Source organism: Mustela putorius, unplaced genomic scaffold, assembly GCF_011764305.1.
Source record: "Mustela putorius furo isolate JIRA1106 unplaced genomic scaffold, ASM1176430v1.1 tig00537335_pilon_pilon_pilon, whole genome shotgun sequence".
Lineage (NCBI taxonomy): Eukaryota > Metazoa > Chordata > Mammalia > Carnivora > Mustelidae > Mustela > Mustela putorius.
The window spans coordinates 2,969,628-3,032,791 of NW_025422457.1; the positions used below are offsets into that span (position 1 = coordinate 2,969,628).

Here is a 63,164-nt window from a genome sequence, read left to right on the forward strand (position 1 = left end):
TTTTGGGAGTTTTGACCAGCATAGCTTTGAGATTATGAAACTAAACAGTGTGATTTATGTAGTTTTCTTACCTTAAGAACAAACACTTACAATGCAAACAGTGGCATGTTTGGGAGCTGGCTGCCTCTAGCTAGCTAGAACTGATTTTGCACAAGTCCTCCCAACCCCATGTTTTGTGACATCACATTGGTAGCTTGAAATTAGCTATGGTGGGAGTATTTCACCCTGGCAACTGACAAATGCTATAAATTAGAGGGGTTTTTTTCCTCTCCAAAAGCTGGCTGGCCAGCACACCACTCACTGAGCCCAAAAGGCCTGAAGAGTCCCCCAGCCATCACTTTCCGTGCCAAAGGCCACAAAAAGATGACTGCCACTACACACACAAATACTGGATGGGAAACATTACAGAGATACAGCACTATGCAGATAGAAACACAAGGTGAAAAACCTTGGCAAATTGTACATTCCTACCACACAAGGTTCGGACAATGAGCTGTCAAGTTGGTTTTTTTTTAAACCAACAGTAACTGTTACATGCCAGGGAATTTTGAATCAGCCTTCTCTGGAGCCACAGATGAATATATTCAAAAAGACATATTACAGCTGGAATTCAAACATCTCGATGGCACACTAATATAATGATGGAATAACCCACTTGTCAAAATAGGTGATCTGTCATTTGTCCCAGCTGAACAAATGTAGTGTTGCATTTATAATCCCGTAGTGGTCAATGAATAATAATGGCCAAGTGAATGAACAGTCTTTGTTTCCTCCTACATGTTTTACGTATTCTCTTAACATTTAAATGGATTGCTCCTTCTCTTCTGGAACTTTAAACATTATGCTATGTTCCTAAGGCTGGCAGTTGTGATAAGTGAAGCACAGATTAGGTGCTTGGTGGCTCTCAGAGGCCTTTTTCAGAGCACATCCTGATGAATGCTTACACACACCCTCTAAAGTAAGGCACACTCATTTTCAGAGAAGGAAAAAGAAGTTCATCGTGCGGTGGAGAACTGTGATAAGAGTTGTGGACTTAGCACCCTATTGTCATCATTGCTACTGAATATTGGAAGCAGAACATCATAGCCATCAACTCCACCGCCACTAGAATGATGACCAAACTGCCCCTGCTTCTTCCTGTCACTCTTACTGTTGGACATCTCAGGACAAGAGCTTGTCTCCTATCCATATACTAAGTCTCATGTCAAGATTTCAAGTGAAACAGCATCTGGTCTTCTTTTGGCTTTTGCTATAGGATTAAGATCCACCACCTAGCAAGACCTTCAAAGTGGTGGTTCCCCAAACAGAATAGAGTTGATTCTGGACAGCAGATATTATTATTACTATTACTATTACTATTACTATTACTATTACTGTTATGGGCATCTATCCTATTCATGGCAGCGTATTATCTTTTTTGAGTCTCCTTCCTGTATTTGGGGGAAAAGTCAAATCATGAGTCATTACCACTGCAACATACAAGTCAGAATGCAATCTACAATCTTAGGATTCAGGCACACGGATTAGTTCCTGCCCTTCAGGGACACCACCATAAGCTACTGATTCAGAAGTAAGCAACAAACGGAAAGAGGCTCTACATGGACCTTCCATCGTTGTGCCTTTGCTGGTGAGGGCGAGGCAGAGGTGTCCAGTTTTTTTGTGGTGACTGTTCCAGAGGGATTGCGATAATATCTTTCTGACATAGAAGCAGCAGCCATGGAGCAGCAGGAGTTTCCTATCAGATCTGTGGCTTGGTTTGGGGTCTTGTATCCCAAGAGTTGCCCCCAAACTCAGTTTTCCAGTGTATTCAACATTTATTTTGAAATAAAATGCTTTTCCATTTATTCAGCAAGAGTCAGCCTCTGTTGCTTCGAGAACTCTAACACAGGAACTCTAATACGATTATTTTTGCTATTTCTCAGGTATGGAAACCGAGCTTCAGGAGGTTTAACTGCCGACAATCACAAAGTTAGTCAATGAGAGAGCAAGGCTCTGAACCAGGACAATCCCACCTCTAAATCGGAAGATTTAAATCCCAAAGCCGGGGCACCTGGGTGGCTCAGTAGGTTAAAGCCTCTGCTTTCAGCTCGGGTTGTGATCCCAGGGTCCTGGGATCAAGCCCCACATCGGGCTCTCCGCTCAGCGGGGAGCCTGCTTCTTCCTCTCTCTCTGCCTACTTGTGATCTCTCTCTGTCAAAAAAAAAAGGGGGGGGGGAGCCTGGTTGGCTCAGTGGGTTAATCCGCTGCCTTCGGCTCAGGTCATGATCTCAGGGTCCTGGGATCAAGTCCCGCATCGGGCTCTCTGCTCGGCAGGGAGCCTGCTTCCCTCTCTCTCTCTCTCTCTGCCTGCCTCTCCATCTACTTGTGATTTCTCTCTGTCAAATAAATAAATAAAATCTTTAAAAAAAAAAATTAAATCCCAAAGCCCGCCTCTAAATCAGAAAGATTATACCACAAGACCATAAAACTAGTGAATCAGAGTTGAGTTGTTGCTGGGGTTTTTTTGAGGTTAAAATGATAGAAATATATAGTCTTACCTGAAGTTCTGAAAAATAAAGTGTTATAGCAGAGGCCACAACCCCAATCTTCTGACCTGATGTGCTTTCCTCTCATCTTCATAACCCTCCCATATTTTTGCTTTCTATATTTTGAGATGAGTTTTTAAGCGTCATTGAGTTTAAGAATATTATACAGGGAGGAGGTCACCAATTGTTTCCTGCATCCCACAATTTCCTTGTGTAGTAAACGTCCATCTTACAAAAATATATTCTTTTGTAGCTCTTTCAGCAAGTGTCTATTTATAAATTATTTATCAGAAAACGCCTTTATTTTTTCCTCATTCTTGAATGACAGTTCAGTTGGATACAGATTCCTACGCTGAACATTGTTTTTCATTAACACTTTGAAGATACTATTTCATTGTTTTCTAGTGTCTGTTGAGGCTGATAAAAAGTTTACTGTCAATCTACTTGGCCTTCGTTTGTGATTAATCTATTTTTTCCTAGTGGTTAATCTATTTATTTTTCTTTAATAGTCAGCAATAGCGGTCCATGGTGAGATTTGTTCTTAGTTACCTTGCTTGGGATATAGTTTTCACTCTTAGGACCCTTATCTTTCATCAATTCTGGAAAACTCCACCTCATGACTTCTAGCATTGCCTTACCTCTGCTGGGTGAACTGCTAGCTATCCACTAATATCCACTCTTCCCGATTTCCTTTGGGAGAAGAACTACCACTTTTTTTTCTTTTTTCTGGGAACATAGAACCTCTCCCTGCCTCCCTAATGGGTCTGTATTCGGAAAAGTGTTATGTGCATCTTCTTGATAGTCCTTTTAAAAGACACAGGCAAGACATGACTCTTTTCCCTTCCCTGCAGTACCCCCCACCCCACCGCCTCCACCCCTGTTTAGGATGCAGACCCAAGGACCAGAGCTAAAGAAACCATGTGGGATCCTGAAATAGAAGCCACAGATTAAAATAACGGAGCTGCTCACCAGCATCTAGACTGTTATATGAGAAATAAATCTCTACCTTCTTTAGGCCTCTATATTTTAGGGTCCTTTTTTTTAAAGCAATTTCTATTATATCTTAGCAATTGTACGTCTGTTCTCTCTACTCCCTTTCCTTATGCGTCCCTCCGTGTGTGCGTGTGTATGTAGGTGGGCGTGTGCACACGCACATATGCACACGTGACCTCAGTTGAACCTCCATTTCTCTTATTCATATTCCTATTTTTCTCCCTCATTATTTCTACATACTGCATTCTAGATGAATGTCTTAGTTCTTTTTTATAGTTCACTCGTTCACTTCAGAAGTCTAATGTGGCATTGAATGGGTCCCTTGGAATTTCTAATGTCAGCAAACATTTTTAATTCTATACTTCTGATTTGGTTCTTTTTCAAATAAACCTGCTCTTTTTTCATAATAAGCTGTTCTTTCAGTCCATTCCTTCATGTCTTTGACATTCAAAAGACACCTATATCATAACCTCTTTCAGATTTTTTAGGTTAGCTCAGTTTTGGGGTAACGAACTTTTCCTGCTTATCTCCAGGTTCCCCATCAGGATGATTCATTTCTTCATTTGGTTTGTAATTTTTTACTATCACTTCATCTTCACCAGGACTAGTTATCCCAATGAATACCTGTGCGGTAAGGGTAGAAATACCCCGAACACAGCAGTTTGTTTGTGTCTGGTGAAATTCTAAGGTTTCAAAGGTCCTAGACCAGGTTTTTTGTTTTTTTTTTTTAAGATTTTATTTATTTATTTGACAGGAGAGATCACAAGTAGGCAGAGAGGCAGGCAGAGAGAGAGAGAGGGAAGCAGGCTCCCTGCTGAGCAGAGAGCCCGATGCGGGACTTGATCCCAGGACCCTGAGATCATGACCTGAGCCGAAGGCAGCGGCTTAACCCACAGAGCCACCCAGGCGCCCCTAGACCAGTTTTTTATGATAATTTCTCAGGCTGAGATTTCTATATCCCATAGCTTATATAAATTTGAGTCCTATAACAACTCATGGTAAGGCCTGGGGGATACTTCATTTTCCCACCAACAGCCCCAGATCAATGAAAGCTTCCTTTCTGCTTCCCTACAACAGTTGTGAATGTTTCCAGAAGGTATTTATAGTCAGGTAGTTACCCAATCCCTTCATGGATGAGGCACACCCCCACCCCCACCCCAGCCCTCCAGGTTTATGGACAGAACTCTGCCAGGGAGTTGTCAGATAAAATGCAGAACACCTGGTTACATATGAATGTTAGACAAACATATTTTTAGTACACGTATGTCCCATTCAACTTTTGGAACATACATTTCTTAAAAGTGTTCATTGATTATCTGTACTTTTCTTTCTTTATTTTATTTTTTTAAAGAGAGTGTGCCTATGGGGGTGGGATGGGGACAGCAAGCAGGGCTTGATCTCAAAACCCTGAGATCACGACCTGAGTCAAAGTCAAAAGTCTGACACTTAACCAACTAAGCCATTCAGGCACCCTTGCATCCTGTACTTTTAAATGCTAAATCTGACAATCCTAGTCACAGTGCCCTGCCTAAACTTGGCCTTGGGGCCACATCTCCTGTCCCTACATGGCCTCCATATCTGAGCCTGCAGATTCTAGGACTTACCTGTAGCTCCAGCCACACTAGCTACAGTTATCACACTGGCTGAGTTCCTTTTTCCTGCTAAGAATGAAACTATTACCCTTACTTTTTTCAAGAGTGGCTGTATATAAATATTTGACATTTCTGCCACATTTTATCTAGGCTTTCTATGTGGCAGTAGAGGGAGGGAAGTCTTGTCCATGTCACCTCAGGCTGCTGCTAGTTGTCACAGATATTTCAGAAGAGCACTGTACTATGCCATCCAACGGAAAGCCTGGAGCACGGAGGTTAATTCATCCAAATTAACTCAAAGACAAGGGAATGTGCAGGAACTTGAGTTCTGGGGATACAGTCCATTTTGGCAAAAGGAAATTTTCCTACAGCATGGATTCTCCAAGAGAAGCAAACATGTCCCATTTTTAGTTAAGGTTTGGCTTCCCAAGAACCTGAGTATCCAAGGATTTCCCTTCTATTTGGGGGGCATAGGAAAGGTGGTGAAATTCTGACTTTACTGCCCTTTATTTTCACTGGGCCAACTACAAGATGAAAAGCTAGATGGGAAGGTAAAAATAGAAAATTATTAACTAAAAGGGGTTGAAACATGTATATTTTAAGACCTTAAATTAGTCAAAATCTAGAAAATGGAAGACACCAAGTCATCGGATGAGGAAATACAGCGCTTTGTACTGAAATCTTTCAGAGAAAGGCCCCTTTCACCACAGTTCTAAATAAAATTCTCAGAATAGAAAGAGAAGATTTTGTCTTCACTTTAGACACGGAAAATCCCCTGGACCAAAAATTCCAAAATCCTTCCCAGATAGTTTCCGATGTTTTTCAACAATTCCACCTCCCCCACATGGTTTCCAGGCAGGGCCTAATTTAGCCTGGACCCAAATATTCAAATCTGGGCTTTTAACATAATCTCAAATGAAATTTAACTTCCTGTTTTTGTATTCTCTGGGTTAAAGGTACTGATTTGCTCAAGATAAGCATTTTTAGAACACCACAATTTTTGAAACTCTGCTTTGGCACATCTAAACTTTTTTTTTTTTTAGTATTCTGATCCATGCCCTGAGCTTTCCGTCCCCTGACAGGCTCTGCTGCTAAAAATTCATGTTGTATAAGCCTTAAAGAGTATGCATACCTCTCATTATCGCCTAGTTTGATGTGAGTTCATGCAAATAAGGTATACAAGGAATTATTTATTATTTGTAGAAAAATGAAATAATGCTTCTGAAGCTGGTCTCTTGGCCCAGAAATTCTTTGCTGCGTGGGATCTGCGGCCCTAACCTATCTCCACCTCCATCTCTACCTCTGCCTCTACCTCCTAGGTCTGTAGGAACCCTCCCAGGACAGGTCTACCCCACCGTAAGGAAACTCAATGGTTGATGACAATCCAAATTATGACCCTCCAAACCTCCAAAACAAATCAGAGAACCACAGGATCTTAATACATGTTTTATTTCAGAGTAAACCATGTAGCTTGGAAAACATTTGGAAATTTCACAAAAGCATAAAGAAGAGGAAGTGATATATATCTTCACCACTGAGATATGTTTCTCTGCATAAAACATATGTTTCACCAAAATGGAATCATACTCTAGGAGTTGTGGAATTTTCTTTTTTCACTTATCTACATATTGTGAACATTTCCTACCACATTCAATGGTTTTGCATGGTAACACTGTAGTGACTATACATTCCATTTTTATAAATATGTTCATTTATGTCTTAGTCCTCTTTTCGGGGGGGGGGGCATTTAGATTCTCCCCAGTTTCTCTCAACTCTATGATAACAATCCTTGTAGCAGAGTTACTGCAGTCAGCCATGATTACTTCGTCAGGGTAAATTCCCACAGTAAAACTGGTCGACTGAAGAATGGGCAGATCTTCAAGGTCTGAGGTACCCGGTGCCGAGTTACCTTCAAATGGTTTATCAGTCCGCCACTAGTCTACCAGAGTATCTATCTACCTCCTTTAAGGAGTCTTGCATAAACTAGTGAGTGATTATGTGTCAGGCAGAAGTCCTCTTCATGAACAAAAAGGATTTACAACATGATTTCTGTAAACACAGAACTCTCCTTGTCCAATGTAGAACATCATTCAATTTAAAATATGATTTTAAGTTTCTGTGGAAATTTTCTGTGACACAATTAATAGAGAAAATAAGATATTTCTCTATTTCATTTTTGTTTCAAATGGTGAATGCCACCTCTCAAAGGATTCTCTCCCTTTCTGCCCTCATCCAGACTGAGAAGAGATACCACAGTACAGCACAGTTATGCTGCTGTTCATCCATCCTCTATTTCATATTCAGCTTCCCGTCATGCACCAGATAAACACGGCAGCCCTGACATGATGAGAAGCCTTCCCTGAAGACTACAGCCCACACGCATCCATCCCTTCACTGAACTCCTATTATACTTATTGTCTGTACCACACAATTAGCACTTTATTATATACTGTCTTGTTCCCTAATTGTCTGTACCACACAATTTAGCACTTTATTACATTCTGTCAGATTCTGTAATTGTGTCACGTATTTTTGCCTTGTCTCTCCGCCTAGATTACAAGCACCAGGGTGGCAAGGGGCCCTGTCTGGTGCTGCTCTAGCATTCCAAACACTGCCCTAGGAACAACAAAGTGAACTTTTGACAAATGCTACGTGCTTCTCTGGTAGGTGGGTGGGCTGGGAGAGGGGTAGATTGACTTTGTGGTGGGCTCTAAGTAGGCGGAGCTACAGAGAACTCAGGAGAAGGAAGGCCCTGAGGGGCAGGAGGCCCCGTGCTCTGGTCATTCCCGCCACTCCCCTTCAGTACCACCGGCTTTGTCACCTAGCCAGTCATTTAGTTTCCAAGGTTTTCCATGTACATAGAACAAGGAAAACCAAACCATGTGACCAGACAATACTGTTTTTCAAATCATATGAGAATCACATGTTTTTCATCTGAAGATTTTACACTGTCACATTCTCCAAGGAGGGAGGTGCTGCTGTGCAGAGAAAGAGGTCATGCTTTAGAACAAGAGACTTCTTACCACCTGTGTGACCTTCCACACATTGTTTAATCCCTCTCCCTACAATTAAAACCTTGTTCGTCATCTCCAAAATGATTCCAATGACTGATTATTTGGGATACTGCCACCGAGTATCCATAAGCCTGTTGGAATATTATTTTTTTTCTAATTTCAACATATGCCCCACCTTGAGGTAAGTGTTAAATATCATTATTATTACAATAAATGTAATTAGTGCCTCTATTAGTCTCACACGCTAGTTGAAGAGTGTCTGCTTCAGCTGTGATTCATGGGTTTGCTTCCCAGAGACTAAAGTCAGGTAGTTACACAATTTATTTTTCTTGTGTCAAAGGGTCGATTACACTTAGTAGTCTTTCACATGACATCAGACTTGCTTCTAGTAAATAATAAGAGAGGAAACACCCGATATCCAGCATTAGCAGATTCATGCCTCAGTCTGTCACTTTTACCTCTGCTGAGAACATTCAGGTGACTGGATCCCTGAGTTAACCACGTTTCTCTGAATTTGGGATGATACAAATAAAACGTTCTGTCCCTGTATGTCATCTGCCTTTTCCCTTTCCGATCAATATGTTTTGCCATACTGTACCCTCTCGTGTTTTTGTCCTTGTTTTTTCAATTGGCAGGTGCACCATACGATGTAACCAGTCAAGCAGTTGTTCAACATGCTATTCTCTCCAAACAAGACCAACGCAAGCCTCTCCCAGAAGTGCCGCCTTCCCCCGAGGACCCAAGGAGCCCAGAGAGCCTTAAAAGCCTATTTTGTAGGGTAGGGGATGTCCCTTTTAAGAATAGCTCCCCTGTGTGTGTTGCCTGGTTGTCCCTCTGGTAAAGAGAAGAGGTTTTCTTTTGCATATCTTTGCAAAATGACTGTGTTTGATTATTCTTCAAAAAGTATTGATCAAGGTCTGCCACATGACAGGCAGGAACTGGGTGCTGGCCATACAGATGAATCCCACACAGTCAGGAGCTCATACCGGAGGAGCCAGCAGTCAAAGGGGGAAGCAGACATGCCAGTGGGTAATTACCACACAGTGAGGTAAGTGTGAAGAGAACATGTGTGACCAGGCTGCCAGCCTGAGTGAGCCCAGCCGTTCCCACCCCAAGGGGTCAACTTTGTTTTATAAATCTAAGGGAACAGTTAACCTGGCTAGGAGTTGATTAGACTGAAGGAAGCCACTGTTTAAACACAGTTTTGTGGCAGCCTTGGGTGAAAGAAAGGAGGGCAGGAAGGGTAGCTTTGGGATGGAAAGGAAGAAATGCCTTGTCTCTGTCTTTGGTTCCCTGCCTTGGCTCCATTGACTCATACCTGAGCCCTTTGGAGGCAGATCCTCCAGATGAAGAGGGAGGGGGCTCAGTGAGACACTGAACATAGGTCATGCTGCTTTGGCAAGCCGAAGAGAAAAGGCTCCTCTCCACACGTTAGGCACCAGGAGAGAGCAACCTAGGCTTAGAGTGGCTGTGGCTGTGGCTGAGACCAGACACTGCCCCCCAGTGGCTTCACGGCAGAGGACACCAGCAAGGAGCTCAAAAGCAGAATAGGAGAGGATGGAAGGGGGCCCAGGGCAAGAAGCACCCTACCTCCCAGACAAAGCCCCAGGGAAGACTTGCAGGCAGGGCTGGTTCTGCACATGGCAGGTGGAGGCACAAACCAATGCAATGGGAGTTACTACCATGGTTACAATGACCATTACCATGCGGGCTGATACTGAGATAAAACGTAGGCAAGTCCAGGTTCTCCAGACACAAGAATTGTGTGGACACAAAAAAACCACTTACTTTCTGGTCTCGAGAAAAAGCGGGGCAATGTCTGTGCTAGTTAGTAATGGAACTGAGGTCTGGTGAGGTAGACAGACAAAGGCGCAGGGTAAGTAACAAAACGAGATTCAGACAGCAAAGCTGAGGACCTGCGGTGGGGACTGAGTGCTGGTGTAAGGGGGTCTGCCAGGGGAGCCCAGGGGTGTAGGCAGAGCTCCGGGTCAGGGAGCTTCCTGCAAGAAGGCATTAGAGAGAGCAGCCCTGAGTCTGTAGGCAGACTGGAGTCGGATGACTAGACAGAAATGTCCAGATCCACATTCTAAAAATAAGACTTATCCCCTGAGCCAAACAAAATTAAATTCGATCTCCAAGTCCATGATTGAATAGAATCCAAACAACAACAACAATAACCAAACATTCCAAACCGTACTAAAGGGCACACTGAGACAGAAGACCCTCCCACCCTTGATCCTCCCCCCAACTCCCAGGAGAACAGGCTGAGAGCTGCCATCATCCACTAGCATAAGTGCACTTTGTTAACTGCTTAAAGATGATCTAGATGGGCAAACGGTTGCTGCTGGAAGCCCCTTGAGCGCTGCCCCCCCCCCAAGAATTTCAATCAGCCATTAAAGAGTTAAAGCTAAGATACATGAGAATCTGCAGCATGCTTCCAGACCTAAAGCCAGCAGCCATCCCTTTCCGCAGCACTGACCCCCGCTGTTAAATATTTGAATATCACTGTTACCCTTCCAGATAACAGACCTACAGGTACAGGTACGCCTGGACACACACCTTTTTTTTCCCCTTTAATACAAATGGAAGAATTGAATAAATACTGTTCTGTACTTTGCTTTTCTTTCTTCCTTTTTTTTTTTTAAACCTAGTTGGCCCACCTTTAAATGTATGGTCAAATATAGATGGTAGGCATTTCTTTTGGAGTTGACAGAATTTAGCTGTAACAAAGATACCTAACCTGAGAAACAGAGCACAGAACAGCAAACTTTAGAATAACTAATGGGAAGTTTCAGGGAGTCCCAGAAGAACCCGGTCGATGGGGACAGTAGAAATATCTTGGGAAGCGGAGTCTGCCAGTCCAAGATAGCAGCGCCCGGATGCCTCAGCAGAGGGAATGTGGAGGGGCAGGACCAACAGAATTTCCCCCAAGCCCCTGCAGAAGCCATCTGAGCTCCCGCCCCCTGCTACCAGCTGGCAGGAGGGGCCCAAACTTCCCTGAGCCCAGACTGTTAGTGCTTAAGCTCAGCTGTTCCTGAGAACTGAAGCCTTGGGTGGGAGCAGAGGAAATTGCAAGTTGCGCTTACCTCCCCTCCCTGAATGTGCTCCAGGAGTCTTCCCTTTACTCAAAAAGGACATAAAATGAAAGTTCTTCCTAAATGAGATAAAATATATTTCTCCTAAGAGCTCCATCTTCACTTCGAATGCTGAAAGGAAGCAGAGTTATATTCATGAAGGAAAAAATACTTATAAACTAAACTGGAACCAGATTTAAGCATCCTCTACTTATCAAAAACCCAAGACCACTGAGTGTGCTATTTTCGTTGCCATATTTATCTCCAAAACCCAAAGAACTGGTTTATGGGGGACTGAATTTTCTTTGTCTGATTTCTTTGTGATTTTCCTTTCATCATTTTTTTGGGGGGGGTGCAAAATGGTGGTTTATTAAAGCACAGGGACAGGACCTGTGGGCAGGAAGAGCTGCTGCTCGGGGCTGTGAGGGATGGCAGGTTATGTACCCTGTGGTTCCATTCACCATTTTTTCATTATTTTAATACTGAGGCAGAGATTTACGGAAGGATGTTTAAAAGATGTCAGCTCCATAGGTTTTTTTGGAAAAGGAGGATAGGGATCAGAAAAGATTACCTAATATTTTTATTTTTACGGATATTCCCAGAAACTTCCAGCTGGGAAAAAGTCATTAAATGAGAAAGCAATTTCTGCTGACAGACTGTCACCTAGTGGTGAGTTTTCACCTAATTCATAACATGAGCAGCTCCTGAACTTTGGAAGTTCATGTTTTGGAAGACGTGTTTAGTTCTCTGAGATCCCTGCGGAACCTTCCAGAGTGCTGTTGCAAGTAGAACAGACTCACTTGTGTGACTGCCAACAGCCTAACATGCCTCTAGGCAATACCTAATACAGGCTGAACATCCTTCAAAAGGAAGTTTTGCCTCTGTAATTATTTTAATATTTTCAAAGAAGCCCTGCCAAGCAAAATTAATATTATTAACTTCCTTTCCTGTTTTTTTTTTCAAAGATTTTATTTATTTATAAATAAATAAAGCAGAGAGCCTGATGTGGAGCTTGATCCCAGGACCCTGAGATCATGACCTGAGCTGAAGGTAGATGCTTAGCTTACTGAGGCAGAGGCTTAACCCACTGAGCCACCCAGGCGCCCCTCCTTTTCTGTTTTCAAACTATGGTACCCTTATAATTCCTCCTTGCCTCCTTGCCTTGGCAAGGCCTATCAAACTAGGCAAACTAGGCCCAAATTTTCAAAGGTTTTCCAATTATTAGGGGACGATAAATCAATGACATTGGCATGTCAGTCCATAGATACAATTCAGAAAGAGGGTCTCAACATCAGCAACAAGGCAACGTCCCCTAGATTTAATCCACGTCAGCAATCTTTCTTGCTCTCAGAGAGGATTGCAGTCCTCTTCATCTGGCTCCTGTGTCCCTGATGCTCCCTAGTTCTCGTTCTCTGTGTTGACACCATCCCTCTTGGCCACAGGGGTCCTGACTCTTGTATTAACACCAGTCAACACCCGTCAATAAGGAGGTACCCTCCTCCCATCAGTTCAAAAGTCTATGTTCAGGCAACAGAGCAAGGATACTGCTCTTATCAGGATTCATTCTGCACTGGGTACTACTTCTACGACTCACTGAGTGCCCACCATGTAGCAGGCACTCTGTGTGTCCCAAGGAAGAGAACAGATCACAGTCCTCATGAAACTTAACCAACTAACGGAGAGCACTGAACACATTAAAGAATCTTGATAGCAAGGGAAAGCACTGGGTACTGTGAGGAGGACCTGCACCAGTTAACTTCTCAGGAAGGTTACATTTGGGCCAAGATCCAAAGATTGAGTAGCAATCAGCCTGCAGAAGAGCAGCCTGGGCACAGGTAAGAACCCTGGTCTTGATAAGGACTTGGGGCTTTGGAAAAACTAAACAGAGGCCAAAATGCTATCAACTAACTCCACTGGAAAAAATATACCACAATATTCCAGGAGGTCTAAAATCCATCATGACAATAGTAGCATTACCATAATAGTCATAAAACAGAAAGAACTTAAATGTTCAAAGAACTCAATGAATAAAAGTGGAATACCCATACAATGGAATATTATTTGGCTATAAATGAAGAAGTACTGAAGTACTGCAATATGGATGAATCCTGAAAACTTGAAGCCAGACAAAAAGACTATACAATGTATGATGTACAATGTATACAATGTATACAAAAAGACTATACAATATACTATACATATGTATATGTATATACATATACATGTATATGAAATGTCCAGAATAGGCAAATCTATAAAAACAAAAAGATTAATGGTTGCTTAGAGCCAGGGGTCAGAAGGAGGAAGGGAAGGGAGGATTGACTATTAACTATTAACTGTATGGATTGTTGGGGGGATCATGAAATTGCTCTGAAACTGATTACAGCAATGGTTGAGCAATTCTGTAACATTACAGTAGAGAATATTGAAATATGCTAAAAATAGGTGAATTGTACAGTATCGAATAGTATCTCAATTAAAAAATTAGTATTATTAAAAGATTAAGATTATTGCTATTAAAAATAAAAATCTGGAGTCACAGATCCCAGGTTAAGAATCCCAAATGTGGAATTGCCTGTTCTGTCCACTTTTTCCTTTGTGCTGGAACCACGTATGAGTTCACCAAAGGGTGGGGCCAGGAGACAGTTGAGCAGACTGTTTTCAGAACTATCTTTTCCCCAAAGGGTTCTCTGAAGCCCAGTTTCTGCACAGGACTTTTCTCTCCCTTAAGAGATGTCCCTCTACTAATTGGCATTCAGACTCAGAAAGAAAACTCTGAAAGGGTCTTTGTCCTGCGGACCAGCAATCTGTCCCACTTCTAGTCATGGCCTGTTCCCTGCTCTGAAGATCTCTGGACTTTGATGCAGAAAATAAACTTTGGGTTTTCCATCAACCACACCAACACACACACACACAATCATAATATTTCCAGAAGCAATTCTCATACCTGTGACTTGGTTATGTCTTTACAAGAAATGCAAAGGACTCTTCTAGCTCACCCGTGGACACAACCCTTTCCAGCCCACAATAGATAGCAACACTTCCAAGATCTAAATTACATTCTCCTTCCTTCATGAAAGTTCCCTTATGTAGCAGTATTCTGGCTGTCTATGCTCCATTTCCTCTCTTCTAGTAAGGACAACTGTGATATTATGATTCATAATAAAAAATGTATATTTGGTCTTCCATTTCCAGCACAGAGCTCCTAAAACTCTTGGCATTTTCTAAAAGATGACGGCAATTAAAGTCTTTTGTTATGTTAACAAGATGACTTTGGGAAAGTGCCTTAGGGTGGGGGCTGGTTGCCAGGAGAACCACCACGTGATTAAAAGGTTGAAACTTTCAGTTCCACTCGCAACCTTCTCCAAAGTTGAATTAATCACCAATGGCCAGTAATTTAATCAATCATGCCTATGTGATGAGCCCCCATAAAAATCCAAAAAGAAGGGCTTTCGGAGGGTTTCCAGTTGATGAACATGGAGATTTTAGGAGAGTGGTGCCCTTCTACTCAGAGAAAACATGGAAACTATGAGCCCTTTCCCCATCCCTTGCCATAGGCATCTCTTTCACCTGACTATTTCCAAGTTATATCCTTTTATTAATGGTGATCTGTAAGTAAAATGTTTCCTTGAGTTCTGTGAGCTGCTGTAGCAAATTAATCAAAGAAGGGGTCAGGTTTATAGCCAGTGGATCAGAAGCATAGGTAAGAGCCTGGGTCTGATGTGGTGTCTGAAGGGGGGGTTGGAGTGGGGAAGGCAGACTTGTAGTACTGAACCCTTAATCTGTGGAATCCGATGCTATCTGAGTAGATAGTATCAGAATTGAGTTAAATTGTAGGACACCCAGCTGGTGTCAGAGAACTTTTCTTTCTTAATGTGGGGAATACCCCACACACACCGGAATTGGTACTAGAGCCTTTCAGTATCATTACAACATGATGAGGGGAACCCTTCTGGGAAACCACTCTTTCCCCACATCAGTTCAAGAGGCTGTGATAGGGCTCCTGTGTCCTCTCCAAGGATGGAACATGCGGCCAGTCTGATCAATTACAATGCACCGCATCCCGCGCCCCCCAAGCTCTTTCCTTCACGTCACTGAGTTTCAAACTTGAATTGTAGTGAACACAAAATGATGTGGAACCCCAATATATATTTTTTAAAAACAAAGGAGAGTTGAAGGGAGTAAATGTCTCCAAATCCCTCCCTCTTGGCCTGCAGGTGGACAAGCACTGCACTTTGCACTATGGGAAAAAAACAAAGAAATAGGACACGGTACCTGGCTTGAGCACCTCACAGTGGAGTTGGGGGACAAGAAATAAAAGCATGAAATGTAATGATGATTAAATAAGACTGTATAATGGGGCACCTGGGTGGCTCAGTGGGTTAAGCCTCTGCCTTAGGCTAGGGCCCCATATCCGGCTCTCTGCTCAGTGGGGAGCCTGCTTCCCCTTCTCTCTCTGCCTGCCTCTGCCTACTTGTAATCTGTCAAATAAATAAATAAAATCTTTAAAAATAATAATAATACCGTATAACAACAGAAGAAAGGTCACAGAGTTCATGCCACTTATCAGTTAAGTGTTAGAGGACTCCCAGCCAGTAGTGAGCCGTTTGCTGCCTCTTCCTTCTCCAAAGACCTAATCCTTTTCTAAGACAGCTCAGGTCTTCCCCTGAAAACTTTTCAGAAACACCGTCCTGCTTCATCATACACACACATATATACATACTCATACCCTCAACCCTCTGCCCAGATTCCCCTCCCTCAGTGTTTTGTATCTTTGCACAGGCATACATATTTTTAAAGATAAATGTCTTCCCCACAATTCACTGGAGAAACTGTGAGTTTCTTAAGGGCACAGAGTGGAAGCTCTTATGTGCTCCCTCCTTCATTCCCCTGGGACTCTTCCCTTCCTCACCCTCTTCTTTCCACAGCTTCTTCCACAGATGTCAGCCCTGAATGATCATCAAGACTCTCCCTGCCTTCTCTGGGTCCCTCCCCCAATATATTTCCTACACATCAAATCCCATTTTAGCATGTGTTTCTTAGCAAATCCTAACACATTACTAGAAGGCATTGCTTTGTACTGCCATATTTATTTAAACAGTAATTTATTCATTTAGCATATTAGTTTATTGGTTGACAGTATTAAACCTAATGTTCTATACATTTTGGGTACTGAAATATTTAATTTTGCCTACATTAAAGTGTGACTTCGGAAAAAAAAATTACTAACATTGTCCCAATAGGATAATATACCCTTGTCAACATCACCAGACAAACGTAGGATTTTCCCTTTTTTTTTTTTGCAGGATAACATAGAGTAATGATTAAAAATATCACCTTCCAGACTACTTGAATCGAAATCATCTCTCAACTACTCATGGGCCAATGGCCTTTGGCAAATCACTTAAACTCTTTACATCTCTGAATGGGATGATGCTTTTCTCAACTGTAAAATATGAACTTAAAAAACAGTACCCACCACAAAGGATTGTTCTATGAATTGATTAATAAATTAATTTCTAGAGTTGTGCGATGAAAGAACCTCTAGAATGGATTTAAAAGCATGGTGCAAACTAGAAAGCCCTTTGGGAAATTTATTTTCTCTAAATGAAATAAGCATCGTCCACTGCCTTTTAAGGAAAACTGAGGTTAATTCACCTCTGCAAGAGGGAGCTGAGGACTCGTTTATGGCTGTGTGATTGATTAGCACGGTACGTATTAAAAAATGAACTCTCGATATCCCTGCAAGTAGAGATATTTTGTTTAAAATTATTTCTCCCTTTCAAAACTCAACTGTTCTCCAGAATATAAAGAAAATATGCCACTTGAGTAACTAATCCGCTTTTACTATCCGTCACCTCCTTTGAACAGGAGAGCAGGTGGGGTTGGGGGCAGCAGCACCAGCCTGAACTGCACAAAATCCCCGACGGGCAGGCAGTGTCCTCAGCAAGGTTCCGAAACCGCAGGAATTTCAAAGCCCACAACCGCGAATACCTGTTGCCGCAGGCCCTGCACAGAAGTTCGGGCGAAAGAGAGCCCAGGAGGCGTCGGCAAGCGGAAGGACCGGCTGAGCAGAAGAGGAAGAGACTTGCCCCGCTGAATCTAGGAGCGCGGCAGCACGCGCCACGGGTCCGCAGCTGCCAGCTCAGGGGCGGGCCGTCCCCTCGCCGCCTCGCCCACACCCACCAGGTAACGCCGACGGGGCGGGGCGGGGGGTCTGCACGCGTGCGCAGCGTCTCGGGGGCGCGCCTCCTCGCGCGCCGCGGGTACGGGGGCCGGCGCTGCGGCCCCGGGCCCCGGGCGTGGGGGCACGTGATGCGGCCGCCGAGGCGACAGAGGCCGCGGCGGGGGCCCGGAGTGGCAGCGGCGGCGGCGGGGCGGGGAGCCACGGCGGGGGCTGCCACGGCGAGCGAGGTGGACCCGGGCGCGTGCGGTGAGCGCGGCTCTCGCGGGGTGTTGGGACGGACGCAGACCACCAGCCCCCCGCGGCGTGGGAGCTGAGGGACGCGGGGACGGGACTCGGGGCTGGGAGGGGGACGGGGACGGCCCGGAGGAGAGGGGAGGGCAGAAGAGCTGGGACCGCGGAGCTAGAGGAAGTGTGAACGCGACCCCCTTCCGCCCGGAGCGCGCGTCCGCACCGCCGCGGGCCGAGGGACCGCTCCCCTGGATGCTTTCAGGACCGCGTAGCTTTCCCTAAGGCTCCGTGCCTCAAAGTGACCCCAGGCGGAGGTGGAGCAAACAGACTTTAGCGAGGGCTTTTGATCCAGTCATTTGTATTTGTGAGAACTTGGTTATATTTTTGCATTTTTATTTTTCTGTTGCTTTATTTCTCCACTTTTTCTCTCTTTTCTACGTATTTCTCGAGTCATTCACCACACCCAGATCTGCATCCTTCTTCTCCCCCAGAGGTTGTTTTTCTTGTTGTTGTTTAACTTTGTCCTTTTAAGAGAATGGACTTAGGCAACTTGAATTCTTTGTACTAAGTGCTGTCTGTCTTCGTGCAAGGTTTCAAGAGTAATGTCCCCTCCCCAGCGTTTCATTGTTAACATTCAATGTTCACACTAAGCCTTAGTTAGGCTGGAGAACATTCTGACCATTTGCTTGTGATGCAGGCTGTAAGGAATACCAAAGCTGGATATTACCAAATTTATTTAAAAATTCAATTGTATGAAATAGCAACCATTATCTGTTAGTGTTCTGATCCTTTTGCCTCATCTCTTCCTGGAGTTTCAGTGTTCACAAAGTCAGCAAATTTTGCTCACTTAGTATATTGCTCTCCGCAGATAGTTTTTTTGTTTTTTTGTTTTTTTTTTTAAGCCTTTCCTGCCCCCTGGTGGCTTGCGCTGTAGAGGAGAGCCAAAAACTACCCTAATAACTGATAAAATTTTGAAGGAAAAACAAGTGTTTGAGGGAATTTTGAGGAGTAAGAAATTATCTTCCTCTTGGGGAGTCAGGGGACGTCCTCCAGCTTTTCAGTGAGTTTTAAAAGTTGGCTGAAGTGGGAGATAATGTCATTTCAGATGGGAGAGCCTCGGGAGGAAGAAAGCAGGCCAGGCATGGAAACGAGCAACAGGGAGGGATCAGCGGAGCTAGTGCACTTCAGGCATGAAGAGATCCGTGCAGAGACATACACCAGGGAGTTTGGTATTTCTCCTACGGAAGCCAGGGAGGCGTTAGTGGCATTTTCTGAGCCTGGCAAAGGCAGGACCAGAAATGTCTGTGCCTCCAGATTAACCCGACAGCCTACGTGGGTTGGAGGAGAAGAGTGGGGATTAGCACAGTTCCCAACTCAGACCCCACACCCCTACGGCCTCTATGTTTTTGAAAATTTTTAACCAAATTGCATCTACATGCACTTATTTTTATTTCTTTCAATCAAAAGCATATATAAAACTACCCATCCGAGCTTCTGACAGTCCTAAGAATATCAGTGTGGTTGCCCTAAGTATGACATAAATACAGCTAAAAGCTCAGAATACAGAAGTCTGATGGAACAGCCTGGTAGGGTTTGAATTAGGAGATTTTAGAGTTGAACTTAGCTCATGAGAGTCTTATCATTTGCTCCTTCTTGAGCCCCTTTGGGCCCCTTGGACCTGAGGTTGTGCCCTTCGGTCTAGATAAGAGGTAACAAAGGGTAAGTTCTGAGAGGGGCAGTGGGTTGGGGGAGAGGGAGGATTGCAGGGAAGGAAGCTAAGAGCATTGAAACGACTTAGTCCCGGAATGGACCAGAGTAGTGAGAGTCAGAGAGGCAATAGCAGTAAAGCTGAGATGACAGGAAAGAGGGTGCTGGTAAACATAGGAATACTTGCTCATGTCCTATAGCCAACTGAGAAGACTTCCTGGTTGTACTTACTATGTGTATAGCACTCTTGTTAATCATTCCATGAAAATTCATTCATTTTACTCTCAACAACCTCTGAAATATGACTACTATTATTTACGGGGGTGAAAACTGCCTCGCAGAGGTGAGTAACAGTTCCAGGGTCGCCCCACTGATAAGCGCTGGAGCCAGGATGTCTGACTTCAGAGCTAGTGCTCCAACCCCTCCGCTCTAGGAACAAAGGAAGAAATCTTGGGGGACAAGTTGGCAGGTGTCTTGAGTTCAGACACTTGCAGGAGTGCCTGGTGAAGATATGCAGCAGGCATAGTGTCCGTCTCAGGTAATGCACAGACCTTCCTCCGGGATACACAGGTCCTGTGTCATGGCCTTGTGTTTTCCCAAAGGACCTCATTTATCTCTCAAAACCTCCTACAGGATTTTAGTCTCATCTTCAAACTAGGAAAAGTCAGAGAAATCCTGGAATCCCGTATATCAGGTTTTTTATATTCCCCTTTATTGCCCTTCAGTGCAGAGCAAAACTACTTGAAGGATTTGGGCTTAATTTCAGGAGCAAGTTTTGCTAGGGACACATACCTGTTTGTAAGGGAAAGTATCACATTGGCTTTCTACAAAAGCAGTGAATTCCGCCGTAGTGTGCCCGTCCATGTCATTGTCCTTGTTTTGTCCTGTTTCTGGCTTCAAGGGCTTACCAGAGCCAGAACTCTTGGGAGATACAGAAAAAGGAGAAGAGGGACGCCTGGGTGGCTCAGTTGGTTGGACGACTGCCTTCGGCTCAGGTCATGATCCCGGAGTCCCGGGATCGAGTCCTGCATAGGGCGCCCAGCTCCACGGGGAGTCCGCTTCTCTCTCTGATCTTCTCCTCGCTCATGTTCTCTCTCACTGTCTCTCTCTCAAATAAATAAAATCTTTAAAAAAAAAAAAGAAAGAAAGAAAAAGGAGAAGATATAGTATATGTGTATATGTATTCTCTAAGTTTATACTCCCATTTAGGGAGTCGAAGTGAACAGTTATAAAGAGCAAACAAAATGAGATCATTTGTAATTATCACATTACGTGAGTAAAATTTAAGCATAGTGGGCATTGGGTTTTTAAATATGCCAGTGACCTCAGGACTGTAACATACCCCATATTCTCTGTTACCCATAAACATCACTGGTGCTTGCTCTAAGCTGGCTCTAAGCCAGCCATCTTTTGTCCAGTTGTCACCAAAAACACTCTGATTATACTTCATTTTCTTCTGCAGTTGTTAGACTCTGCATTCGTGGCTTTGAATTTTTTATGTCTTACAGCTCAAAAAATGGTAAGTAAGACTTCTGTGATTAGTAAGTGGCAAAGCTGAGAGCTGAACCAGAAGTCGGCCTGTGGAATCCAGGCTATTGACTAGGATACTCTGTTGCCTCTCATTGCCTGTTTTCCACAACTTCTAGACTTTTTTCCACTGGCATGATATGTGTACCCTCTGTCAAATGGCGAGGGATCCTTTTGGCCCAGATGAGTGGGGTCAGGTTGAGTCTCTGAGCAGTGATCTCCCTGTCTGTGCAAGCCATCACCCAGCTACAAGCTGGAAACATCACTAAGTTACCCACATATTCATCATTTTTTAATTGAACAGTGTCCAGCAGGTAACTCAGTGCAGGAAAAGCAAAGGCAAGTGAAATGTATTCCCTGTCCTTGGGAGCTTGCTGTAGTCGGGGAGAGGTGAATAGCCAATGATGATAGAGTTTACATGGTTTACTAGACGTAGGAAAAAAAGCGCAAAACTGGTCAAAATTAGAATATGAAAGGATAGTTAGGTAAAATCTGAAGATAGTCACGCTGAAGCCTTACAACTCCTAAGTGTTGGTTTTAGGTGAGATTGTTGCTTAAAAGAATGAAGATATGGAAAAAGGAAGGGATGTCCCTTTTGTCCTGACCAAATTACAAGTTAAGTAATAGTAATTTTTTATATACTTGACTTCCTGAGTTATATTCATGTTCTTTCTTGGGTTTGCTGTTGTTTACCCATGCTCTTTGAGCTTTCAGACTGCCTGATTTAGCTGTATAGATAATGTGGGAAGCCTTCTCTTAGTGCTTTCCCAGATACGGCTCCCTTCTTGTCTCCCCACCTTCTCCTGTCTGAAAAAACAGTTTCCTCTGCAGAATTAAGCTTTACATTACATTCTTTTCGATTGCTCTCTGTGTTTGTGTACTTGTAAGCATTTTTCACAGTTCAAACTGGGAATGGACTTTGCCTGGGAGTTTTATCATTAATGGACATTCCCTGAAGAAGGAGAAGACTTACACTGTATGTTTTGCAGACTTTTTTCAGCAGCTCAATGGCCTTCCCAAAGAAGAAGCTTCAAGGTCTCGTTGCTGCAACCATCACGCCAATGACTGAGCATGGGTAACTATCATTTGGGCCCTAAGGGGAATCTGTTCTCCATCAAAATGGACAGAAGTTCTCTATAATCACAGTCACTTAGATTCTGCACCTGTACTCTTGCCAATGGCCGCTTCTGTCAGTCATCCCTCCCCCGTACTGTCTCTGATCCCAAGTCAGAGAAGAGTCTCTGTATCACAAAGTGCAGAAAGAATGTAAGATACGGCATCTTGCCTTTCTCCCAGTATCTATAGTGCCACGAAATAAATTCTCCTTGGATTTCATCGGAGGTCTGGCTTTCCCAAATGAGGCCAATGGAATTGCATGAGGAAAATCTCATTTTAGCAGGATTTGCTCCCAAGCCCTGGCCTGGCCCCTCTAGATCCTGTCCCTAGAGAGCTGCATGATTCCATCTCAGCCAATTCATAGATGTGAAGAAAATGTCCTCGCCTGAAGAAAGAGGGGAAGTTAGCTGCAAGGTGGTCCCCATAGTATGTTTACAGTCTCATTTCAACATGGGTTAAACCCTGGGGGCCTGTGGGAGTGGGAGGTAACAACAGATGATTGCTGAGAACTCATTCCCCAGACAAGTGCCCTCACTCCTGGGGGAATGTTAGGGCAGGCCCTTTGCTCCTGCTGTCTGCTAACGGTCACCTGCCACAGGCGTAGAACCGCTTTCTGGACATTGCCGTGGACGAAGAGGGGATTTATGCACCTGGATCTAAATGCTTTTGACCCATTAGAGAGGTCAATCTACCAAAACAGAATTCTGGTTTCTTTAAGCTTCTCCTTTCTTTCTTTCTCTATAAAATACAATAATTAACCTGTGTGTTGGAGTTCTGGGTGTTAACGTGAGATAATCCATGGATAATAATGGTGCTCAGCACAGGGTCAGGAGGCCCTTAGGTCAGTATGTTTATATGAACCAGACAGGGATGCAAGGGAGCTGCGGCATTTAAGAGATCTTTCAGAAAGGCTTTTATTTTTTTGGTCTTCTGTTGCTGAATTTATAAACCTTAATCCTACCCCTTTAAAAATAAGTGAAATTTCTTTTTTTTTTTTTAAGATTTTATTTATACATTTGAGAGAGAGAGAGCCAGAGAGCGCACAGGCAGGAGGAGAAGCAGAAACAGGCCCCCCACTGAGCTGGGAGCCGGACATGGGGCTCCATCCCAGGACCTAGAGATCATGACCTGAGCTGAAGGCAGACGTGAAACGTCCGAGCCACCCAGGCACTCCAATAAGTGACATTTCTTATGACATAGTATTCTCATTCAAAGTTGGCCGTATCACAGTTTACTCTTAGATCACTGGAGTTCAAGACCTCCAGTTTCTAAGTTTCATGAAAAATCCCATCTAGATCTGCATCAAATTCTTGCTGAGATGGCATTTAGATTACTCAGTGATTCATAGCAATTTTTTTCCTGTTGCTTCTCCATTTCCATAAGTCCAGGGAAAGACTGAAGTCAGCTCTTTTTCGATGTTTTCGCTGCTTGTCGGCCAATAAAACGGATCTTGTGATTGCATGAGCAGGCAGGATTCACTTCCTGTTACTGAGAAGGATCCTGTTTACAAGCTGACTACAACTACATCTGGTTGATGCTGCTTTAACCTTTTTTTTTTATTATTTTATTTATTTATTTGACAGAGAGAAATCACAAGTAGATGGAGAGGCAGGCAGAGAGAGAGAGAGGAGGAAGCATGCTCCCTGCTGAGCAGAGAGCCCGATGCGGGACTCGATCCCAGGACTCTGAGATCATGACCCGAGCCGAAGGCAGCGGCCTAACCCACTGAGCCACCCAGGCGCCCTGCTTTAACCTTTTTAATCAGAGCCTGCAGCCTAGAAGAGACTCCCTGAACAGGCTCGATTGTTCATTTGGGATTCACTGAGAGTTTTGGTGTGTTCTTCCTCCCTATTCTGCTGTTTTCAGGAACATCAGGTCCCATGTATGGAGATAAATGACTCTGTTTTCTGGGTCCTTCTCTGGTCCGCAATACCTCTGGCCCTTTTCCTCCATTTCTGTTTCTTCTTTTTTTCATCAATCTTTTCTCTTCTAGGATTTTCTAGGACCTTCACTTTCCTGATGTGTGCAGTCAAAATAAGAATGCATTTTTTTTGCAAGGACCTTCAAATTAAATTGAAATGTATATCACTACAGAGCACATAGCAGGCATGTAAGCTATATTAGCTCCCCTTTCTCCCACCACCTGCCCCATTCAGACATTACTGTGGGTACAAAGCAAGATTGGATCTGAGAACAGCAGGATCTGAGAACAGGTGGGCATTTGCCTACTTGCCCATAGGGGAGTGCGAACTTATGACATGTTTCCAGGAGACAGAAAGAAGGGTCACATGGAATCGAATAACTGGAAATTCTGCCTCGTGACCTGCCAGTCATGGGGGCTTTCCTAACCTGGTTCGTAAAGTAAGCCATAGTCTCCGTGAATGAGAATGGCTGAACAAGAACTATTCCCCCTGCATCCCTCCCTTTTTTTTTTTTATAATTCTAAGAAATACCCGGATGCAATTCTGAATGTAAGCTGATGTTCTGAAGTGGGGAAGTTGTCAGGAAGAACATGGTTAAATGGATTTTAGTTAGAGTATCTGGGTTCTTGACCCCTAGCTTGACCACCAATTAGCTGTCTGACCTTGGGGAGGTCTTGTCACCTGCTAAATGTTCTCTTTCATATTCTGGAAAGAGTTCAGCTGTATCATCTCCAGGTCCCATTTGAATTCAAAGAGTGCAGCTCTCCGCTGTTACGTCATGAGGGATATTGTAGTGATCCCCAGGAAGATACACAAAGTGTCTTTGGCCCTAGTCCAACCTGCACACTGCAGTCCAGTGAGCATCCTCATAAATCTAATTGTGTCACTTCCCTCTTTAAGACTCTCTGCTGACCCCCTTGTGTTGAAGCCTTACTACCTCTGTCATGTGGTCCTTGGACTGTGCTCTGTTTCGCATAGGAACCTGCTGGAAAGGCAGAATCTCAGGTCCTCCTACATACCACTAAATCAGAACCTGCATTTTACCTGTCCCTGGATGATTCTTTAGCACATTAAAGTCTGAGGAAAGGATCTGAAGGTAAAGGCCAGATACCGGGATTACCTCTCCTGCTACATTTCTGTTGCCCCCAGACATGTCATGTATTTTCTTCCCTCCATGCCTTTACACGTTCTATTTCCTCTGCCTTTGTCTACCGCTCTGCGCTCCTCTCTCGAATCCACGTGAACACTTCTGCTCAACCATCAAAACCATCCTCTGCTGCTTCTTCCCTATTTCCTATAAAGAATTTCAGAGTCCTTCCCCCTGTGATCCCACAGCAGCCTGTGCACACCTTTTCACATTACATCAGAATTATTTGTTAATGAAAATTACTATAATAACTGTTTGTTACATTCCTGTCCCTCCCAGTAGGCTCTGAGCTGCTTGACCTTATTTCACAGATATTTACTCAGCATCAGGCAATACACAAGGACTGAGCCGGTTTCTTATTTATCCTTGGGTCTTCATCATCTAGCACAGTGAATGCTAAATTTTGTTATTTCATAAGGAAAAGAAGCTAACACTGATTGGCTAAACACTACGTGTCAGTCGTGCTGGCATTTTAACATACATATTCCAGTTCAATCTTTGTAATAACTCTGAAAGAGAACTGCCACCTCTGTTTCCACAGTTGATGAGACAAGACCCTAAACATTAACACAGTGCACCCAGCCATGGAGCCAGAGAGAAACGTCTTTCTCTATCCATCTCAACTCTTCTCTTTCTGCCCTAGAGTAGAAGATACTTGCTTTCCTTAGTTGTTTCAAGAAGTAACTTCTTCCCTTGGCCAAGTGCAATCATTAAAACAGAAAGTCCATTTCATGGGCACCTGTGTGGCTCAGTCAGTTAAGTGTCTGCCTTCAACTTGGTCATGATCCCGGGGTCCTGGATTGAGTCCCACATCAGGCTCCTTGCTCAGAGGGGAGCCTGCTGCATCCTTTGCTGGGACTCTGTCTCTTTGACTTTCTCGCTTTTTCTGACAAATAAAATCTTTTTTTTTTTAGAAAAAAAAGAGAAGAAAGTCCATTTCATATTGGCCAAAATGTCAAAAAAAAAAAAAAATGTTTTCTCCCTCAGATGCCTTTGGCTTCACCATGAAAATCCTCACAACACGCTGTAGTAAAAACAGGCTGGTTACCCCTGTCAGAAGGGGCCTGGACCGCCGGAGTTGGAGTTGTGTATTGTCTTTTGAACTGTGTCGGGAGACTGTATGACCCAGATTCCCAGAACAGAATGTTTTCTGGCAAGGCAGGGAAGTTACGGTCCCTGAATACTTCTCTGACGAAGGAGTTTTAAAGTAGCCAAGTAGTTATTTGGCCAAAAGCACAAATAACTTCCATCTGATTTTGAATGGTGAGAGTTACATGTAAAAGGCAAAAAGAAAAAAAGGAACATCAAATTTTCTGACATGTGTCCCAATTATAACAAGACCTCCCTGGTGATTCTGTATTCTCAAATAAAGTGAAAGTCTTTCACTTTGTGTCATACACTAGGAGAGGAAATGAACAGCAATCGAGATTTTTCTCTGAAAAGCCACTTCACAAAAATTCTGTTACTCTTCTGTCCTAAGAAAAGAGATACAGCCTACATGCTGTTTCAGACTTTATCCACTCAGGGCCTCAATTTGTTGCAAAAATAATTAGATAAACATTCTCTCCTCTTACATGGTTTGGAAGTAAACTGAAGTCCAAAGGTAGAGGATTGGCTAAATTCTTTTCATTCATGCAGTGAAATGCCGTGTAGCCAGTATAGGAACAGAATGTTTGAAGATGTGGGAGAATACTCAATATGGCATGCTAAGTGAAAAAATAATTACAATATTTGTACAATATGGGCATATTCATTTAAGAAAATCCTGCATTGTGTTTATGAATAGAAAATATCAAACTAATAAGAGTGATCATCTCCAAGGAGATAATGAGTGGGTTTTTCCTGTCCTTTTTTATTGTGTGTACTTCTCAAAAATAAATGACAAAGCTTCTATAGCATGAAAAATTAAGAGAAAATCATGGACCTAAGGCAAAGAATCTGAACCTATGGGAGTTGAAATTAAGATACTAAATTGGAATTAAGTAGGGGAGTGACTTCAGCAAGCAATGTATTTGGTTCAGAGTCATTCAGCCCTGAAGAGGCTAATACTGAGATGTGTTCTTGGGGCTCACAAAGGAAGAGACAGGCCATGGAAAGCGAGTCCTGCCTTTGGAAGAGAACTGGCTTGTGCCATCTCTCACTTTCACGAGCAATGAGCCCCAGACCGCCATCCAGTGAGGAGGAAATAATCCAATCTTACAGCTCCCACTATCTCTAGTGACTTCCAGATAGCTGCTACAGGGGCTGCCCACCCACCACAGAGAGGCAGATTACAGTGGGAAAACAAGGAAGGGAACAAGGTCCCCAGAGAGAATTATCCTGCTCCTACCTTGGCCCTGCTGTTGGGGTACCTTTGTGACAGCTAGGATAACAGCTCTGGGTGATTTCCCTGTGCTCACTTGTGACTGTAGCCACTGAGCAACAGTGCCAAGGACTGCAAACTTGCCCCTCTAGTCAGGCAGAGACCTGAAATCCCTGAGGTGGTCTGGGGGCTTCTGAGCCTCCAAAGGGGGCAGCCATGGCTCTTCGCCCACCATTTGGTGCTCTACAGAAATACAGGCCTGGTCTTACCAGATCTGGCTTTTCAGTTTTTGTTTGTTTGTTTGTTTTTAAACCAGAAAACAAATGTTTAATAGCATTGGGAAAGTCAAAACACATTTAGGAGCCATCTCTTTTCAACCTTTTTCTCTCTCTAAGAGGACTTGGTAGTTCCAAAAAACCATCTGTCCAAGGACATTTTGGTGTGACTCTGCCACTGCCCAGAAATTCTACTGTTAGTGTCACTCTTGTAGGCTAGGGACATTTTGTAAGAAGCAACAAACTGCTTTCTTTAAGGGATAGATAATGTATCACCCGTTAGCACCCCTAACCTGAGGGAAATTGTAGCCGTCATCCAACAAAGCCTAAAGGAGTAGGGGGTGAGTGTAAATAGAAGTCACTTCACTGAAGCCACAGAGAGAAGTGTGGAGTTCACTGAGGAAGGAGAAGGAACCGTGGATTTCACATGCAGGCCTACATCTGCCTAAGGGTGCAGCCAACTCTGTGGAAAGAGAAGGGTGCCAGAACAGGCAGGGCCAGATAGACAGCAACTCAAGAACGTCAGGGGGAAGGAAGTGTGCAGAATTTCATCCTGTTTATTCCATAACCACCTCCTCCTCGAAATCTCCTCTTCCAGGGCGCCTGGGTGGCTCAATGGGTTAAAGCCTCTGCCTTCGGCTCAGGTCATGGTCCCAGGGTCCTGGGATCGAGCCCCACATCGGGCTCTCTGCTCTGCGGGGCGTCTGCTTCCCCTCTCTGCCTGTGTCTCTGCCTACTTGTGATCTCTCTGTCTGTCAAATAAATAAATAAAATCTTAAAAAAAAAGAAAAAGAAATCTTCTCTCCCAGCCTCCCTAACTGGAAAGATTAGACCCTCTTCTGACTCTTCTGAATCCCTATATACTTTCTAACTCAGTCATAGCCCTCAACATACATTCCTTAATATTCTAGTTACTCTAGTCCGTAATATTCCTTAATATTCTAGCCATCTCCTTTCCTCAGTTAGTAATGGAGTTTATGTGGATCCTGCAGGTGTGGAGATCAGCCGCTTTGAAGGCAGAGATCATGGGTGTTTCATCCTCCTTGAGCTTCTGCACTATGCAGGTGCAGAGAAGGGGAGTCAGGTGTAAAAGGCGCCGTGCCTGCCTTTAGGAAGTCCTTGCTCTAGCCTGGAGGGTGGCATAAACAATTTACAAAATGATCCTCGTGGTAATAGAGATGTGAACTTTGATGAGGGAATGAGGTGTATTTGAAGTATTGCCGGGTTTCATCATGAGAAGCAGTAACAGTCCTAATGGCCAGGTGTTTCATTGGAGCCAGGTAGAATGCGGAGCCCGCATAGTAGACTGGCCGCTAGAGGCCGACTTGGTGGTGTAGGCCCCTACTGAGCTTAGTGTCCACACTGGGGATATATACCTACATCCCCCAACAGAAACAGTTTCTCTCCTTAAGTATTTCTGAAAATAGAAACAAGCTCTCTAGATTCCCTTACCAAACGATGAAGCATTAGATTAAACCAAAAGAACACACATCAGACAGAGTACAGTACCTACCAGCCCTGGACCATTCAGACCTCTTCAGGCTCCTCCTCTGTGAAAAAGCCAGGCCCACTCCAGATGATCTTGAATACGGGGCTGGGATGGAATTGGGGAGGTGCCAGGACTTCAGTGAAAGTGCTTGGGAGCCATTGCATTGGAATCTGTGATTCCAGCATAAGCTGTGGCCACTAGGTGTATTTCCTGTTTCCAGTCTGTGATTGGAAAGTGTGATTAGGAGCTGTTTCCTTGTTGCTTGCTTTGGTAGGGGGACATCGCAAGTCAAAATCGGGGTTTATAGCCTGCAAACAAAGCTGTTGCTGATTGTTCCTGCAACTCAGAGCTTATGGCAAGCGGTGAAGCTTGGAACCAGGAGCAGGTTCCAAATGGTCAGGACTGTCCAAGGTGTGGACGTTTCAAGTTGAGCAGGTCAAGCTAACCTAAAGGAAGGTGTTGACATAGATTGTCTAGGCAGATAACGTGCCTTTCCTCCCTTTAGGTAAGAACAACCTAAGTTTGTTCCTGTTGTGCCTTCAGGGAGCCTCTCTGCTCAGCAAGACTGAGAGGCCAGGGTTTGGCATTTGAGCAAGTGGGCAGGGAGGGCAGTGCTACAGTACCTCGAGCCATCATGGAGGGAGTGTGCTCCCCTTGGGGGCCTTACAGTGCCCCAAGCGCACTCTTCCCAAGTGGCTGGATCAGATGTCATTGGCATGTTGTGGACAGTGATCACCTGTGCATTCTTTGCTTTTATCCCTTCTGTTCCTGTTACCTTTGACAAATACCTTTTGATGTCTTTGTTTTCTGTATGCATCCAATTTTTTTGTTTTGGTTTGGTTTGTTAAGGAATACAGAAAGTAAAAGGATGTTAATAAGTTTGAAATTAAACAAGGATTCTCGGGGCCCCCATTGACAAAAATGTAAATGGAGCCTACTAGCACTTTTTGTCCTTGGCAATATAACCATGGCTTTGGTGACCTATGACACCCGGTAGAGCCATAGCCACAGTTTTCCTTTGGATTTTCACTCTCCACCCCGTCGTTCTCCCCTGCATTTTGGTTAAGAACAGGTCACTTTATATGATGTGTGTATGTCAATTTCTAGATTTTAAAAATCAATTTGATTTTAAGGAAAAGAACCCTTATTGCCTTAAGCATCAGATCCTTACAAGGTCTTTGCCCTTCAAACCGCTGAGTATACGCAGATCACAGGAGGATCTTGTTACAATGCAGATTTTGACTGAGTAGGACTGTGTGGAGCCTGGGACTTTGACCTTCTTGCAGACGCCCCAGATCCCTAGGCGGCTCTTCCACAGACTGTGCTTTGAGAGGCGGTGAGAGCAAAGTTCCTCTCCAGTGTAATCCTCATTGATTAAAACTGGCAAATACCAGGGGACGCCTGGGTGGCTCAGTTGGTTAAGCAGCTGCCTTCGGCTCAGGTCATGATCCCAGCATCCTGGGATCGAGTCCCACATCAGGCTCCTTGCTCCGCAGGGAGCCTGCTTCTCCCTCTGACTCTGCCTGCCACTCTGCCTGTGCTCGCTCTTGCTCTCTCTCTCTCTCTCTCTCTGACAAATAAATAAATAAAATCTTTAAAAAAAAAAAACTGGCAAATACCACTGAAGCTTTCATTTGCTGTCACAAACATTAAGTGCAAAAATTCTTAAATTATCAAGATCGGACTTTCCTATCTTGTAAGCCTAAAAAATGTTTGCTTTTCACCAAGTGGAAAATATTAAATTCTCATTTAACCATGGCCCCAATCATCCTTCTTCCCCAAAAGGGCACAAGATTATTAAATAATTAATTTTTAAATGTTACTCGTGGGGATGTTTAAATTTACAGGGGGTAAAGCCTTTGTGATAAAATAATGTTGTTGCTTATGTCAGTGAGGCATCTAAGGATAAGTAGAGAAATCACCAGGCTCAAAACAACAAGGAACAATCCAGGCATTATTTAGAGCAAGTTAAGTATTTTACATATTGGCTAAGCAGACTTTTTTTTTCATTCACCTTAGTTAATATATAGTGTATTATCAGTTTTAGGGGTAGAGTTGAGTGATTGATCAGTCGCGTTTGACACTCAGCGCTCTTTACATCAAGTGCCCTCCTCAGCGCCCATCACCGGGCTACCCCATCCACCCACCGCCTTCCCTCTAGCAACCCTCAGTTTGTTCCCTATGGTTTGCCTCCCTCTCTGTTTTAGTCTTATTTTTCTTTCCCTTCCCCTATGTTCATCTGTTTTCTTTCTTAAATTCTGCATACGAGTGAAATCATATGATATTTGTCTTTCTCTGACTGACTTATTTCACTTAGTGTAACATGGCTGGGGGGACTTTTATTTTATTTATTTATTTATTTATTAAGATTTTATTCAGTTATCTGACAGAGGGAGAGAGATCACAAGTAGGCAGAGAGGCAGGGGGAAGCAGGCTCCCCGCTGACCAGAGAGCCCGATGCGGGGCCCAATCCCAAAACCCCGAGATCATGACTCGAGCCGAAGGCAGTGGCCCAACCCACAGAGCCACCCAGGTGCCCCTGGGTGGACTTTTAATAACTATTAACAAAAGAGCAGTTTATAGATTTGAGGAGTGGTCGAATAATAATCTGAAGACTAAATATGCTTTTTTTCCCTTTTTTTTTTTCCTGTGTCCTGTAGAGAAATCAACTATTCAGTCATCGGTCGGTATGTGGATTATCTTGTGGAGGAACAGGGAGTGAAGAGTATTTTTGGTGAGTCATCTTCAGACATTTCTCTAGACTTCTCTATCCCGGTTCTTAGAAAGCAGCTCTCACCTGGTTACTAGTTAGGAGGTCACAGTGTCTTGTGTCATAGGTTATGACTGAGCCTGGTTAAGCTAAGTAAATTTGTGAATCTAGAGACTCATCAGTTTTAGACCTGGAAAGCACCTCAAGAGATTTCCTAGTTTGATGGTATACCTTCAAAACAGATAATCTATGGCTCGGATGTATTTAGATGTATTTAGGGTGCCTAAAGGCACTTAGCCAAAAATGGTAGAGTAATAGCGAAATCCAGACTTCTGTCTCTTAAGAATGGGCTTTTTTGTGTCTCACCCAGGCCTTTCATGTGGTAACTGTGGAAAGACTCTAAAGGCAGCACGCAAAAGACTCACAGGTCCAGCAGTTACACTCACTTATTTCATAGCCGATGGATTCAAATCACATCTTGTACACTCAAGGCCCGAGAACTGTATTTACCTGTGACCGAGTTGCCCCTTTGTGTAGTGTTGTAGGTGCTTTGCCCCTTAGACTGGACACCACAGCTTTTTTCCAAGCTGCTGCTCTACCAGCAGGGGCCCCTCAAGAACTGGAAGCATAAGATCATAATTGAGTCAGGTCAAAACTCTGTGAAAAGGCAGTCAGGGCACACGTCAAAACCAGAACCTGAATACAGAACCACTTGGTGTCCCCCTACGGCTCCAAGCCGTGGCCAGCAAAGACTGATTGTTACCCTTCAAAGGGCCTCAGATCTCCCCTGGGTATTGGGAAGAAGTAGGAACATCCCTACTCGTACACACACTGGAAGTGTCTTAAGACCCCAAAGGAGTGATAAAAACACTCTTTCCTACCCTCACACCACCTTCTCTACCCCAGGTGAGTGCTCAGTATTTGGAGATCCAAATCCATTAGGGCCCAGTAATGTATCCTAGTGCCATTTGCATACTTTCTGTGATCCATTAAGAGATTATCATATTAGAAGGGAAAGTTTTGGAAACTTTTCACTAAACTCTATTTAGTGATTGAAAATCTCATCTTTGCATCTATAAATGAGAAGAATCATTTGCACTTTGCAGGGCTGTTGTGAGAATGAGTAGCTATTATAAGAGTGCTTAAATAAGAAATATTAATATCCTTGGTGTTTTCTTATGAATTACATTGAAAAAATTGTCCTAGATTGCTACCGTCATGCTAAACTATAGAGTGAGGTCTTTGTCGATCTGTAGTACGCACCACTGTCCTCATGACCCTTTGACAGCCCAGTATTGGGTGGTGGTGATTTTCCTGCCATTCAAGCCCAGATAATAGAATTAGGTGGTGTGATTGGATATTTGCCTAAAATGAGGGCAGTTATCTCAGTCTGTGTTCAAATACTCACTCTCCATCCCTAATAGCAAGGACGGATTTGTCATTACAAGTCATAATTAAGCTTCCCACTGCTTGGAACAAGGTGAAGATGGGAAGAACAGAATCTTAGATAAAAATGGAAATGTGGCATTTCCCCTCTAGATTCCAACCTCTGATCTGTCCCCATGTCCCTTCCCCTAAGCAAGGAGTTCTGACCCTGCACTTCCTGTGTCCGTGTTGGAAGAGCAAAAGGAATGGGTTGGCCCCACTAACTGACTCTCTGTTTGAAACAGTGAATGGCACGACCGGAGAAGGCCTGTCCCTGAGCGTCTCAGAGCGTCGCCAGGTCGCAGAGGAGTGGGTGACCCAAGGGCGGAACAAGTGAGTGGCGTCATCAGGATAAGGGCGCCCTTCCACAGAGCTGCCTGGAGGACAGCTCTTTCCTGATGACACAGCCTCCCACCTTCTGGCCAGAGGTCAGGCTTGAAGCATGGGGATGCTGTTTCATCACCACATTTGTAATAAATTTTAGATGTTATGAAAGTCAGTAGATGGAGGGCTGAGAAGACTGCTCGGTGAACTTGCAGTGACTGTGACCAATGACCTCGGAGAGTGCAGAGCCAGCTGGGCTGGCGAAACAGGAGAGGCCCTCAGGGAGCTGTGGGTGGGTGGACCGCCGCAGAGGTGCGGGTGTGGGGGCGACGAGCACAGCTCATTCTCAGAACATTTTCTGGTAAAGGGAAGGAGAGATGGAGCGGTGGATGAGGGAAGAGGAAGCAAGATGGAAAGAAGGGAAGTTTGTTTTAAACTGGGGAAGTCTTGAGCACGTTTCTCTGCTGAAAAGACAGTTATCTGCAAAGAGAATAAGAATGTGTAGGCAGCTGATACCTTTGATGGGAAGGTCTGGGTTGGGGGGTTGAAACAAAACCACAAGTAGGTAGTGTAACTTTAGAGGACAGCCCAGAAGCTAGGAGGGAAGCATGCATGGGCCAGGATGTGGCCAAGCATGGAGATGCAGAAGAGGAAAAGTGGGGTAATCTGTGTATGAGGCCTCTGTGTATTTCTTGTGTGTTGTAAGTGAGCACATCTGCCAGGAACAAGGGTTGGGTTGAAATTTGCTTGAGAACAGTCCAGATTTGAAGTAGCCACTGCATAGAATTGGAAGGGAAGTAAGTCATGTTGACCAGAAGGCTTTTTGGAGCCTCGTTCTCCCGAATTGGGAAAGAACGAGTTGGGATGAAAGCCATAGGGTGGTTTTCTCTAGCAGCACCTAGCATCAGGGTGGAAGGGAGAAGGGATGAGTGGCTTCGTTTAACCCTAAGCCAGGAGAAGCGGTGTGAAAGGTTTCAGGAGGCCGCTGATAAGAGTAAGAACCTCTGAGTCAGCCTTCCTTTCTCCTTTCAGAGGTCTTAACCTTTAAAAATGCAGCCCTGGGGCACCTAGGTGGCTCAGTCAGCCATCTGCCTTCAGCTGAGGTTAGGATCCCAGGGTCATGGGATTGAGCCCCACCTCCAGCTCCCTGCTCAGTGGGGAGTCTGCTTCTCCCTCTCCCTCTGCTCCTCCCTTGTTCTGTCTCTCTCTCAAATAAATAAATAAAATCTTTAAAAATGCAACCCTGATCACAATACTTCCTTAGTGGGGCCCCATTTCACCTGAGACACAAGTCAGGAGTCACTAGGGACTCAGTGAGCAGGCCTAAACAAGACCGCCGTGTCTCCATCCCTTGAAAATGGCATGTGCGTTATTCAGGGTCCCTCAGAAGAGTCGCTGGGGTGACTGGACTCACAACTGAGTTCTATTAATCCTCTTCTGGGAACACCAGGCTCACTGTGACCTCCACCCGTGGGGCGGATGGAACACCCCCAAAGATGAATAGTGGGGTCTTCAGAGGAAACCTCTCAGAAGAAGCCAAATTCTGAGGACTTACAAGACAGGAAAAAGCTTTCTACAGTGAATTCATTTCTCATGTGACTTGTTCCTGGCTGTACTCTTTGAAGAACCTCTTTATTTTCATCCCCAACCAGAAATACCTCCATTTACCCCAGTCTCCACGCACAGATCACCAGCAACACACCATCTAAAACAGTGCTTTGTCCAAACACGCATTCACATACTGATGAACTGACTCTTGGTGTCAAAACTTTACTCCCTGGACATTTTTTTAAATCCCTCATTAGACTAATTTTAAATAGACCACCATAGAATTTAATAGTTTGGGGGTTGAGATTAGAGGGCCATTAGCTAACTGCCAAAACCAGCACAACCCGGGGTAGTTCAGCCCTTCTGCATTCCTGTAAACTTCCAAGTGATACAACAGTGTTTCCTCTTTTATAGGTTGGATCAGGTGGTAATTCACGTAGGAGCCTTGAGCTTGAAAGAATCACAAGAACTGGTATGTACGTAAGTCCATCTGGGAGAGACCACTCCAGGGGCCTCCTATTCCTTTTATTATGGGAGTATGGTTGACATATACAATATTATATTAATTTCAGGTGTGCGACATAGTGAATCAGTAATTCTGTGCATTACTCAGTGCTCACTGGGATAAGTGTAGTTGCCATCTGTCGCCCGACAACGTTATTACAATATTATTGACTACGTTCCAGGCGCTATACTTTTCATGTCTGTGACTTGTTTATTTTATAACTAAAAGTATGTACCTCTTAATCCCCTTCACTTATTTTGCCCATTTCCCTACTGGCAACTACTAGTTTGTTCTCTGTTTTTATGAGTCCATTGTTAGTATTTGTTTATTCGTTTGGGGTTCTTTTAGACTGTGAATAAGGGAAGGGGCTCCTTTTTTATGCTGAAGTTAAACCCAATACCATTTTTGCTATATACTGGATGCTGTTATTGGGGAATATGAGATGTGCGGTGTCAGAGCTCACGATCCAGGAGCAGACACAGCCATAATGAGTGTAGCCCGAGTGACTAATTCCTATAGCAGAGTTTGGAGTAGGAGACAGAGACACCTCCTCCTCTGAGCCAAGTGGGGGTGGGTATAGATGTAGCTCAGTTTGCAAAAAAGGAGAAGAACTTGAGCCAACCTCAGTGTCTCTAGGAAGCAAAAGGCAAAGCCATCTGCTGGGCATAAAGGAAGATGGGATTCAGATGTGAAAAGCGGTAAAAATTGAGAATTGCTGCCCACAGGAATGGGAAGGAAAACTGAAACACAGAAATTTTGTCCCTACCCATGCTCATATCAGCATTATTTATAATAGAGAGATGCGGAAGCGACCCAAATACCCGTCAATGGATGAATAGATAAACAGAATGTGGTATATACCTACTATTAAAGGACAAAAATACAACTGAGTAATTTGGAAGATCAAAGTGGCTTTATTGAATGAATCCAGCAGCATCCAGTCTAGCAAATAGAAAAGAGCTCTGTCGAGCTGTGGAAAAGGAAAGGTTTTTAAAGACAGAAGGAGCAAGAAAAAGGAAATTATTAGCAAAGAACACATTGTTTTAAGCAAGGTCACCCTCCAAGGGGGAAAGGTGGAGGTCTGACTGTGGATTTCCTAGGGCTGACCAGGAAATTCCATGTTGACAGTTTAAAGATCACATTCCAAGGGCACCTGGGTGCCTCAGTGGGTTAAAGCCTCTGCCTTCAGCTCAGGTCATGATCTCAGAGTTGTGGGATCGAGCCCCACATCGGGCTCTCTGCTCACTGGGGAGCCTGCTTCCCTTCCTCTCTCTGCCTGCCTCTGTCTACTTGTGATCTCTCTCCCTCTTTGTCAAATAAATAAATAAATAAAATCTTTTTTAAAAAAAATAAAGATTACATTCCTGGGAGGATTGAAACTACAGCCAGGTTAGGTGTTAAATCTTGGTTTGCTGACATGGGGCCTTAACATAAGTGACTCCATTTGGGTCCTGTGGATTTTTTTTTAACAATACAATAGAATATTATTCAACCATAAAAAAGACGGGAATCCATCCTGTCACATGCTGTAATATAGGTGAACCTCTTTGAGGACATTACGTTTAAATTAAATAAGTCTGTCACTAAAAGACAAATACTGGGCACCTGGGTGGCTCAGTGGATTAAAGCCTCTACCTTCAGCTTAGGTCATGGTCCCAGAGTCCTGGGATCAAGGCCCGCATCGGGCTCTGCTCAGCAGGAAGCCCGTTTCCTCCTCTCTCTCTGACTACCTCTCTGCCTACTTGTGATATCTCTCTCTATCAAATAAATAAATAAATAAAATAAAATAAAAGACAATACTATATGATTCCTCTGAAATGATGTATCTAAAATAGTCAAATTCATAAAAACAGTAAGTAGAATGGTGGTTACCAGCGGCTAGAGGAAGAGAGAATTATTTAGTGGGTCTAGAGTTTCAGATTTGCAAGATGAAAAGCTCTAAAGATCTGTTTTATAACAATGTGATTATAACTTAAAACTACTGAACACTTAAAAATGATTGACATGGTAAATTTTATATGGTTTTGTGGCAATTAAACAAAATTTTTTTTGTAGTAGGCTCTATGGCCAGCATAGGGCTTGAACTCCCGACCCTGACATCGGGAGTCCCTTGCTCTACCAACTGGCCCAGCCAGGCACCCCTAATTAGTTAAAATTTTAAAAAAGATTGCCCATGGTGCTAAAGACCAACTGAAGTCATAAGTCATAAATTTGTCTTACTACCATTCAACTAAGTCGTGAAAATTTCTTTCTAGGTACAGTCTCCAACCAGAACATAGGTTCCAGAATACAAACAGCTGGATTGCTCCAGGTTTAGAGATTAGCAGATCAGGTGGCGCACAGGGCAGGAATGGAAAGAGTAACACTTTCTGGGAGAAAAGTACATGACTTGGTTGTTTTGAGGACTTCGTGAATTGGGTGAAAAAAGAAAGCTTGAAAGTGTTGAGGTATTTACCCGATGGTCCAGTACCTGGACCACTACTCAATTCACCATACTTTCAGAATTTATGTATTCTGATTCCAAAGATTACAATGACTTGATCTAGCCCCAGCATCGTCCTGATGGGTTCTCTTTGTTTCTCATTACTGAATTTAGAAATGGGATGTATAATATATATTTGCAAAGTCGTAATTCACTATTGTCAGGCATGCCACAAGGGAAGGCATATTGCTAGGTTGTTGCTTAATAAGTCTAGAATCAAAACGTGGAGACTTGATTTATCCTTCTGATGCATGATTTGTTCTTACAATAGGCCTTTCAATTAAGGTAGTGTGATGTAGGAGATTTGTTTTCATCTCTTTTTAATTGCTTTTTTTTTTCCTATGTGTGATATAAATTTTAACATTTTGTCATGACAGGAAAGATTGTCATCCATCAGGCTGAGCTCTAGAATAGAGCAGAGATAATCTTAGTATAGAGGTAATCCTCCTGCTATAGGGATAATCCCTTACTATGTGGATAATCTTGCCAATGAGACTGTAATTTGGTATTTGCTTAGCCATAACTCCATTGGATGTTGTTTGAACGGGCACTGCCATTAACTGTCTCTTAGCTATTTCCTTTTTCTTTATTTTCAGCTAAGGTTATCCTTCTAGTCTTGTCCTTAACAGAGTGCTAAACAAATGATTGAAATATATAACATCCAATTGGTGTTAATGAAATTAAACCCAATGTCACAATTGGTCTTTGGACTGTATCCCGGTCTTCTCTTTGGCTCTCCTACTTTTGCAGGAAGCTAATCCCATCTATTAGAGATAGATATTATTAAAGTCTTAGAGAGAAATATTTTTCCCTTTTAGGTAGGGGGACATGTTCTGAAGGACTCAGCAAGTCCCTGCTATGTGCTTATCACCATAATTCACTAACTATACACGAGAGTGAGTAAGATCTCACACCCGCCTGTAGGAACTCATTCTATTTGAGAATTGTCACTGTACACACTGTCTTGCAATGTAGTAGATTTTAGGTTTCAAAATAGTTAAGAATGTTTTAAGGGCCCAGCAGAAGGAAATGGTCTTTTTTTTCTGGAGGAATTTAAGAAAACCCTAAAATAGTGGTACACTGTATCTTCCTTTATGTGCATAATCTTTTTCTTCTTAAAATTTTTCAACTGCATTCCCAATCCATAAGTTAAAAATTTTAAATAAATTTAGAATAAACTTTAAAATATGACTATTATATCATTGGGCAGGAAAGACAGCATCATCCAATGGGCTGAACACCAGAAGAGAAATTACACTTGCAAGTTTCTCTAATAATAGTTATAATTATTACAATGAAACACTCATATCTCTGTTAGCAAGGTTTTTTTGTGCTGACAAAGTCTGAAGAAGTATAAGATTAAATGCACGGGTCACCTCCACCCAGGTTCTCTACTTTGCAATTTGGGATTTTTCCTGCTGACATTCATTGTTAAATTTGGCTTATTTTCTTCTCTCTAGTGATGCATCTGTTGGCAAATTTGAGGTTTGTTGCTACTCTCAGTATGTAAGATATAGGCAAATGTAGTAGGTCACTTATTCCAAGATAGTTGTGATATTGTGATTTACAATAAATAAATAAATAAATAAATAAATAGATATGGTCTTTGTCCAGTTTCTGGCACAGAGTTCCTAACACTCTTGCAGTTTTCTGTGATGAGAACAATAAAACTGTCTCTTATTGTATGAATGATGTGGTTTTTAGAAAGCAACTGAAGATGAGGGCTGGTTGCCAGGAGACCAACCGTGTGATCAGAGGGCTGGAACTTTCAGTCCTACCCGACCTCCACCTCTGGGGAGAAAGGAGGGACTGGAGGTTGAATCCATCACCAGTGGCCAGTGATGAAATCAGCCATGCCTATGCAGTGAGGTCTCCATTAAAACCCAAAAGGGCAGGTTTCAGAGGGCTTCCAGGTTGGTGAACATGTGGAAATTCGGGGAGAGTGGCACACCCACACTTGGACAAGACATGGAAACTACAGGCCCTCTCTCCATGCCTTGTCTTGTGCATTTCTTCTACCTGGCTGCTCCTGAGTTATATCTTCCTTAATAAACTGCTGGTCAAATGTTCCCCTGAGTTCTGTGAGCCCAAGGAGGAGATCGTTAGAACCTCCCAAGTCTGTAGCCAGTTGGTCAGAAGCACAGGTGATGACCTGGACTTGTGATTAACATCTGAAGTTCAGGGAAGCAGGGTCGTCTTGTAAGACTGAGCCCTTAACCTGTGCAGTCTGATTCTGTCTCCAGGTAGATAGTATCAGAGTTGAGTAAGCTTGCAAGACATGCAGCTGGTATTGGAGAATTTCCTGTTGATGAGGGGAAACCACCCCTCAACCCACAAACATCAGAATTGGGACCAGACCCATAAAGGTCTTCTTCTTTTCAAGGCCCGACATGCCGCAGAAATAGGAGCTGATGGCATCGCTGTCCTTGCACCTTTCTTTCTCAAGCCAGGGAACACAGGTAAGCAGGTCGTCCAAACACGTGGGGCCTCACGTGGTCCACTTCTTTGGCCTTCATTCAAAATGGTCATACTGAACTCCTGGAAGTAAAGTTGTGTGGACCGACGGCGTGAAGTTGCGGTGGTGCAGCAACTGTCCAGAATATTTGGTCTCCCTGAATCCATAAAAGAAACGACCCCTTTAAGAAGGGCTTCAGCTTGTTTACCAAGTAATCTGATTGGGTCATCCACCAAGCCCCAGGTCAACCTCCAGGTGCAGGTTAGGCATCCACTCCTAGTCCAGTCGGTTGTGTAGTGTCAGAGCCACATGGCAAAGCATGGGTCATTTTTCTCAAAAAAAGAGGAATATGAGTGATGGGCATCTTGAGACTTCATGTTCTAGTCAAGGTAGGGTGAGTAATGAATTAGAGGGAGATTTCAGAGAAAGATCCATTGTCTTCCAAAATACCAAGTTAATTGCTTTCTCCTTCTCTGCTTTCTCTACAGCAATTATTTGTGGCTTCCAAGTGTACTGAGTCTTTTTAATCCTTCTGATTAGCAAACAAAGAAGTACAAATTTTGAAAGGATTGAAGACAGACAATCCATGATTGCATGCATGATTAAATAAAATCAAAGCTAAATGTAATTGGGTCAAAGTAATTGTGAAATTCATCTAATATTGGTAGAGAGAAAATAACTGTTAATATAGGATAAGTGATGTAAAAACTGCTATTTTGAGAATTCAGAATGAACATATTTTAAAACTTTTTTTCACATGATTATAAAAATTTTATGTCAATACATTTCCCTAAAAGAAAAAAGAAAGATAATGAGTTATACATAATAATTTTCTCCAGTATTTATCATGGGCAGAGTACGTCATCACAGTGTTCAGATGATGTACAGAAGATTCTCCCTCCCACTCCGCAGTGTAAGCAGGTCTGAGGGATTTTATTCATCCTCCTTAGCAATGTCGCTGTGAAAACTCACGGAGGACGATGTAGGAAATTGCAAATCCTCAGTAAACTAGAATGAATTCTCTTCTGCTCTATCTGGTTTTCTCCCAAAACTGGAGAAGTGCCAACCTCTGGTGGAATTATGGTGACATGTGCCGCTATTCTTATAACTTCCCTCTTTGAGCCAATGTTTATATTTTTGTTGTAGAATTTTCCCAGTTACAACTTGATGATTCTGATCCTAATGCAAATTCCTTGTTCACTGACCACATTTAACCCTTGTTGGGATAAGAGCACAAGAGTCCTACTGATGGGCTTCTGGCTTTGATAAGAGTATTATTTCATGAGCTTCTCTTAATATGTGGGAAGGTTTACACCAGTTTTTTAATAGTATTTTAGTATGGCAGGAAAGTGATCATCTTATTTTGGCCTTCTGAGAGGGATGGTTGCATTCCAATAGATGGTTAATTTTTTACCAGGGGAAGTTAGTGTTTCATACTTGTTTACACGGTGGCTTTTCCTGCTGTTCTTTCAGATGTCTTGATTAATTTCCTAAAGGAGGTGGCCGCTGCTGCCCCAGCATTGCCATTTTATTACTATCACATTCCAGCCTTGACAGGGGTAAAGAGTAAGTAATGTTTCTCCCCGTGTGTCTTTCCCTCCATCTCTCACATCTTACCCTGTTTCAGTAACAAACTCCCACTCCATTGCCCTCCACCCCAGGTCACAAAAGCATAAAACTGTTGACCAGGTAGTTCAAATTGGCTCCAAAATAAGTCAGTCTTATCAAAAATAATTCACTCCTACCGATCATTGACACTATCTTATAATGAAAGTTTTTACACAGTGTTAGGGGGAGGGAGAAGCAGGCTCCCTGCTGAGCGTGCAGCCCAAACCTGATGTGGGACTCGATCCCAGGATGGGATCATGACCTGAGCCAAAGGCAGCCACTTAACTGACTGAGCCACCCAGGCACCCCTTCTTTTGACTTTTCTTTTATTGCTACTGTGCTTCTCCAGAAAGGGGATTGTTACAATTAGATGAAATTTCTTAGGAGATTATTTTTTGGATTCCGTTCCTTTCTACTTCCTTAAAAGAAAAAAGATAGATGTTGTGATTTGAAAACATTCATCTGTTGTCTTCGAGGAATGGAAGCCTGGAGGCTGAAATTTAACAAGTCATAGGAACTACTAAGTGGGGGCAAGTGACGTCCAGCTGCGAACAGCCCCTGGCACTCAGCGCAGATATGAGGGGCTCTACGTGATGGGACTTGACTTTTTCTGGACGTGTGCAGTTTCGTGAGGCATTTTCTGTCTTGAGCAGTTCGTGCTGAGGAATTGTTGGACAGGATCCAGGAGAAGATCCCCACCTTCCAAGGGCTGAAGTTCAGTGACACTGATCTCTTAGACTTCGGGCAGTGTGTTGATCAGAATCGCCAGCGACAGTTTGCTCTCCTTTTTGGGGTGGATGAGGTAAGTTATCCACTGGCCTGTCCCAGCAGGGAAGTTACCCTCCAGAACAGTTTGTAAGCTGTTTAGGTTGCAAGATATTTTCTCTCACTCTTTTTCATTCAAGTGAATCCTCTGTGTGTTTTTGCTTAGCAACTGTTGAGTGCCCTGGTGATGGGAGCAACTGGAGCAGTCGGCAGGTGAGGCTGATTCATTTCTCCCAGCATTTGTAACTGTGAAGCACCCCCAGGGAGGCATTTGCTGCATATGTGTTTATACTTCTTGCACAGACACCTTTTCTAATAAAAGCTGCCTTTCTTTCCCTCAGTCTTTCCATAAAAAGAAATTAAGTAGAGCTTAGCAGTTTATTAGCAACTCAGTCACTGTTATTAGAAGCGTCTGTTGCAATTAGAGGTGAGGAACTTGAGCTAAGAGCCTGCACAGAACTTGCCAGAAATTACTTAGTTACTAGTAACAGAAACCCATTGAAAGTAGCTAATGTGGAAGAAGATACATTATTATCAACTACTGGGAAATTGGGTAAAACTCAAGAGGAGGAAATGCAGCCAGGCCTCAGCTAAGGTGAGAACCTAGGACCACAAAGCTCTCAACAGGCAGGACAGATGATTCTCCACCTGTGCTCCTCTGGAGACTCTCACCCCTGCGTCTGTCCGCACACCTCTCTCTTTCCCTCTTTTGCTCTCCGGGTGCCCTCTCTACACTTCAGCATGCACAGGGACAATCGTGGCTGCCCGGTCGTGAATCTCATCTCAGGGTATCACGAGATAGCACTGCCTGTTTGGCTCGCCCAAGTCCAGTCAGCTGCAGCCAGAAAAGTAGAATCATGTGGCCTGATGCCTTCTCAGCAGAGGCAGGCAATTCAATTAGCATGTCTACTGCACTTGTTTACCCAGTTCATTAGAAACGTGCCTGCAAGGGATTGAGTGAAATATTCATGTCAACTGAAAGTGCATTTCCTTCCTATGGGAAAAGGGTAGGAGAAGCAAAATAATATTGATAACATGTCTTGTTGACCATAGCTTTGTTGAAGAACAAGTAGAATAAGTAAGTTAGGTAAGTTATTCACTAGGCCAGGATGGCCCACAACATCCATTGCCACTGCAGGGACATTTCTACCATGGGAACCTGAATGCCTGGATCTGCTGACCATGAAATTCTTACATTTTTTTTACTTTTGTTTTTTGGCCTCCATACTAGGCATTTTAATTCTGTCAACATAATCTGTAAGTGAAGTACGTTTCGTTAGACTTTATTTCTTCTTAATTATAATTATATTCCTCTCTGACTAAATATGCCTAAGACCCCTGGGATTTGAATTTTAGGATTCTGAAACTCCTCAGACATATTGTGACTTAGGAGTGTTTCACATCTGTAAGTGACTTACCTCAGCTATTATATTTTATTTTTCCTTATTTTATTGCCAGAAGATAATGTGAACTTCACGTTCTTGGAATCCCTTGCTGTTTACTCCAGGGTCTCCATGTATGAAATACCAACAGCATTCTATTTTTGATATATCAAGATAAATGTATTTTTCTAAGACTGACTTATATGAGAAGTTTTAGAAACTAGGGAAGCATCCTTGTTTGTAAACGTCTACCCTGCTGATTTCTCGAAGAATTCGGTCATTCGTCTAAGGTATTTGTCTTTACTGGTAGAGTTGGATATTATTTTTTTAAGTCCACATTTTATCAGATCAAATAACTTATTCTCACCTGCATTTTTGCTGAGTGCTAGCAGATGGCAGCATGAAATGACGAAAGCCTCTGCCACAATGGTGTAGCCTTCTGTAAGTCATAGTTTCTTCCCAACCAAACAGAAGCCAGGGTTTTGAGAGAATTAGACACGATTTATGTCAGGCCCCGGGAACACAATAGACAATAAATGATCTCTCATTTTATTATCATCTTCATTAATATTATTAGAAAGTAGTCTCTAGGTAATATATAAATTGTGTAAGCGCACGTACTGCAGGTAATACATAAACCGGCAGGGAACTCAGATGCTCTGCTGGGATTTGCCCGTTTCACCCAGCTCCTCAGCATAAGGCTTTTCGGCCTCCTCTCAGATACTACATTTTACCCACAGTTTGAGTCTAGCTTTGTGCCTGTGCGTGTGCCTTGGGGCAGGTGTTGGCTTCAGTCCCTCCCTACCAAATACACCTCCATCTCTAGCTTTTTTCCCTTTTTTCTCACTTTATCCTTTTCCCACTTTTCTTCTTTTTCTTTATCCTCTTTGGTATTCTGTGCCTCCTCTTGGCACCGCTTACTGTTGCTAGATAACTCAGAAGCGAAGACACCTGATCTCTAATAGACTAGGGCCAAAAAATAGACTTCTGGAAGGCCTGGTATATTTCTCCCTTTTAGGCATCAAAGGGACTTGAAGATTTAGGTGTCTCCCACTGAGTTACTGATCCTGCAGTGTGTACTGTTTTCTTTCCAGTACCTATAACTACCTGGGAAAAAAGACAAACCAGATGTTGGAGGCTTTTGAACGAAAGGACTTCTCTTCAGCCCTGAACCATCAGGTTAATTTTTCTTTCCCGCTGGCTAGTCCTTATTCTCTCTCACCAGCACTCCTAGCACACCTGCCCTTGTTAAAATTGCCTCACTGCCTCTTTCTTTACTTTCCTTCTGCTTCTTACCTGTTCTTGTTTAAAGCCAAACCTATCCCGATTGTCTGTGTTCCCCACGTGTCCAATCAGGACAGGCCCCATACAGGAATGATCTTTCTCTGTGTTCCTCCTAGAAACGATCTTACTTTTACTTTATGTTCAAAGTATTTTTGTGACTATAAAATAATAGCGATAGCGTTCTGGAGAAATGACCACATGCCATCCCCTTGAGGACTTCACACCCAAGTCACCAGAGTATATGAAGAAGCCGTGACGCTGGTAACCCAGAACAGGGAGACTCAATCCAAAGTCAGAGCAGGTCAGTCATTTTCACCTGCCACGTGTTGAGAACTGGAAGCATCTACCAAGCAGAAACAAGAGCCAAGTGGGTGATCTAAAAGGAGACACTGACTTCGAAAGAGGAAGAGAAAAGCAGCAGGAGCTGATGGGTTACAGGGAAGACCCGAGATGGGGAGAAATGGTGGCTGCCACTAATGTTACACTGAGGGCAGGCAGCTGTCCGGAGAATGGAGAGTCTCACAAAAGGAAGAACCAGTCTCTGAGCTGGGTAGTATGTGTGCTTGAGGTCAGTGGAATGAGGTGGAAAGAAACAGCATAGGCACAAGAGAAGGACTTATCAGAGGTCAAGAGGCATAGGGATTTTTTAAGATGGTAAGAATAACTGAGTGGAGTATCCCAAAAAGATAAGTGAGAGCGAAAGGCATGAGCCAGATTGGAATAGTGCTCAGCCCCGATGGTGTAGCTTCCCAGTGAAAATTATTTCTGAAAATTCCAGCCTGTTCTGAGTTGTATGAGAGGGAAACCAGAGGACAGAATCGACAGGGAAATGGTTGTGAGAGGAGCCCTTCCATTTAGCAGCTTCTTTTTTTTTTTTTTGACTAGTCCAGCTTCCACCCTCTCCCCCATTAGTCCCACTCAAATAAGTCATCCTGCTCGAAAAGGTACTGGTAAGGAGTGTAGCTTACCCCATTCTCTGGCTTTTCTTACAGAAGGCTAGTGTGCGTGTGTCTCATCGACTCCGTTATTCAAATGCCAAGGGCTGAGCCAAGTGCGTAACTTCGGTCAGGCCGGTCTCTGTTGTAAAGGAACTTGCAGTCAAGTGAAGAAGCAGACCAACAAGTCAGGGTGGAATTTATTCATTCTCAAGAACTTAAATGCCATCTGTTGTATTTACATAAGTGAAATGACATGTGTACAGAGATGCTTCGTACTGTGTTGTTTATAAGAGCAGAAGACAGCAGCAACCCAGATACCCAGCCATAAGGAAAGGGTTAAAAACATCATGTTTGAGTGATGCGATGGAATTATATGCAGCCCTTAAAAGGACAAGATCATTTTCTATGTATAAATCTGGAAAGATTTCATGGTATATTGAGTGTACAAAAGCAGCGGCATATAGAGTTGTGAATGTAATATACTACAGTTTGTGTGTGAGGGAAAAAAGAACATATATATACATGTTTTTAAGGCTCTGGGTGTTAAAAGTTCACTCTGTACTGAATTTTTTGTTACTAGACTGTATATAATTGGTTAAAACAACATAAAATGTTAATCAAAAATGCATCTCTTAATGAAATGGATGAGAGCCTGTTTTTATGAATTAGCTTACACGTTCATGGATGAAGATTACTTAATGCTAGGGTGAGTTGCATTTCAGCATCAATACTATTTATGTTTTTTGGTTTTAGAGAAATAAATGCTATGAAACCCTGTTCATATAAATTAGTAGTAAGAATAGAAGAAATTCTGTTATAGTAATGTCACTCAATTCTTTGAATAGTTTTTTGAGTTGTGTTAAAAACCATAGAATGCTTTAGTGATTTTCAGCTGACAGCCTGAGAAGCAACATTGAAAGCAGTAATGAAAGCAAAAAGTTGAAAGCCCTATAATTTTTTAGAGGACGTGATACCTGTTAACTAGAGGAATCGCTTTTTCACTTTGTCGATGCCAGTACCAATATTTTGATTTGCTCCTTTATTCAGTTCCCAGAGGTGTCCCAAGTAATACAGGCAGTGCCGAAGCAATGATATAGGAAGTACATCTTTATTTTTTTCAAAAGTGGGAAGAGGAGCACTCACGAAAAGGAAATCTGAACAGTCTACACCTCCATGTAAATTCTTAGTCTCATTTAGTTTAAGAAAAATAGCACTTACAAAAAAAAAATAGCACTTACAGAAGTTAAGGATCCAGAAATTATTTATTCCCATAAATCTTAGCCTTCCTAAGTGCTCCTAGATATCTTAGAGAGTACCTTAGAAATTAGCATACCCCAGTTTGAAAACAACCACAGTAGCTGATAAGTTTAGATGAATAAGGATCAGCTAGATGATGAAGGCTGCCCACCCCCCGTCTTAACTCTGTTGTGCAATTCTGTCTTTGGCACTTCTCTGCATGGCCCCCTTTGTATAAAGCTTATGTGTATGAAAAGAGCCTACCTTATCCTGGATGGATCTCAACCATCCTCACTTGGGGGTTTTTCTCCACTCTGACAAGCCTTCAGAAAACTAAGGTGGTGGGCTTTTTCTTTTGGGGTTTCTGTCCTTTGACCTCCAAAATTTCTACATTGTTATCATAGCTTAGTGATACTGACTGTCAATTTTTTTTTTCCTTTCCAGTTTTGTATTCAGAGATTTATCAACTTTGTGTTCAAACTTGGTAAGTTTTCTACTTTGTCTGCTTTGACTTTTAGGGAAATGGAAGACCATCACTTTCTGTGAGGGTTCAACAAGAACACTTTTCACTGTTCTGATGCAAGCAGAATTTTATTTCCGATACTAGCCTCAGGGCCAACCTATAAAGTCGTGAAGTAAATCTGGTTGGCACCCTTCTACAACCTTGTCCGTCCATCTTCGCGCTTTGCTTGCCTCCCCACTCTGCACACCACCTTCTGATTCTTCTCAGCACTCGCTCCCTGTTCGTGCCTCTGCTCCTTAAAATTCTACTGCATCTTGGCTGATTTCAGCCTGAGTGCTTGGAGGAAGGCAGTCTGAGTATAGATCTTACTAAATTGTGAATGACTGACAGCTCTCCCAAGAGTATTTGCAATGTAAAAAGAGTTTATTAACATTTGTAAGCTCAAATGGATGGAGGTTTGGGTAATATGACAAAGTAAAATTTGAGGGAAATACATTGAATTTGCATAGAAAAGCCTTTTCAGAGTCTCCTAAATATTATCCCATCACAGATGACAGATGCCACCATTCATTCCACTTCTGAGGAGACTGATCCTTCCTGAGAACCTGGGTCAAGTCCAGAAAAAGTTTTAAGTTTTATTCTTGGCAGACCACCCACGTCCCTTTCAGAGCCTTTCTGGCTTATCCTGGCAACTCCCCCAAGCCCAAGCACCTATTACGTGATATGGCCCACATTCTTGAAGGGCTCTCTGCTCGCTCTCTTAATCCTTCAAAGACAGTGTTTCCCATCTGCTTTTTTTTTTTTTTTTGAAGATTTTATTTATTAATTTGACAGAGAGAAATCACAAGTAGACGGAGAGGCAGCCAGAGAGAGAGAGAGGGAAGCAGGCTCTCTGCCAAGCAGAGAGCCCGATGCGGGACTCGATCCCAGGACTCTGAGATCATGACCTGAGCCGAAGGCAGTGGCTTAACCCACTGAGCCACCCAGGTGCCCCTCCCATCTGCTTTTCACTTTCATGATTTCTGTCATTATTATGTGCCACAAGTATCATTAGTTACCTATTATCATTCCCTTGTCCCAAGTAGTACTTTTCACAAGATTGTGGGTTTGGTGTGATAGTTATATATATACCTAAGGTTCATTTAAATAAATATTGAACTATTTTTTTTAAGATTTTATTTATTTATTTGTGAGACAGAGAGGGAGAGTGCATGCACAAGCAGACAGAGGTAGAGAGAGAAACAGGCTCCCTGCCGAGCAAGGAGCCTCATGTGGGACTCAATCCCAAGACCCTGGGATCCTGACCTGAGCTGAAGGCAGCGGCTCAACGAACTGAGGCACTCAGGCATCCCAATAAATTGAACTATTAAAACTAGAACCAAAAATGTACCTGTGTCTATTTAAGATCATTCTGTATGCCAGCAGTGAGACTGTAACATTTTTGCCAAATACAGCTCTAAGATATTAGCTAAAAAAATTTACTCTTTAGGCAGAATATTTGCATTTTAAAGACATGGACTTGGGGCACCTAGATGGCCCTGTTGGTTAAGTGCCCAACTCGACTTCAGCTTAGGTCATAATTTCAGTGCCATGGGACTGAGCCTCATGTTGGGCTCCGTGCTGGACCTGGAGTCTGCTTAAGATTCTCTCTCTCTCTCTCTCTCTCTGCCCCCCTCCCCGGATAGAAAGAAAGCTAGCTAGCTAAAGTGGACTCTTTTTTTTTTTTTAAAGATTTTATTTATTTATTTGACAGAGAGAAATCACAAGTAGGCAGAGAGGCAGGCAGAGAGAGAGAGAGAGAGGAGGAAGCAGGCTCCCTGCTGATCAGAGAGCCCGATGCGGGACTCGATCCCAGGACCCTGAGATCATGACCCGAGCCGAAGGCAGCGGCTTAACCACTGAGCCACCCAGGCGCCCTGCTAAAGTGGACTCTTGAAGATAAGTTTTATGATTTAAAAGAATGTATCTTTAAAGAAATCATTTCAGGGGCGCCTGGGTGGCTCAGTGGACGTGGGCGCCTGGGCCGCTGCCTTCGGCTCAGGTCATGATCTTAGGGTCCTGGGATCGAGTCCCACATCGGGCTCTCTGCTCAGCAGGGAGCCTGCTTCCTCCTCTCTCTCTTTCTCTGCCTGCTTCTCTGCCTACTTGTGATCTCTCTCTGTCAAATAAATAAATAAAATCTTAAAAAAAAAAAAAAAAAGAAATCATTTCAGACTTCTTTAGCAGGTTGGAGCTTTTCACAGTTTAGACAAGGAGGGAGTTAGCTTAATAAACTTGTAGTCTTCTTGTGAGGGCAGCTCCCTGTTCTGCCATTTATAATAGGCCTGGAAGGGCCATTTTGCATTCATCAAAATATACTGTATATCTTTGGTCAAACTAATAGTTTCCTCCCAGATGCTCAATTGTTACATTAGTTAGCTTAGCAAAACAAAGTTACTTCTCATATGTGGGATCTAAAAGTATAGCCGGTTAAAACAACTGCTGTATTTCTGCTGTATTGTTTCTTTCTGCTGTATTGTTTTGGTAGATCTACCTTCAACATCCCTAATTCTATCTTCAGCTCTGCTTTGTCCTATTTCATTTCACTGAATATATATATTTTCTTCATTTCTAGCATTTCTTTTTTTTTAATTTTCCTGTTTTTGTTTTTGTTTTTAGATTTTATTTATTTATTTGCCAGAGAGAAAAAGATAACAAGTAGGCAGAGAGGCAGACAGAGAGAAAGGGGGAAGCATGCTCCCTGCTGAGCAGAGAGCCCGATGCGGTGCTCAATCCCAGGACTGGGATCCTGACCTGAGCAGAAGGCAGAGGCTCAACCCACTGAGCCACCCAGGCACCCCAAGATTTTCCTGTTCTTTATTTATATGCCCTTCTTGTAGCCTATGGCTTCTATTCCTCCTTCTATCTCTGTGAGGTCTCTCAGAATTGTGCATCATCTACTCCCAGGATGTGGGATTTGTCAGTTGTGCATTTGCAAGCTCTTGTGCAGCTTTTTTCTCATGTGTTTTATAATTTTTAACTTTGATTTTGTCTTCAGAGACTGTTGTTTTCTAGAGAATCCATTGAGCTGTAGGTTATAAAGTGTCTTAACAATTTGAGGCTCAGAGTTGTCCTATTTTTACATTTTTACATTCGCCTCTGTTGGACACTATAGTTTCACCAGTTCTAACCAGTATGTAGGTTAATTTCTTAGTACAGTTTTTACACCAAGTGCGTAATGCAAATCTGGATCCAGCATTCATCGATAGCACAGGCTTGGGATTTCTTTCATATGATCGTTTTCCCTCCACAGCCTGTCAGAAGTCAAGATTTCATGCCTCTCTGTCCCCAGGCCAGCAGGCCAGGTTTCTTCCACTGCCTTTCATAGAAGGCTGACCCCCAGTTTACCCAGGGCATTTAATTTCAGACCCCTGCTCTGCACAGACCCGAGGCTTCCTGTTGGATTCCTGCCCCAGCTTTATAACATGAGCTCTAAAACAGCAACGTCTTAAGGAGTGCATTTCTCAGGGACTTCTTAGATGTGCTTGAACTCAATTCTGCCTAAGCAATGAAGTCTTGTGTCCTCTGATCCACAGGCGTATATCCCTGAATCAGATCATCTTCATGGACCACCTGGCTTCGGCAACTCACACACTGACCTCTTTCTTTCTGATACCTTTGGTCCCTCCTTCTCCCTTTTGAGGCTGACTTTGAGTCTTCCTTTGTTTTGTTTTACAATTTGCCAGCTTTTCTACATGTTCAAGGCAGAAAGAGGGATTTCCTTTGCTCAGTCTGCCATAGTGATAAGAAATGTTCCCCTCTTTTACTTCCACCTTATCCTATTGTAGAAGTCACTAGACTGTGATCTCTGTTTTAGGATGTTTGTGGCAAAGTGGACGGTCCCAGTCACTTTTCCTTATTTATTTTTCCTTTCTAGGTTTTGGGGTGTCACAGACCAAAGCCATCATGACTCTGGTCTCTGGGATTCCAATGGGCCCACCCCGGCCTCCACTGCAGAAAGCTTCCAGGGAGTTTATTGCTGCTGCAGAAGCTAAGCTGAAGAGCCTGGATTTCCTTTCTTCCACTGATTTAAAGGATGGAAGCTTGGAATCCTGGAGCTAGTGCCTCTCTGTCAAATCAGAGTGTATGCGTTGAATGGTGCATTCATTTCTCAAGGACTTTTTAAATGAACTAAACTCTTTTCTAGCAAACAAAATCTTACCCCAATCACCAAGGATTTAAGTACCTTCTAAGATCCTAAAAATGCTCTATTTTGTGAAGGGGTAAAAACTCTAAAAGGAGTCATGAGCCCTGAGTCATTCAATATTTCACAGAATTTTTGTGGAGAAATTTCTGCTTATATGGATGAAATGGAATCAGGGGGGAAAAATGATAATGATTCATCCCATTGGCCTTTAGGAGCCCCCATTATCTTGATTTCTGATTCTTAATCCTATTTTAAATTTTAAAAAAATTTAAACCACTATAATGTACTTTGATTTTAAATAAATACTCATTTGGAATCTAGGACAACTCTGAGCTACTTCATTTAGGCAGGTACCCTTACTTGAGTGCCAAATTACAATGTTACTGAACTCTACACAACTGTTAACACACCAGCTCACTTGCTACTCAGTCTAATTCTAGAATATCTGCTTTCAAATTAACTGTGATGTCAGTTTTACCCCAACACACTGTGTTAGGTGAAAACTTGCTTCAGTTCTTACCACTCAAAGGTCCATCAGAGTAGCTTTTCACAGAACAAAGAAAAGGCCCTCCCCACAGATGAACTCAAGTCTCCACTTCTTGCTATACAGAGAACTTTTCAAAGCTCAGAGTCTAAACTGAAGAGCTCTCCACTGGGCACCACACACTTCCCCTTTCCCCACAGAAATTGAATGGCTTCCCCACAGAAAAAAGTGGCTCCCCCACAACCCCCTGAATGCCTGGAAACAAAGGCCAATATCTCCTCAATAGGGAGCCCAGGGTCTAACAGTTATTTCCTGGTCACACTTCCAGCACATTTCTTCAGTGAAGGAAGATTGGGGAGGACCCAAAAATTTCACTCAAGCTTTCCCTACATAACTTCCATTTATTTATTTATTTGTTTGTTTGTTTGTTTGACAGAGAGAGATCACAAGTAGGCAGAGAGGCAGGCAGAGAGAGAGGAGGAAGCAGGCTCCCCACTGAGCAGAGAGCCCGACGCAGGACTCGATCCCAGGACCCCGAGATCACGACCCGAGCCAAAGGCAGCGGCTCAACCCACTGAGCCACCCAGGCGCCCCATCCCTACATACCTTCTTTATTCTTTTCTTTCTCAGTAGCATGGCTGTTTAGTCTCCTTTCCAACAGACCCTGGTGAATGCTTCATAGTAACAAAGCCAGTCAGCTCTTGGTGACTGTAAACCTGACTCTCCAGTCTATCAATTACTGAGGATTTTGTCTTTGTTTCTTCTCTACTGAGTCTGCTCACTGGCAAAAGGAGAGTATTTGAAATTCGTATCCGTTTACTCTTTAATCTCTAAAAAGGAGAACTTTTTCAAAATGAGAATTTGAAATTATCTGTGGATTCAGTTACCATTGCCAATTGATTAACTGGTTAAACTGGTTAAGGGTTGTTATAGTTATGGCTCCTCACTCCTCTTTTTGCTCAGGAATGACATGTGCTGTTTCTCATATTTCTGTCTCCTTCAGGAGTAAGGCGTTGGAATAAGAAATTGAATGGCAGTGGTTTATGTGAGTTTATATTCTCTCACTGAAACTTTTCTTTGCAGCCATTAATTTCCTAAAGGAAGAAAAGGGAGGTTTTTCATTCTGAGGAGGTCCTATCCTTAAATATATTAAAGTCAAATTAATTTTTTCTATGAAGATAAATCTTGGATATCCACTAGCCAAGATATTTTTTTTTTTCTGTTTTTCTGAAACCAGTGCTTGGACAACTTTGAAGATGGTTAATAAGATCTTGTAAACACAAAGAGAAATAAGATGACTTTTCTTCAGTGACCAGGGTTGAATTTAGCTGTGTTCTAACATCCAGCTCCTTGGAAATAAATGAGTGTTACATAGTATAGTTACTAATAATGCATTTAATCAAAAGTAAATTTTTGGAACATGAATTTACTATTACCTTTGAATTTAGTTTTTAATACTAAAATAGTGATGTGAAATACTTCACTCAGCACAATGCTAAAAGCAGATTTTTAACTTGCTTGTTTCAAGATGGAATTCTGAGATTAATTCATTGGGGGATGGTGGAAAGACAAGTGATTCCAGGGATTGGTTTTACTTAGGATCTCTTGGGTTTATTCACAGATGTAAGAAAATGCCACAGTGTGTGGGGCACTGGTGGAGGTAGGGACTGGGTTAATGCATGCTCTTCTCCAGAAAGGCTGTGTGCTACAACTCGAGAGAAATTTCTTCTTTATGATCACCTGAAGGGCACATAAAATCCCTCTGCCAGGAATCTGGAGCCTGAGAAAAAGCTTAGTTGGGCTGGACTAGGCCAAGGGGCATTCTGAAATGAATGCAGTCCAAGACCAGGCACCCTCCTGGGCTTACCTGGGCTTTTCACGTAAAGAAGAATGGAGTGGGACTTACATGCCTGTCAAAGCAAGAGGAGCAGAGAATGGATCTAACCCATTTAACCACTGACATTATCACATGCTCACTCAACTCCAGTTTCCTTCAGTTACACAGAGAAGGAATCTTGGAATCAAAATTGTATTAACAGGAGAGCTAAGCCCTCGGTAGAGGTGGGAGATCACCTCACCCTTTGGATTTCTGGGGCTGAGAAATGGCTACTTGGTGGACAAAATAACCCAAATCCTGTTTTCTCTGCCAACCCCTTTGGTGACTCTTGAGAAATCATTTGTTACATAGGACACTTCTTTAGGACACTTTGGTTAGACACCAAAGGAAAAACCTTACAGAAATTTCCTAAATCTTAACCATGCAATCAGTAAATGTAATAGAATGGATCCCACAAAGTGTATATAGAACGTGTATCCAGCAGGACTTGTTACCGGTATCTGTACACCAGTTAACGTGGAGTGTTCAAGTTCTGCGCCACATGGACCCCCTCGGTACTTGGACATCATATTCACCTCCCATGTATTTTCTACACAGCAGACAGAATGAACTTCACCGGTGCCAGGTTGCCAGACTTGAGCCAGATGTTGGATGAGGCCCTGTAGGCACAGAAAATCTTTTAAAATATCAGCTTTTGGTGCAAAGGACAGGCCTCTCACCCATCAGCAAGCACGAATAACAAAATTACCACTGAGATCCTGTAAGTGGGCTCCCACTGATGGGCAAGGGTATCAGAGACTCAGAGTGATCTATATATAGTCTGAGTCCACTTGGCCCCATTTAAGGTCCCCTGCCTCGGGTAGGATTAGGTGGCACAAGGCCTATCCACTGCATTCCCAGGAATCCTTGGACTGCAGAACAACAAAGTGATCTACCTCAGGGCTCAAGGGAATAGGCACATCTAAACCGTCTCTTACTAAGAACTGCAGGTAATACTCACCAGCCCGGGTGGTCCGCAGGTTGCTGTTGCTATGGGGGCTCTCCAAAACGTTGACCCAGGGGACGCCTGGGTGGCTCAGTTGGTTAAGCAGCTGCCTTCGATCAGGTCATGATACCAGCGTCCTGGGATCAAGTCCCACATCGGGCTCCTTGCTCGGAGGGGAGCCTGCTTTTCCCTCTGCCTCTGCCTGCCATTCTGTCTGCCTGTGCTCGCTCTCTCCCCCCCCCTCTCTCTCTCTCTGACAAATAAATAAAATCCTTAAAAAAAAACATTGATCCAGTTGGTATCATCCTTGTTCTTTCCCTAAGGGAATAACCTCCCTCATCTTTGAGGTCCCAATTCGAGCAGCCCTCCTGAATCATCCCACTGAGTATTCTCTACCTTTTGCTCTCGAACCTGTCTGTGCAGAGATCACTGGGTCTGGCCAGAGGATGGTGGTGCAGGAGAAGAGAGACTAACTCCCACGAAACAGAGGGAAGCATCTCTCTGTCCCTTAGACTTCATGCAAGGTTGGAATCCTGGGAAGGAGCCACACAGGTAAAGAGAAGCACAGGGCGCATTCCAGGTGAGAGGAGCCAATGATCCAACAGTTCCAAGCCACAGCAGAGTCCGTGGAGTGTAAAGATCTGAACAGATGCCAGTGGGCCAGAGTTCAGACACCAAACAAAGAATAGGAAGGAAGAAGAGCTTAAAGCAACCAGAAGGAGCCAGATCCTGTAAGGCCTTATAAGTCATAGGATTGTTAAACTAAACATGTTATTCTGCATTTTGACTTTGCATGTGGAATAACTGTAAGTCGCCCAGAAGATTGAAAAATGGGTTAAGGAAATGGTGCAGAAGGAAGAAAAGTTTACAATAAGGCTTTATTACATTGTAGCTTATTATAACTATATATATAGTTACAAGTTATTGTTACATAAACTTATTTTGTGGGAAAAATTGATATATTTTTCTATCTAATTTTTGTTTTCTTGGGGTCAGGTCATATGCATGATTTTTCTGGTTAAAATTAAGCAAATTTTTTTTTAATTTAGTGGCTTTTTATCTATTTAGCACTGGGGTGAATTAAACATGAAGGAAGGATAGGTACACTCAGTCTGTATCAGATAATTCTAACATTAAAATACGTGCAAGTACAATTTTGCTGGCCATTTTGTTTTTTGCTTTTTTTTCTGCTGATACTCGTGGTACTTTTTATCCTCCCATTTTGTGATTTTTAAATGTTTTTATGTACAGTGGAAACTTATATGTAATAATCATTTCAAGTCTGGATGGAAAATGCATTATACCAAAGAGGATATGATTTTTTTTTAAGATTTTATTTATTTATTTGACAAACGGAGATCACAAGTAGGCAGAGAGGCAGGCAGAGAGAAAGGAAGAAGCAGGCTCCCTGCAGAGGAGAGAGCCCGATATGGGGCTCGATCTCAGGACCCTGGGATCATGACCCGAGCCAAAGGCAGAGGCCTTAACCCACTGAGACACCCAGGTGCCCTGAGGATATGATTTTAATTCATCCAGGTGATTTATCTCTTCTGACTAGTGACCAGTTTAAAATAATTGACTTGAGATTTGGGGGAACATCATAGGAAGTGAATCTTTCTCCCCTTACCCAGCGTCTAGTTTGTAACAGACAAGCTTCCTTAATATGCTCCTCCTCTGGGTTTGTTTTTTGTTATTTTTGTTTCTTGATTTGTTTTTTTGTTTGTTTGTTTGTTTTTGTTTTATTGTTGCTATTGCTCTTCAATTTTCACTGTAAGTGTAAGATATTCTGACTTACAGGTACATCTCAACCTCTGCACTTTGGGCAGCCTCCAGGCCTTGTCTCTTTTCTCCTAAGCCCCATGCAGCTTTCAGTGAAAGCAATCTCAAGTCCATCAGGGATCAGCAGACTCCGATCAGGGTAGGTGCTTACATCAGGGTTCTCTTGCCTGTTTAGATTCATTTTTTCCCTTTCACTTTGGTTTACCTTTAAGGCATATTTTTACTTTGTTGGCAGAATAGCAATGCGTTTTTTAAAAATTCAACATTTTATTATTATTTTTTTCATTACGTTTATTTAGACCTCTCCATTTTTTTTTCCAAGTTGTTGGAGTCTTTCACTTTAGGTGCTTTTTTAAAATAGAGTAAATTGGGCGCCTGGGTGGCTCAGTGGGTTAAGCCTCTGCCTTCGGCTCAGGTCATGATCTCAGGGTCCTGGAATCGAGTCCTGCGTCAGGTTCTCTGCTCAGCAGGGAGCCTACTTCCCTCTCTTTCTCTCTGCCTGTCTCTACATCTACTTGTGATTTCTCTCTGTCAAATAAATACATAAAATCTTTAAAATAAAATAAAATAGAGTAAATTTATATTTTGCTGTGTTCCAATCTAAGAGTAATTTTCTCTTAATAGATGACAATATCACATTTACTTTCATTGAAAGTTTTAAAAAAGGAGTTGGGGAACCTTGGTGGCTCTGTCAGTTAAGTGTCTGGCTCTTTTTTTTTTTTTTTTTTAAGATTTTGTTTATTTATTTGATAGAGACAGAGAATGCAGAGGTAGGGTGAGAGGCAGGCAGAGGGAGAGGGAGTGGGAGAAGCAGGCTCTCCACTGAGCAGAGGGCTCAATCCCAGGGCTCAGTCCCAGATCCCTGGGATTATGACTTGACCCAAAGGTAGATGCTTAACCCACTGATCACCATGCACCCTGCTCTGATTCTTGATATCATAGACATGAGTTCAAGCCCCACATTGGACTCCATACTAGGTGTGAAGTCTACTTAAAAAAAAGGGGAGGTGGAGAGAAAAAAAGAAAGTTTTTTTTAAAGTAGTTTGGAAAGGGTAATATATTATTTTATTCATGAAAATATAGTATATTCTGTACTAGTATCTAGTAGGCAACTACAAATTCTGGGTATTTGAAACTATTTAACACTGAAAAAGGTAAATTCTCACTTTCTTATAGAAATGTATTAGTATCCACGAAAGCTGGTATAAGCAAGCAAGAAAATGCTCCAATATACTAATGCCTGGGGAATAAAACCCCACACCTTGATATGGGAACCATTAAAGCAATGTGAATATAGTGTTTCAGGGGCTACATAAGTAGGAAGCAAGCCAAACTGTAAACTAAATTTAAACAAATTCCTATAGAGTAAAGGCAGAGAAAGCAAATATAATTGTAAAAGCAAAACAAAGCAAGTTGCAAAATCCAACATACTTAAATAAACAAATGGCTTGGTAGAAACTGGTACAACAGATACAAAAAAGTAACACGTGAATGATTTCCAATGTCATGTTTGCTTGTAAAAGAACAAATCTTCACTGATAAATATGCACAGCAAGCCACAAAAATGAATTGTGATAGAAATTGGCATTTCAATGAATACCATAACTAAGGAAGAGGATAATTTTAAAAGTATCAGCTGTGTTACATTCATCATTCTCAAAATCTAGACCATCGTTTCTGCTGGAATCCAGCTTAGGTACTTCATCAGTGACATTCACTACACTAAACAATTCATCAGTCCTTTAAAACTCAAGCTATTGGGGCACCTGGGTGGCTCAGTGGGTAAAAGCCTCTGCCTTCAGCTCAGGTCATGATCTCAGAGTCCTGGGATCGAGCCCCGCATCGGGCTCTCTGCTCAGTGGGGAGCCTGCTTCCTCCTCTCTCTCTCTGCCTGCCTCTGCCTACTTGTGAACTCTGTCAAATAAATAAATAAAATTAAAAAAAAATAAAACTTAAGCTGTTATTAGTAGCATTATTAACTCCACTTTTAATAAATTGAGCTCTCATCTTACTATGTTGTACGTGCTGTGTCTAGCGTCTCTCAGGTCCTGTCCTCATGGTCTCCAGCTCCTTCGTGTGTCCTCGGGTAGTGGGCCCTCACAGTTCCACTTAGCAGCATCTCTCTCTGAATCCAGGGCACCAAGTTTGGACTCAATGTCAGACCAAAGCCTCCCTGACTTTCAAGCCATGGGCAACTGTAGTAACACATTTAAAACTAAATCTTAGGGGTGCCTGGGTGGCTCAGTCAGTTAAGCGGCTGCCTTGGGCTCAGGTCATGATTTCAGGGTCCTGGGATCAAGCCCCACATAGGGCTTTCTACTCAGCAGAGAGCCTGCTTCTCCTCCCTCTGCCTGCTGCTCTGCCTACTTGTGCTCTCTCTATCTCTCTGTCAAATAAATAAATAAAATCTTAAAAAAATAATAAAACTAAATCTTAGAAGATAAGATTCTGTGACTTGTTATTTTATTAACAAAACTAGTCTAGTGGGCAAAGTATGCATCCTTATTGGGATGTCCTTGGTTGGTATTTTCGTCCCTGAAAGGTGGCCCGTCACTTTTTGTGCTCTGGGACATACTGATTGCTGCAGCTCACCCCGGATTCCTTACCTGTATACCCCTTGCCATTTCACTCTAGGTGGAGCTTAACATCTTCAGCCATGCACGGGTGCTGTGAACAAATGTAGTTTTCAGATGTCTGTTTTTTTGGTTATTCCTTTTTCTTTAGGGAAAAAAAAGTTTTAAATATGGTATATGTTAGGTCCTGAATTTTATATGCTTATTTATCTATTCTTTATAGTTAATGATGTTTCCTCAAATTTCTGAGATGTTCTTGACTGTAAGACATCATTTGATAAACCTCTGAGGAACAACAACAAAAATTCCTGATGAAGTAGAACAGGTCATCTCAGTCTAGAGATATGGAAATGTTCCTAAAAGTGTATTTTAGAATCGATACAACTTATCATCTTCCCATTTTAAAAATGAGGTAACTGTGGCAAAGAGAAGTTAGATACCTTATGGTCACACATGGTCTGTGGCAGAACCAGACATGAATCTTAACTGGGTAATACCAGGCTGTATTTCACACCGAGAATCTTTTTTTTTTCTTTTTTAAGATTTTTATTTATTTATTTGACAGACAGATTACAAGTAGGCAGAGAGGCAGGCAGAGAGAGAGAAAGGAGGAAGCAGGTTCCCTGTGGAGCAGAAAGCCTGATGCAGGGCTCTATCCCAGGACCCTGAGATCATGACCTGAGCCGAAGGCAGAGGCTTTAACCCACTGAGCCACCCAGGTGCCCTCACACAAAGAATCTTAAAACTGTCCACTTTTTTTTTTTTTTTTTTTGTTTGTTTGTTTATTTGTTTGTTTTTTTTTTTTTAATTTTTTATTTTTTATAAACATATATTTTTATCCCCAGGGGTACAGGTCTGTGAATCACCAGGTTTACACACTTCACAGCACTCACCAAATCACATACCCTCCCCAATGTCCATAATCCCACCCCCTTCTCCCAAACCCCTCCCCCCGGCAGCCAGCAATTGCACTATTGGGTATTTACCCTAAAGATACAAATGTAGTGATCCAAAGGGACACATGCACCCGAATGTTTATAGCAGCAATGTCCACAATAGCCAAACTATGGAAAGAACCTAGATGTCCATCAACAGATGAATGGATCAAGAAGATGTGGTATATATACACAATGGAATACTATGCAGCCATCAAAAGAAATGAAATCTTGCCATTTGCAACAACATGGATGGAACTAGAGCGTATCATGCTTAGCGAAATAAGTCAAGCAGAGAAAGACAACTATCATATGATCTCCCTGATATGAGGAAGTGGTGATGCAACATGGAGGCTTAAGTGGGTAGAAGAATAAATGAAACAAGATGGGATTGGGAGGGAGACAAACCATAAGTGACTCTTAATCTCACAAAAAACTGTCCACTTTTAACAACACCTCTTAGCTAGTGTTGTTCCTAAGAGTCAAGCCCGGGGACCTACGGACGCAGTGGAGAGTTGGGTCTGATAGACTGACTACAAAGTGACAAACAGTACACCATGGTCGTATGACAGGCAGAGCTCATGGTTATATGAGCTCAGATCCAGACTGTTTGGGTCCAAGTCCCGGCTCCATCACTTACTACGTATACAACCTACAACATTTTATTTAACTTTCTAGCCTTTCAGTTATCTAGAACATGAGAATTAGAATATCTGTCTCCTGATGTTATGATCTGTTTCTGGGATAGTACGGGGATCACACCAAAATATACATATGAACTTCTTAGAATACTATCTGGCACAGCGTAAACACAGTGAAGTATTTAGTTTTTGTAGCTATCCAAGGCATTCAGTTTATGCTCTTTATATAACAGAGAAACATTTCATCACTGCTGAACCTTTTAACTAATAGCTGGCAAAATAAAGTTGAAAATAATACTAAACCCAAGGAAAGGACTGCAGTAGGAATTTGCGTTTTTTTTTTTTTAAAGATTTTGTTTGTTTGACAGAGATCACAAGTAGGCAAAGAGGCAGGCAGAGAGAGGGGAGGAAGCAGGCTCCCCACTGAACAGAAAACCCGATGCGGGGCTCGATCCCAGGACTCTGAGAGCATGACCTGAGCCGAAGGCAGAGGCTTTAACCCCCTGAGCCACCCAGGCGCCCCTGCATTTTTTTGTTTTTTTTTAAAGATATTTATTTATTTATTTGAGAGAGCACGAGAGGGGAGGAGGTCAGAGGGAGAAGCAGACTCCCCGTGGAGCTGGGAGCCCGATGCAGGACTCGATCCTGGGACTCCAGGATCATGACCTGAGCTGAAGGCAGTTGCTTAACCAACTGAGCCACCCAGGTTCCCTCCCCTGCATTTATTATTAATGGAGCCCAGATGATGGTGCCTCTTTCAGAGTTTATCCCTACGTTGAGAAGTTTTTACTGTGTTTCCATCCAACTGCAGAGGGGAGAAAATAAAAAATATCTGTGAGCTCTTTAAATGACTATTTGAAAACACTACTTACACAATAAGAAAATGCCTTTTGCTAAGTGCTTTGAGAAGAACAAGCAAGTCAAAGAGGCTTGGGTGAGAAAAGGGAAAACAATGAGTCATCACCACTAAGAGATGTGCGTATGGGATAGGGAGATACGTGACAGGACTTTGTGTTAAAAATGTCACTCTTGGAGCACCTGGCTGGCTCAGTGGGTTAAAGCCTCTGCCTTCGGCTCAGGTCATGATCCCAGGGTCCTGGGATCCAGCCCCACCTCGGGCTCTCTGCTCAGTAGAGAGCCTGCTTCCTCCTCTCTCTCTGTCTGCCTTTCTGCCTACTTGTGATCTCTGTCTGTCAAATAAATAAAATCTTTAAAAAAAAATTTTTTTAAATGTCACTCTTGAAGCAGTGTGATGAGATGAGGGACTGGAAGACAGAAATGGGGAACATGTAAACCATTTGGTGGCCTGTTGCAATTGGTACCCAGCGGTAAAGCCCTAAGGGTACTTAGAGGCGGTAGCTAGGAATGAAAGAATAGACAGAACTGAGATATAGAAGCTAATTGGATTTGTTATTTATTCCATGTAACAATATCACCCCCAAATTTAGCAGCTTAAAACTGCAAACATTTATTAATTCACAGAGTTTCTGAGAGTCAAGAATCCAGGAGCAGCTTAACGGA

General features: G+C 42.9%; 1 protein-coding gene and 1 long non-coding RNA gene across 4 annotated transcripts in view; one reads left to right on the plus strand and one right to left on the minus strand.

The window, feature by feature from the left end:
• LOC123390368 overlaps nt 1-121 on the minus strand; it is a 6,547-nt gene extending 6,426 nt beyond the window's left edge. The window contains exon 1 of the long non-coding RNA XR_006604959.1: nt 72-121. This is a non-coding gene — a long non-coding RNA (uncharacterized LOC123390368). The remainder of the gene's footprint in view (nt 1-71) is intronic.
• A 17,165-nt stretch (nt 122-17,286) lies between these two features.
• Nucleotides 17,287-52,729, plus strand: NPL (N-acetylneuraminate pyruvate lyase). 3 transcript variants are annotated; one of them, XM_045074318.1, is made up of 13 exons: nt 17,307-17,387; nt 20,783-20,839; nt 21,837-21,922; nt 31,759-31,832; nt 33,479-33,566; nt 35,520-35,577; nt 40,476-40,551; nt 42,021-42,113; nt 42,809-42,957; nt 43,087-43,133; nt 45,397-45,481; nt 48,205-48,244; nt 52,140-52,729. In XM_045074318.1, the coding sequence occupies exons 2-13, from the start codon at nt 20,837-20,839 to the stop codon at nt 52,322-52,324; spliced, it is 984 nt and encodes a 327-aa protein (XP_044930253.1). In that variant the 5' UTR covers nt 17,307-17,387; nt 20,783-20,836; the 3' UTR covers nt 52,325-52,729. The 3 variants fall into 3 exon arrangements, with proteins under 3 accessions (XP_044930254.1, XP_044930253.1, XP_004767978.1); XM_045074319.1 differs by lacking the exon at nt 20,783-20,839 and having other exon boundaries at nt 17,287-17,387; XM_004767921.3 differs by lacking the exons at nt 17,307-17,387; nt 20,783-20,839 and adding an exon at nt 17,467-17,631.
• Nucleotides 52,730-63,164: the final 10,435 nt, after the last annotated feature.

Bases quoted from the DNA above. Each gene is read 5' to 3' on its own strand.
- NPL (XM_045074318.1), top strand. The intron at 31,833-33,478 runs GTGAGTCATCTT...TGTTTGAAACAG, and splicing joins GGGAGTGAAGAGTATTTTTG to TGAATGGCACGACCGGAGAA. The intron at 33,567-35,519 runs GTGAGTGGCGTC...CCTCTTTTATAG, and splicing joins GTGACCCAAGGGCGGAACAA to GTTGGATCAGGTGGTAATTC.